Here is a 70,897-nt window from a genome sequence, read left to right as displayed (position 1 = left end):
CCGCCCGGCCCGGGCGCGCTGCCTTTCCAGACTTTCCCCTCATACTCCACGGCAAGCGTCCTCTTCCCCACCGCCACCTCCTTCCCGCTGACGGCCGCCGCCGCCTCCGGGGGCTCCTTCGCGCCCTTCCTCGGGCCCTCCTACTTGACCCCTTTCTACGCCCCTCATCTGTGAACCCGGAGCCCCTCGGGCCCCACTTCGTCAGGACTCACGAGTCACTGGAGTGGACTTGTGGTCCCCACCCCGCGGAGCTGCACCGATGCGCAGGGACCGCCCCCTCCCGGTGCGCGGGTGTCTGCACGCCCCTTCCATTCCAAACTGCCAGGAGGCGCCGCCAGAGGGCCGGGAGAGGCCGCCCGCCGACTCCCAGCCGCGCGCCTTCCCGCCGCGCGGAACCCCTGAATCCACGCGGTCCATGAGAGGGGGCCAAGGATCTGCCATCTTTAAGTGTCCAGAGACTGAGGCTGTTCTCAAGCCTTCCCGTTTATGGACCTTGTTCTTCACTTTTGGTCAGGCTTAATTCCGTTCAAGGGCTCTTTTTGAGGGCCTGGGTATTCCGCGCGGGGCTCACAGAGCGGCGGGGATGGAGGCACCCGGAGCCAAGCCCCGCCCTCCAGTTGCTCAAACCTAGGGTGTAATTTTCAAAGATTTTGGCTCACTCAGAGGGTAAGGCGCTTTCCCTTCTCAAAGCAGACTGTTTCCCATTTCATACTTAATTATTGGCCCAAACCCAGCGATTCCTCCCAAATACTGAACAAAGTTGGAGAGAGCTGAGTCTGTGAACCACACTGCCGCCGTGAAATGGACAATTTTTTAAATGCATAAAACTCTACATTTTTAGATCTTCATTTAAGATTCGGACTTGAGCGCAATTCTTGTTCCAAGCAGTCTCTCCACAGGCTATTCCTGAGAAAATGGGTACCTTATTTTTCTGAGAAGACCAGAAATTCGTGCTGGGAAATGCAACACCTATATAGCTAGACTTGCCTGCTAAAGTAGTTCAGCACCACTGCAAGTTTTGAGAGCAGCTTTGACAAACCACGGCAGTGGCCCCAAAGGCATAAAAATGATTAACAAAGGGACCAATGGCTCAGCTAAAATCTTGAGGTCTGTGCATGAGACTGCCCATCTTGATTTGCAGTATTTGATCCTGTAAAACTTCGGTCCTGGCTAATGTCTCTGTCCCGGTAAGTCCTAGGCTTTCAACAGTGATCAAAGCTGGGGGAGAGTTAGCTTCTCCAGCACACACGGCGTCATGAATTGGACTTTTATTTCTTTTTTTTTATATAAGCACAAACTCAACATTATTAGAGCTTCATCTAAGATTCTGACTTGAAAGATACTCTGTTCCACACAGACTCTCCGTGATGGTATGGTGAACAAGCAAAAGGTTGTAAGGGGCTGTGAAAGAAATAATTATTGGGTGTAACAAGCTACCATGGAAGTAAAAAGTATTTTCATAATTGATTCAACTGCAAGAACTTAATATATGGACGTGAATTCTGCTAATTTTATTATCTCCCTAAAGAATTAGTTCTATAAAATTCTCTTGCCAGCTTTGTTTGGAATACTCTTCCTTTAGTTTTTTATGTAAAATGATTTGCAGCCCATATCTCAGAAACCCAGACTGCCCAACTAGGTCATGTATGTTTCACTCTCACCTTTATTTGATGACTTGAGGCCCGGAAATATCTATATGGATACCATATTCCTTGCTATTTCTTGGCATCCCATGTCATTAATAGTTAAATTTAATGATCAATGGCTTCTTATAAAGTAAAAGCACACTGTTTGGTATTATGAACTTGAAATAGCTACTTGTATTATTAGGATGAGAAAATACCCTCCCTTTCTTACAAATTAAATGAAGACTTCATATTCATGTGACTCTCATAAGATCTGAGAATATGTATTATTTAATTATAATTTATTAATTAGACTCTTTTCCCTCTATTCTAGAGAAGAAAAGTGTCCCCAAACAAGGCATTATAATTTTCTAAAAGACAACGGATGCCAGATGTAGTAGAAAATATTATTCACTTTGCATGTTGATAAACACTCCCTCAGTGACTATTCCTTGGTTTCTCAAAAGCAACATTCCACGTATCATGAACAGGCAATTCAAGTGCACAGAGGCAAGATATGTAACAAAGAAGCCGAATTTCTGTAAGACATGGGAAACATTCCATTCCTCTCAGATACCAGAATCCAGAAGACTCCAGTTGAAGAGAGGAACTAGGGAGGGAAGTGGGAGGCTTATCTGTCTGTGGACTAGCATGAAGTTCTGTAATTCCTGACCTTTGTCGTTTCTACACGTTTTAACGAGTAATGCTCAAAGTATGTGACTTTGGACTTCTGCTGCTTTAAAAGGCCCAGTGGCTTTCCAACCAAATCCTGACACTCAGTCTATTGACGTGTTTGTCTAATAAATTTTGTTTGTAATAATTTCTGGCTTATTTCTTGTCCTCCATTAGCGAACCTTTTAAATAATTATATAATAGTCAGAGGTTGTATGCATGTATTCCCCCCACCCCCCTACCCCCACCGCTAGCCTTGAGGGTATTTCTACTCCAATGCTACTTTCTTAAGTCATCCTTTTCAGACCCTTGCTAGATACACACACAGTGGTTCCATTTGCAGGCAGTATACACAAACACATTTAGGGCCATTTTTCATAGCAAAAGCAAAGCATCTTTACAGAATTTTAACTAGTGGCTACAAATTAAATCAACACCAGATTTCTAGGACATTAACTTCTAGCTTTACTTTACAAGTTCTTAATACCCCATAAAGGCTTTTGCAGATAAATTTTCAGACTTGGGGCATCCACTGGTCATAAATTTTTGATGTTAAAAATGACCATTTTAGATTCCCACTTGAAACCATATAGCCAGGGAACCTCATTTAAAGGAGTGACTAGAAGTATTTCTTACATTGAGAGACCCCTATCCATTTTATGGGCACATATCAACTTAGTGTACTTGTTTTTTAAGAAATAACTCTTAGGAACCTATTTAACTAGCTTTTAAAGTTTTGAGTAGACTAACATAGAAGTGCTTCAATAAATAATAAGTACATTTAAAAATGTAATTCCATCTTAGGTCAATTAAAGGCAAGCATCTAAGAGTCTACGAGGAAGTGGGAAGACACAAATTCAGAAAAAGAAAAACAGGGAAAGAGAAACAGAAAGTGCCCCCTCTTCCCTCCAGCGTGAGGAAAACTCAGAAGGAACGAGGCTGTGGAGAGAAAGGGGGAGACACTCAGTGGGAGATACCCAAAAGGGTCGCTTTTGCTGCACCCAACACCTGGTTCCCCTGGGCTGTGGTTTTCAAGGACTACAGGTAAGGTCCCTGGCCCCGGAGTGGCTGGGCTCAAAGCCACCTCCACCCCTCAGTCGATATGTGAACTTGGCAAGTTCCCCAGTGTCTCGGGCTCAGTTTCCTTACCATAGTGTCCGGCTCAGAGGACTGAAGAGAGGACTAAACGTGAGCTTGTGTGGGAGGCACTTAGCTTAGTGCCTGACACAATGAGGTAGTTATTATCCCAGCTGAAGCTGCAAAGGACACTAAAGATGCCGAACGTAGCCCAACCACCTCCTCTACAAAACTTTTATGGCAGTGTAATAAATGCAGAACTGAATATATCAGATGTGTACAGCTTGGTGTGTATCCACAAACAGTACCCAGATCAAGAACAGAACATTGCAAGCACCCTGAGCCCCGCCCCTGTGCCACCTTCCCATGCCTCCCTCCCCAAGGGTGACCACTATCCTACTTCTAACAGCATAGTAGCTAATGCCTGTTTTTTCCTTCTAATTATAAAAATTGAATCCTACAGTCTGTTCTTTTTTGTGTCCGGCTTTCTTTGCTCAACATTATTTGTGAGTTTCGTCCATGTTGTGTATAGTTGTAGACTATTTATTTCTATTACTGTTGGCACATTACTGTAAACACCTGCCACAATTTATCTATCCACTCTACTGTTGATGGGTGATCAAATACATTTTGCCATTTTGATTAAACAGTCTTATACGTATCTTCTGGCAAATACATCTTCATGTTTCCTTTGGGAATACATCTCGGAGTGGGGTTACTGGGTATGCATAAGTCTAGCTTTAGTAGATACTGCCCATCAGTTCTCCAGTTGTTGAAATTTATGTTCCCACCTGCAATGGGTAGAGTTCCTGGTGTTCCACATCCTTCTAGGATTGACCACCTTTTTTATTCCAATGATTCTATAAAGCACGTAGTAGTATCACATTTGCATTCCAATGTTCATTTCCTGATGGGTAGTGATGTTTACTCTCTCTTCATATGCCTATTATTGGCCACTTGGTATCTGTTTTGGTGAAATGTAATCAGCCCTTCTGCCCACTGGTTAACTCTCTCATTTACTGGTGAATAAACTGAGTCTAAGAGAGGAGGAGACTTGCCCAAGGTCACGCATCTGGTAAGAAAAGAGCAGAGCCTGAAACCTGAGCCTAATAACCCCAGAGTGATTTAAATTGTATGTGGGGCTGCCAATCATGTAAAATGTTTGGTAAAAAAAAAAAATTGTTTTAAATGATCTGAGAGCTATTTGGCATTATGTCATTACAGGTCAAGAGTCAGTCTTGGAAAGAAAGGGCATCTGTTGTTGCTTCCTCACTCTCGTCCTTTCTTCCTGCCACACCCTGTCCTGAGCACCCATTTTGTGCCACCAACTGTTCTGGATGATGGGAATTTATTAAGGCAAATGATGTCCCAGGCACAGGGATAATTCCAGTTTGTGTATTCCTTTCCTTTCCTATGACTACAGTGGTTTGTGGAGTGAAAAGAGTACGGCCCTTTATTTCCTCTCTCCACCACATACTAACTCTGCAATCTGGGGTTGGTTTCCTAAATTTTTTAAGCTTCTGAGAGGCACACAGTATGTGCTCAGTAAATGTTAAGGTTCTTCCTGCCAATTTATAAACTAGTGTATTTAGGTAACTGCAGGGCTTGGAGCTGGGCCCCAAAGCGGAAACTGCATTTTAAATAAACCACTCTCCCAGGAAGCAGCTGATCACATGCAGGGGGCCTCCTCTGCAGGACTTCCCCTGGCCAAGAACACTAGGGGTAGGAGTCAGTCTGCACAAAAAAGCTGAGTGGGCTATCTTGTAAAATTACTTATTTTAAAAAATCAATTCCCTTCTTGGGACCTATTTTCTTTTATCTGTAGTAATACATTTACAAAAGGGGCTAATGTTCTCCTTGCTTCTAAATAACCTGCAGATCATAGAAAGTAGAAGGGGCTGGATCTGGGGGAAATTTAGACACCACTTTCAGAAGTCCATACTCATGACTAAAATTGTCACAAATATGCAGGAAGGTTTTAAAATAACTGTTAAAAGGAAAGTTTCATCACTTTTTGAAAGTTCTATTCTTTCACTAACGTATTTTTTTCTAAGAGGATCTAGTTTTGCACAGGGGGCTTTTTTTGGTACATCATCATGGCTGACTAAGTCCCTTTAAGTTCTCAGGAATTCAGGATACTTAAGTCCTCCACATCTCTACAGGGAGAATAAAGCTAACCAACTCTACTTTGATCCTAAAAAGCTCCTACTATCTCCAAGAAGGATTTTTTTTTTTCAAATTGAAATATAGTCAATTTACATATCGTGTTAGTCTCTGGTGTATGGTATGGGGATTCAGTTACACACACATATATATTATTTTTCATTAAAGATTACTACAGGATATTGAATATAGTTCCCTGTGCTATACAGTAGGACTTTGTTATCCAAGCAAGATTTTGATGGAATGTTTTTTAAACACGTTTGAAAAAAAAGGTTGGGGGAGGGAAATAGCTCAGTAGAGCTGCATATTTAGCATGCACAAGGTCCTGGGTTCAATCCCCAGCACCGACATTAAAAATAAATAGATAGATAGATTAAAAAATTCAAGCTGATCTCTAATTTAAAGTTAGTTTCCTTCCATATAAGCCAATTCAGTAATTGGTAAATAGCAGCTAATAACAACTATTCTAGAAATAACAAAAAGATAACATGTCTTGTGTGATAAATTTATAAGCTGACTTATTAAAAATACCTTACACTTCCACTCATCTATTGATGTGCACTTAGGATGCTTCCATATCTTGGCAATTGTAAATAACATGGCTATAGGATTCCCTTTTCTCCACATCCTTGCCAACATTTATTATTGGTTCCCTTTTGGATGATGGCCATTCTGACAGGTGTGAGATGATATCTCATTGTGATTTTGATTTGCATTTCCCTGATAATTAGTGATGCTGAGCAACTTTCCATGTTCCTGTTGGCCACCTGCACTTCCTCTTTTGGAAAAATGTCCGTTCAGTTCTGCCCATATTTTAAATGGGTTGGTTGGTTGGTTGTTTTTAATTGAACTACAGTTGATTTAAAATGTTGTATTAGTTTCTGGTGTACAGCATGGATGGACTTGGAGGGCATTATGCTAAGTGAAATAAGTCAGACAGAGAAACACAAATACTGTAAGGTATCACTTACATGTGGAATCAAAAAAGTACAACAAACTAGTGAATATAACAGAAAAGAAACAGACTCACAGATGTAGAGAAGGAACTAGTGGTTACCAGTGGGGACAGGGGAGAGGGAGGGGCAATATAGGGATGGAGGATTAAGAGGTACAAACTAATAGGTATAAAATAAGCTACAAGGATGTGTTGTACAACATGGGGAATGTAGCCAGTATTTTATAATAACTATAAATGGAGTATAACCTTTAAAAATTGTGAATTACTATACTGTATGCTTGTAACATATAATATTGTACATCAACTATACTTTAATTTTAAAAATATGATATTGTAAAATAAATACATAAATAAATTAAAAATTAAAATTAAAAAAATGGCACTTTTAACCACACCCAGGCCATCCACAGCACAGAATACATGAGCTCATCACACAGTCTTTCCAAAGTGCTTCTCAACTTCGTGTGGCGTTTGGGTGAATTGGATCTGGGTGAGGCTTGGCCTCTATATGCAATTTTGATGTTATCGTTCCATTTCTGACACGGTATTATCATAGCATTTTGAAAAAGGAATTTGCATTCCATTCATTTCAATCATACAATAAATTTTACCTACATTAAGAAAAAACAAAAACTTACACTGAGGTCTGCGGCGGTGTGGTCTTCATCTTCGTAGTTCCTCCCCGCCATCGTGGGGTCTGCCCTTTGGCACCCAGCAAACTACAGAAGCAAGGACTGGCTCCTCAAAAACAAAAAACAAAACCTTATATTGAATCACACTTCTAAATCTCCCAAAATACTAAGTTTTTTTTTAATTGTGGAAAAAATATACATAAAACTGACCAGTTTAACCATTATAAGGGTTTGATTTAGAGGCATTAAGTAGATTTACAACCTGTGCCCACTGAGTAGTTACTATTTGTGCTGCTGCCCTCCTCACTCCCCCAACCCCTGGCAGTCACTAATCTGCACTCTCTATGGAGTTGCCTCTTCTGTATATTTCATATAAATGGGAGCATATAATATGTGGCTTTTCATGTCTTCACTGAGCATAATGTTTTTAAGGTTCATCCATATCTGAGCCTGTGTATGTCATTGCTTTTAATGGCTGAATAACAAGCTAATTGTATGGATAGACAATATTTTGTTTATCTGTTCATCAGCTGATGGACATTTGGGTTGTTTCTACCTTTTAGCTATCTTGAATACTACTGCTATGGACATTCATGTACTAGTTTTTGTTTAAACGCCTGTCTTCAGTTTTTTAGGATGTGTAACTAGGAATGGAATTGCTGGGTCATATGGTAATTCCATATTTAATTTGTTGAGGAGCTGCCAAACTATTTTCATCTGTATCATTTTACATTTCCTGCAGCAGTGTAGGAGGGTTCCAATTTTTCTGCATCCTCACCAATGTTCTTCTTCTTCTCCTTCTTCCTCTTCCTCTTCTTCTTCCTCTTCTTCCTCTTCCTCCTCTCCCTCCTCTTCCTCTTCTCCTTCTTCTTCTTAAAGTTAAAACCATCCTAGTAGGTATCTCACTGTGGTGTTGATTTGTATTTGCCTAATAACTGATGATGTTGAGCATCTTCTTATGTGCATGCTGGCCATTTGTATATCTTCTTTGGAGAAATATCCATTCAAATCCTTTGCTCTTTTTAAATTGAGTTATTTGTCTTTTTTTGTTGTTGAATTTCAAGAATTTTTTCTATATTATAAACACTTATATCCTTTCCCCCGTATTTCTTTTGTACATTACCATAAATAAATGGTCCAAATATACCCTCCTCCCTTCCTTTGCACAAACACATATTGGGAGCCAGCTGTGTGCCAGGCAGTACCCTAAACTCTGGGAATGGAACAGAAAAACTCGAGTTGGACATGGGTGAGAGACACAGGTGAGGGAAAGTCACAGGTGGGTGTGCAGTTGGTGTAACAGAGTGTATAAAATGCCATGGCCTTCTCTTCAGCTATTTCTGTACAAAGAAACACTCTTCTTAGCTCTGATGTCATTTGGAATTAATTCAGGCTCAAAACAAATACATTTCACCTTTGCCATGCTTGTGTTATATAGATCTGCTTTGTGTTTTAGGAAGGTCTTTCCAGGGATTTTTAACTCCCAAAGTGTGGTAAAACATGACTAACAAAGAAGGTGATGGTATCACCAAGATAAGTTCAAAGGACCAGAGTTATTTGTTTTCCTGAGATGAATCATAACTTTTCCCCCTTATAAAGTTGTTAGCTCTCACAATGGTCTTCTAAAATAAGTTGACATAGCGTGACTTTCAGTGGTTTAGAGAAATCTCTGCCTTCCGGGTAGCAAGAGTCCATTTGTTTATGGAGTGTAAACCCATGTAACTCCTTCTGCCAGCTGATTCCTAATTTTTCTTTCAACTCTAGAAGGCAATACTACATCTGAATAACAACTTCACGGTAGGACAGATACAGGATATTTTGTTTTATCGCTCTCTCTTTGGAAGTTTAAATATGTAGCAACCACACCTGCAGAAGCGTCTGGGCCCTTGATGCAGGTGCTGATCTCCAAGGATGTATCAGAGCTCACATAATTCTTCTCTGCTTGCTCTCTGTCAGGCAGTGTCCCTGGGGGTGCAATGGTGACCAAGACACACTGGGCCCCTTCCTTCCACTCCTTGCACAGATTTAGTGCAGCAGTCTTTCAGCTCTTTTGATCTCACACCTTTCATAATAAAAATTAGTGAGCCTGCATGCCCAATATACATATCTGTTTAAGTTGAGTATGCATCCTGCAGTGCTAACAGATTATTTACGTTGCAAAATAAAAGGATTTAAAAGAATAAGACAATGTGTGTCTAAAAGGCTAAGATAATAAAATTAAATAGAATTTCTAACATTTTCTTCCTGCATATCCTTATTTCATCTTACACCTCCTTCTCACTTTTTGGAGATTGGTGTCCTGGCAGACACGATGATTGCTGACACATTGCTTTTTTGCTTGGGTGGCCAGATCCTTCTGTAAAAAGGTGAGGCCTCACCACATCACTTGGCACCTACCTCATTTTGTATTGTGTCATTGTCTACTTGTTTCATCTGGGAGGTCCCCTACCCTGCCCTGTCCCTGGCAATTCTTCTGTATTTTTTGTGAATCTTACATTTCCTACACCAGAATGTGTTGGTATTCAATCAACTGCTGTAGGCAGATGGGGCAGGGGGTCCCCAGTGAAAAGAACCAGACATAGCTTTTTGACTTAAGAGAAGCCATTTGGTCACCTAAGCCTGGCCACAATGTTTGTCCTTGAACAGGTCTGAGTAATTATTGATCTTAAAAGAACAAAGGAATATAGGAACAGAGGAAAAGCAGTCAAGAAACAATAGTTCAGCAATACAACAGAGTTCTAGTTCCTCCTCAAGGGCTATACATAACAATCTGATACATACCTTTGAGTTCTATAGAAACAAAGGCCCCCACCCAGGTGGAGGATGGTTAACTCCGTGCCAAGACCCCAGACTGGTCATAAGCTAAATAATGAGGACTTTGGCCTTTTCTGATCCGTGTGACTTCAATCAACTAAAGTTTGGACACTACCCACCTTTGCCCCAATTCTATGCTGAATTCTCCTCTGCTCAGTCCCCTTCATGAATCTGCGTGTACCCTTAGCTTAAAACTTCCCCAATTTTGCCGTTTAGGGATATGCTGCTTTGTGAAAGATTCCCAGTGTTCTCCTTACTTGCTTCAAGTAATCATTCCTTTCTTCTCCTGATCTTTGGCTTGCTTAGGGCTTTTAGCTCAACAACACCCATCAAGAGGTGAATCCAGTTTTGAGGTAGCATTGCTGCTAAATGACTGAAATATGTTTTCCCTTTTTGGTTAGTCTAATTTTGTTTTACTCTTTCATGTTTAGCAGTAGTTCTATTTTTCAAACTCTTCAGAAGTTTGGATAGCAAACGTCATTACATTTGAAACGATTATAAAGGACAACTCAATTTTTTTAAATTTTAATTTTTGTTTTGTGGTGGGACGTAATTAGGTTTATTTTTTTTTTTTAATGGAGGTACTGGAGATTGAACCCAGGACCTTGTGCATGCTAGGCAGGCACTCTACCACTGAGCTATACTCTCCCCCGCCTGAAATGATTTGAAAGGAAATCTCACCATAATAAAGAAGTTGTTTGTGATTTTGCATAACCATAGAAATCATTTTTTCTTTTCAGTCATCACAGACAGATAAAATCGATAAAAATAAACTACTTAGAAAAATGATCATACATTTGGATGTCATAGTGAGATAGGAAGGAAGGGGGCAGGGCACAACCATTAAAGGAATGACACAGCAATGAGCACCAAGATCCTGGACAAGTCAACTCCCAATAGACCTTGAGGCCCAAGGTGGTGGGAGGTTTGACTTCCAGTAGACCTTCAGCTTCATTATTTGCTCATTGTAATATATTAGCATGGTAAATGACACTCCAACAGGCTCCATGACAATTCCAAGGCGGACCATAAAAGGTCAAAAAGTGCGTGGTGGCTCAATTCCTGGGAATCCCTGCCCCTTCCCCAAAGTAGTTGGAATAATCCATAATCCTCCCATTTGTTAGCATGTGAAATAACTGAGCCCATTAAAAAACTATCTATGGAGTGTGCATCTACTTTTACTTTATGCCCCACCTTCCCATGCTCCACGAGTCATGGCCTCTCTTGTCCTTCTGAGATGGCCTACAGAGTTTGGTCTATGGCGTGTGCATTTCCGGATAAACTTTTACTCTACTACTCAGCTATGGCTCGCTCATGAATGCTTTCCTACGAGAAGCCAAGGACCCTCACTTGACGGGGCACGTCCCAGGGACTCGTCTGGGACCTGGGACATGGCCATCCTCTCATGCCCCATTTCCCTGTATCAACAGCAATGGAAAGTTGCTCTAAGTTTTCTCCCTACTCTCAGTTTCTGCAACATCTCATCGCAGAGACCAGAACCAGTTCATGGGCACGGACTGAGTGGCCTGCTTTACTCTCCTCCGAGCCCTGGATTTAGACGTCTTAACCATGAAATTGGAAATACAGGCCAGTCCTTTGACCCAGCAGTCCCACTTCTAGGACTTTACCCTACATTTATACCCTCATGAGCTGTCAGAGATGAGGTTATCTATTGTGACTTTGTTTGCAATAGCAAAAGACTGGAAATAATCCAAGCGTCCAGCAATATGGGGCTATTAATGCAGCTATAAACAAGGAATGAGGGCGATCTCTCTGTGTTGACACAGAGAGAGCTCCAGGGCACATTAAGAGGCAAGGTACAAAGAGCACATGTAACCTGCTGTCTCAGGCGTCACAAAGTAGAGACTCAAATAATGACATGTATTCATATTTACTTCTATTTGCGTGAAGAATAATTGGAAGGATAAACAAGAAGCTAATATAAAGGGCTGCCCTTGGTGGGGACAAGGGCTAGATGAGGCTGGGGCAGGAGGGAGACTTCTCAGTGTGTACTTTTTAATTTACTTTGATTTGTAAGGAAAGTAAATGTATTAACTACTTACAAAACAAAAAGAAGTTGCTTGGGGGAGAAAATGTCAGAGAGGAAAGTAATTCTACAGAGAGTTATCTAAAAAAAAAAAGGAAAGAAAGAAAAGAAGAAAAGAAAAGATACTTTATGTAATCTGAAGGTTTCCAAAGTTCCTTCTAATATCAACCTTTGGATATTAAGGGGAGAATGGAAATCATCTTTCAACAACCTGCCCAGTAGTTCCCTGGATTTATCTCAAGCTTCATTTAGAAAATTAACACATGTGGGAAGGTGTTACCAAAGCTTGTCCATTGACCAGAAGAAGGCCAGTTCAGAGCGAAGTTCCTAACATACAATCCGGCCCAATGGGGCTTCCCAGCTCCAAGGAGAGGCATAGGGCCAGTGTGGGAACAGTTCCTGAGCTATCTGTGTGACACTTCAAGTAATATTAATTTTAAAAATTGCCTTTTCTACATAAAATGTACTTCTGTAGACCCCAGTGATTAAAATATTCTTGTGTTTTTAATCAACACTTCTGTTTTTCTAAGGGTAATATACATTATTTATTTAGATTTCAATAGGAATCTGTAGAAGAGGGAAGATTCAAGGCAGATGATGATCATGAGACTTGGAAAAGAACCTTTACTCACCATTGCCAATAAGAACAATAACACTACCAGATACTGAGCTGCTGGTTAGCTCAGGAGTGGCTGGATGTTTCAGAGTACCACACCTATCACTGATCCTCCAGCTAACCCGTATTACAGATGGGTAAGTGAGCCATAGGATCTTACAGTACCCAGGTAAGGATCAGTAGAGTTCGGACTGAGTTCTGGATTGTCTGATTCCAAAGCCTGCATCTTTGCCACTACCTGGCCTGGATGCTAGATGCTCTAGCACCCGGCTAACACATGTATTAGAGCACCAATCACAGTCAGACTCACACCTCAATCCTTTGATTTCTCTCAGAGCTCTGCACAGAGCTTTGTGAATTAGGAGGCACTGCAGAAACAGTTCAAAACTGATTTGAAAATGAGGACACCATGGTAGTGGATATCTTCTGGTGCTTTAATTTATATTTAAATTTAATATAGATATCAGAAAACAAGCGTAATTTGTTCAATCCATTGAATAAGTCAAACCTGAAGTGTCAGGGCAGAATATAATTTCTCATCCTTAATTTAAAGACTTAATTCATCTTTACCATTAAAATCTTTTTAGAGGAGAATTCAAGTCAAAAGAAAAGAGGACCATAAACCAGTTTTGAGGATGTGAGAGTCACAAACACAGAACATACTGGTGACTCAAATACCAGACTGGCGTTGCTCTCTGTGACGCGACTTTCCAAAATGGTTAATAACTCTTGGCAGAATTCAGAGCAAAACAAACACTAAGTGTCTTCAACAAAGATGAAATGATTTTATAATATATCATACTATATTTAATAACATTTAACTTTGAGATTAAAAAATCTTAAAATGACATTTATTTAGGTCAACAATGTTAGGAGAAAAGTTTGAATTACTTTCAATTAATAAATCAAGTTCTTTTAGGGAGGGTTTTTTTTTTTTCCTATAGTCCAACTAAAAAGAGTCAAAATTAAAATTCTCAGAAGAAAAGTAATAAAAGTTATCAAGTTTCACACTCAGTTGGCCTCTATGGAATCAATAAAAAAGAAATCATTGCAAATACACTGAACTTCTTAGTATCTGAACAGATAAGAATGTAAATATTTAACTTAGTACTTGAGGTTTCTCTTATTTTATTTTTTAATTGATCAGCTGTGTAAATACTTTCCAAATAAATGCTGCTGCTAATTCACTAAATTTTTGTCAAAAATTTTATTAAAATTTATTAAAATCACCAGAAACTGATACAACACTGTAATTTTTATTAAAATTTTTTTACTTTAACTTTTTAAGTTCTTAGTTGAAATTCTTACTTCTGATTAAGTGTCTCAAACATGGAACACGATGCGATGGAGCACCTGGCTTCTCAGCTATTTCATAAAGCTGGCTGGAGCCCTCTACCTTGGAATATTGGATTTCTCTGCCCTTAAAGTGCTGGATTAGGTCTTTAAGGCTCTTTAGCTCTAAAATCTATTACTCACTTATATCTCTTAATTCATATGTTTAAATAACGTATGTTTCAATATTGAGAAATAGCTGATTTTTCAACTCCGTGAATTGAGTCTCTTTTTAAACATCTGCTAGTGAGCTGATCTGAAATGATCTTCACCCAGTCGGCCTGGTTCACCTCCATCCCTCTTCTGCTATTTTCTGTTCTCTTTCCCTACTCAGGCTGGCAGGCATGCAGTGTCCTCCATCTGCAGGCACCTACCCCAAAGATGCTCTCTCAGAGCATCCCCTTCTGGACCCAGCTTGGTTCCAGATCTCATGCCCCAAGCTAAGAATTGGCCCAACCCCTTTTCTCTAGTACATGACTTTATAAACTTATCAGGCCCAGGTGACACTCCTTCAGCACTCAGACAAGTAGCAAGGTTTTAATGGACAATAATGGTTTGAAGTAGCCTTCCTTCAACCCAAGTTTCTGGGGCTTTGAATAGCTGTTACTGTTCTAGGAATGGGGAGGGCTTTGGGCCATCCAGGCTTTCAGAATCCCAGGATCGTGCTCCAATAATGGCCACTTACTCTGCCTCTAATTCCTGCCTACGGGGATAAAGAAGAGTTGGAGCAAGTGCAGAATAATAATTCCTACTAAAAGCAATATGGAGAGATGGGTTCTGGGAGGCTGTAAAAATCCTGCAAGACATGCTCTCCCTTCAAGCACTTATAGTCTGGTTGGGAAGATAAGACATAGGTTAGACAGAGCTAGAGATATGCAGCAGTTACCCAATGACCACAGGCAGTGCTATGACAAGTGGACAGGCAATGCTGAGGGAGGGGAGGACCCTTTTGACCTGCGGAGTCAGGGAGGGTACCACATGGGGAAGGACTGGAGTTCTTAGGTGGAGTTCAGCTACGGAGGAGAGAAAACAAGGACCCTGAGGAGGCATAGCCTCAAATCAGAACTGATATTTTAACTGCACAATTTCTGAATCTCGACTTCTGGTCCCCAGTTCAGATTTAAGTTTAGAACATTTATCAGCTATCTCCTTCTCTAAATCTCCTCACTGTTTTGCCTGACTTGCTCCCGCTAGATTCCTGCCACTTAGGAAGTAAGGAGGTTGATTCTCCCCCAGATATAAACGCCTGCCCTGGCTCAGTGCAGTAGCAGAAGGAGGCATCAGTTATGTATGTCTGCTGAGTCTTCTGTTGAAAGACATCTTTCAGGGTGAATATAACCTGGGGGAAAATTTTCCTCCTGCTGGATAAAAGAATCACTGAACATTTTCTGAGACTCCTCATGAGACTTTTCTCCTTGGCTGTCGGCTTGGATTTCCCTTTTTAATCATTTCAAATCTATGTATATGAAGGCTATACTAATAATGAGTAATAACAAACTGGCCCATAAAGGAAGTAATGGAAAGCAAGAGGCTGGCATAATCCAGGAACTATTTTTCTGGTCACTGAGAGTTGCCTATATAAGAAAATGAGTAATTCTTTCCTTTTTTGTGACGCTGTGGCTTTTTCAGCTGGTCAAAGTTGCAAGAGTTCAGTTCACGCTTGTTGAAGGGACATTTTCTGAACTTCTTCCTCCCACATGCTCTTGCCTGATGTGAAACCCCTTGTAGGTCAGGCACGTAGGCACTCAAGGGACATTTGTTGGATGAACTAGTGAAATTAATTTAGGTGCTGGATAACTGTGACGGGGTCAGTCTTTTTATCTTCCAGTTTCATAGTTCCCATATAGTTAATTACTTGAATCTATGACTAGTTTTAGAGGCTTAAACGTCTTTATAATGTATGCTCTGTCCTCACGTGTTTCCACACTGTACAAATAAAATGCATACAAACAGAGCAGCTCTGTTTCTTGGTTGAAAACAAGCTGCTTTTGATACTAATTATTACATAAAAAATAGATGAACAAGCAAAATTCTACTGGATAGCATAGGGAACTATATTCAATATTTTGTAGTAACCCATAATGAAAAAGAATATGAAAAGGACTAAATGTATATATATATATATATGACTAAAACATTATACTGTACACCAGAAACTGATACAACACTGTAAACTAACTATACTTCAATTAAAAAAAAATTATCAAATTAAAAAAAAAGGAAAACAAGCTGCTTTCAAGTCTAGGTCTCCAAGGCCACATTAAACTGAAAAACAACTGCTTAGTTATTTTTCAACTAGCTAGAAAAGCCATAAAATATTTCATGCTCTGTACCTGTTGCATTTTTCTGATAAGAGAGAAGAGATAAAACTCAGACATTCTCAGCAGGTTTTGGCATGTGAACACTTTTTCATTAAAAAGCAGCTTATCTGTAAGGCGTTGCAACACTTTCTGATGTTACACTCAGATCTGGAGTGTCATGTTCCTTTCATGAACTCAGAAGTACCTGCTCCTACTTGCCGAGGCAGAACTAGGGGTTTCTGGGCTCTGTAAGTATTCTAAGAGTTGGGTTTGGCTTGCCACACCCGCCCAGGTTTGTAAAGCTGGACCATGGAGAAACAATTCCTCTCTGATCCTGTGGGAAGAACAATCTAACTTCCAAGAAATTAACCACACTGTGTTATTCAGGGTTACAGAGGGACATGAAAAAAATAAAAGGCAAAGTCCAGCACTCAGTGAGCTTTGTAGAGGGCATGGCCATAACACTCAGAGTTCGTGACCTTGGTCTAAGGCAGTGGGAGCCAAGGAGGACTGAATCCCTTTTGGTGTCTTGCTCTGGACATCTGCAGACATGCACTGTGCTGTTTACAGCTTGCTCTGTGCCCACACCATTTTCCAGCCTTTACTGTATAGCTTTGACTTTCTACTCAGCTAAGGGTTGTCTTAGTTGGTTACGTGTGTTGACTGAGTTCCATCTGTCCTCCTACCCCATCCTCCCCACCCTGCCCCACCCTGCCCAGGAGGCTGACCTGCAGGGACTGCCCTCGTAGGGCTCCCTAGGTCTCTGGCTTTCTAAAGGGTTCAGTCCATGGAGAAACCTGGCTGGAGCTGAGAGGTCAGGATGCTCATCACCCCAGCTCCCTTCCTTGGAGGTCACTGATGACTACCGCCCAGGCAGGTGGCCTCACCTTTCTTTTTGTCTTTGGGCTCCGGAAACAGCTCCCTTTAGGCTTATAGTTGACGAAGGCCCTCCCTGGTGCACTAGCCCCAGGTTACTTTCTACCCCTCGTGGTTTACATGTTCACACTCAATAATAAGTGTGAACAAATACACCTCAATTTTGATTTTAGAGTGTGCCATCACTTTACGGGTGGGACCCTGACGGATCGGGGTGCTCTAACGGAACATGGTGCTGACTTGCAGTCTTCTGTCCCCTCAGCTGTCTGCGACTGCCCTCAGAGAAGGGGGCGGCTCACAGGGCTCCCTCACCTGTGGGATAACCCCAGGTACGTCGCTCCCTCCCTGCCAGCTCTGTCTCCCCCAAATGGTGTAGACTAAACGTTGTCCTAGGCCCTCTTGAGTCTAGCATGAGATTCTCCTGGCCTATACTTTCTGAGTTCTGCGTTTTCTAACGAGTTGTGGAGGGTGGCGCGGACAGACTTACAGATTGTGTTGGCGCCATTTCAGTGTCCACCAGCAGCCACGAGAAGGTGGGCACTGATTCCTGCGGCAGTGATGCTTCTGGGGGTGGGTTCAGAGGCGCAACAACGCCGCCGCACACCAGGGCCGCGGCATGGGCGCCGCCCCTTGTCTGGGCCGGCGCCGCTCGGAAGGCTCTGCGAGGCGAGGGCCTGCGAGCGAGGCCGGGGGACGTAGGGCTGGAGGTCCAGCCTGCCGTCCAGCCCCGCGAGGCGGGGGCCCAATCGACGTTTCAACCCTTCGGACCTTGCTTTCCTGCTAGCAAAGGACAAGCAGTGAGCGACAGAGGAAAGGGCGCTGGCCGGGCGAGCGCCCGAGCGCAGGGACCTGACGGCAGTCCAGAGCAGCCGGGTCCCGGACGCGAGAGCGGGGCTCGAACCAGTGGTCCCGAGCAGAGCCGGCGACTCGCGGCGGCAGGGCGGAGGGCGGGCTCACGGCGACTGGGGCCTAGCCTTCCACTGCCAGCCAATGGGCGGCGAGGGCGTCCCTGGGCGGGGCACAGGCAGCGTCTTAAGCTCAGTGACGCGCTGCCGTCGTCTCTGCTGCTCAGTTGACTTCGCGTGTCCGCGGCTGGCTTCGGAGGCGCCCCTAGGTATCCGCGTCCGTGCCGTGGTGCTGGGGCTCGGGAGACTCCTGGGCGCCGCGGACTGCGGCGGGCGAGGCGGGCGGGCGCGGGCGGCTCCGGTCCGGGGATCGAGGGGGAGAGGGCTGAGGGAACGCTGGGCCCCGACCGGCTTGCAGGCTCCGCCTCCGAAGTCGGTTTACGCGGCGGGCGGTGGGCACCGCGGGGCCGCAGAGCCGCGCGTCCGCGCAGAGTCCCGGCGGGCAGGGGCGCGGCGCATCCTGGTCGGGAACGGGGGAGGCAGGAGAGAGAGGCTGTGGATGTGGCACCTCCGCCTGCCAGAGCGGGCGGAGCCGGGCCGGTCCTTTGGCGCGCGGCCCAGGGGAGCCGGCGCTCTGCCCTCCCGGCCTGCAGCCCCCGAGCCCGCGCCGCGGCCCCAGGAGCCGCGGGGTCTCTGCGCCTCGGAACCGAGCCTCTCGAGCGCCTCCGCATTTCCGGGAAGGAGGTGTTTAGGGCTCCGGCGCGTGGGGTGGGGGCTCCGGGCCCCGCAGGCACCCCGGGTTCCTGATGTCGGCCAGGAGGGCGCATCCTGGATACTGGCTGGACTGCTCAGTAAACGGTGGCTTTTGTTATGGGGCCAGGGACCCGATGGAGACTATTGAGAAGGGGTCCGAGTCCTCCCAGTCAGCTCCCAGGACCTGCCGCCAACCTGCCCATCTCTCCCCTCCCCCAACCTATCTCCTTGAACCTTCCAGCGTTTGTCCAAATAAAAAATTAGGGACGTAGAGCCTTACGTTACAGTAACGTGCAGGTTAGTTACGTGGTGTCAGGGGATGGGGTCAACAGGGCTTCAGCGCGAAGACTTCATCCCTTGAGCTTCTTTGGCAGCAGTGCTGAGCGTTAATAAATTCTGGTTCAGTTCGGTGGTACACTTGTCCTCAGTGACCTACAGTCTCTTCCCTTTGTCACTGTATCTCTCACCTTCTTAGTGTTCAGTTTTACTTCTTTGACAAGTTAAGGTGATAAATTAAGGGGGAAAAGGAGTGACTTTGGAACGAAGTGGCTTTAAGAAATTACTAAACTCCATTTTCTCAATTCTGAATCTCTTTTTCAGGTTTGTAAGAGTTTCTGAAGATAAACTATTTCTCTCGACCTGAGCCTGGAGCTGTTCTTTAGGTATGTAATCCAAATTCTTCGTCTTACCCATTTGGAAGAAACAATAGACTTCTTTCATTGGAATATCCTGGTTCTGTTTTCAGAGAATCTGGTTCCTGAGTATAAAAAAGATCTAAGTAGGAAAGTAGAATCTTTTAAAAAAAACAGGACTTAAATAATAAAGCTTATTGTTTTGGATTTACAGATTTTCATGGTGTTCAAGATTAGTTTTGGATTTGTTCCCCAAAAAGAATAATGGTAAAAATTCTTGGAAAGGCACGTTTTTCCTCAAAGAGGCTGTCTTATTTGTATTTCCACCCATACTCTGCCTTTATTACAGTGATTTGAGTGCATATTTTATGCCCTTTACTGAATTCTTGGGGATGGGTGAAATCTCATACATTTAAAAGTAGTGATGAATGGATTTTGGAGGTGTGTGGAGGGTGTGAGCTAATAGAGCCAGTCCCTTTTCAGTAGTAACGCTTACGGTGTTTGCCAGTGACGCACTTGAGTTGAATTTTAGCCAGATTACGTAAAAAAAAAACCCAAAAAGCTTTTGTTGGCAGAACTTTTCAAAAAGGACTGTATTTGTGAATGGTTACCTCAAGAGAAGTAAATATTTGACAGATGTAGTAAAACCAAATTTATTCCTCAAGTGGAATATTTTAAGTGGCTTTTTGATGAATTTACAGTTTTTTTCTTTTAAAGTGATTTAGAAAAACAGTATTTCATAGGGTATGCTAAATTAACTCTTCGCCATACAGCCTTGTATGGAATTCTGTTTTAAGTGTGTTCTAGTGGAGATAGGATGGATCAGGAGGAAATAATAGTAGTTTGAAGAAGGACTTTGTTAATTATGTGGATTCCTGAAAACATTCAGTGTTAAAGTTTTTACTGTCAGTAATTGTCCTTTTCTCCAAGACCTGAGCGTGTGCCTGTGTTAAATGCACAGCCTGGAGTGAACTAATCTAATGAAGTGAACTCTTGATGGAAAGATTATTCTTGGTGACGTCATGCTAGCCTCCTCTTAGATGCAGCTCCATGGGGGTGGTGGGTGATTTAATCATATCTGGGGCCGGCCTTGCTGTCTGTTGCTCCCTTGACTCTCTCAGAAGTCCTAAGTCTGTTTAGGAGTGACCTCGTTCTCTTGGCAGACAAGGAATGCCCAAACTTGGGCTAGGTTCTGGAGATGCAAAGTGAACTTTAAGACATGGTTACTGTCCTTTTAAGGAGTCTAGAAGGATTCTAGTAGGCATGAAAAGAAGTGTCCTGAAATATTAGGACTTGTGACAAAAATCTGCAGGTTTCCTGGGAATCTTCAGAAGGTCTTATGTGGTAAAATTCTATAGGGAAGGGTGAAATAAAACTAACATGTATAATATTTGTAGAAAATGAAAAGTTAATGATTACTATGCAGTTCCAAGTAATTTTCTTGTGTTTCTGATTTTTTATCTATAGAAAAAAATTTTTTAGAGAAAAAAAAGAAACTCTAGCACTGTTGATTTTTATGTTGCAGAAATTGGCTAATTCCCTTATGAATTTAAGGGAAGAGAGAACGATTTGAGTGGCCATTTTGTGCTAAGTTTGGTGCTAACATAACATTATCTCATTTAGTCCTCAGCCATGGCCTTGGATGGCTTCAACCTCATTTTACAAAAGGGGACATTGAAGCTGAAAGAAATTGACAAAACTGTCCAAACAAAGATACTCTTTAAGAGCCCGAGCTAAAATTGAAATCCTGGTCTCCAAACTCTGAGGACTTACTCTCCGGGTTTCCCAAGCCTTTTTGGAAGAGGAAATTGATGATGTTGGCTATTTTTAAGCCTATCTCATTTCTGTTCTAATATTTCTTATATAGTGCCAAGCACAGTAACTTGAACACAGAAGGTTCTTTAATAGAAATGTGCTTACAGGATTCTAGTACATTTGATGCATCAAACCACAGGACTTTCCCCAGTTGAATTTAAATATTCAGAGTTCATCTTTAAAAACCTTCAAGATGGGTATTAGTAATGTTTTGGATGTTCCTGTTTTGTCAGTAAGTTGTAATTATTTTTTAATAAAACTGCCTGAACTCTGCATGTAAATGGATATTTTGTCTCATTTCTGTTGCAAAGGAGCTGAGCAAATGTCTTGTATGAAAGGAGAGTGTTGAATTTAGGTAGTTTCAAAGATTACTTTCATTCACAGTATTGAATCAACTTGTTGATTAACTTAAAAGATGCTACTTAGAGAGTTTATAGTATTTTTTTTAATACCTCATTTTTTCAGAGCCTCTCTGCCAGCTTCTAGAGAAGTCACAGAGCTGTAGACTCTGATAGAAAAATCATCATAGAGAATCGTTTTCATTTTAGAATTTGCCCCATCCCTTAGAGATGACTTTTAAGACCTAATTGCTGTGCGTCCAGAAGTAGTGACTTCTGCTTTTCTTTTAACCACAATCCGTGTTCTCAGAGCTTCTCAAAATCCTCTTTTTGTCTTAGTTTGGTTTTCTTTGTTGTCTAAGCTTTCTCTTTGTCTAATGTGACAACTTAGGCAGACAGTTTCATTTTTAATAACTTTTTCTGATTATAATTGTAATTCTCGATCATTAGAAAACATGGAAAGTATAGAACAGTAGAAAGATAACCGCAGTGAGCTTTCTTGTGTATAGTATTTTTTTGTAAAGTTGACCTTTCTGTATATATAGGATTTTATTTTCTTCACCTAAACATATCCTAAAACATCTCCCCGTGTCATTAAAATCTATAATTATTTTAAATGACAGTATATTGTGTATGTGACTATGTTGAACCATTCTCATATTACTGAACACCTTATATTTATGACTATTTCTTCACATTCCTGAGTATTTCTTTAGGACAGAATCTTGAGAGTGAAATTCATGGTCTAAGAGCACAAACATATCTAAGGCTTTCATTGTGGTTACAGTTCTTTTCTGAAAGTGTTCAAAGAATATCTGAGTAGCACTGTTTTACTGCTAATTTGACCGAGGCAAAAATTAATTTGTTTTGATTTTGTAGTTGGTCAAATGGTATTAATTCTTCAAGAAATAAGGTTAAAATTGATGTTTTTGACTTAGCAGTAGTGTTTTGGGGAAGTTGTGTCTAGTATAACGGAATTTTTGCACTTTTGCTAGTGGCTATCTCCAGTCTTAATGATTCTTACGTAAGTTTTTTTGTTATTACTACATACTTCTTTGAAATAAAATCTAGTGGAAATTAGGGACTTTCTCCCTAGAAAAATTGCACTTATGCATATAATTCTGCTTTTTCTTTCAGGAGTTAGTGGACCCTCTGAAGACTGTCCCTGGGTCTGTTCTATCTGAACTGTGGGAAGAAAAAAGATAGTTGGTAAGTCTTGGCAAACCAGAGTGCTGGATTTGTTTAGCAGTTGGCACATTCCGTTGGATTTACTGGGTAGTGCCAAGTTGAAGGGGAAGCAAGCCAAGCTCCAAGTATTAGGTTCGGCTATTTGGCAGCTCAGATTGAGGGCCAGGAGATCATGCGTGGCATGACTTGTCATCGACAGAGTTCTGTTGAAACATGAGTTAGCTAGTTAACTAATTCTAAAAAATTAAGTATAGACATATTAAGTGTTTGGCAACTTTCCACTAATCTTGAATTCATCTTCAAAACAAAAACACCCCCTCGCCCCCGATGTGATTCCTATGTATTTTCCCCAATTTCCTTATTTATTCTTGGATTTTTCCATAGCTCAGTCTGCACTTCATGGCTTATGGTGACTATTAATGGTACAGTTGGATACAAAGCACGGTGGTGGGGCTGGTTTTAGGACTGCTGGTAGTGGGTGAGAAAAGCCATGACCCTGAAATATATAAATAGATTTGCTCAGTGATGTTTAGGTTTTATTACTAAGCTTCTTACCTTATTGTAGTTTGATGTTCTCTAAATTCTAATTGCCTTTTTCCCTCCTTTGTGGCACTTTTTTGGGGATTAATGTTATAGAAACAATCATGCTAACAGAGTAGGCTGTTTCTTTTGGGAGGTGCAGCTTTTCATCTCATATATATTGTTTTATTTTGGTTTTGGTCTGTTCCACTTATTGTAAAAGGTCTTCAAAGCGTATTTATTATAAATTACAAAACCTTTTTTTCCCTGTCTTTTTACCTTTCACATTTGTTTATGATAGTTTTGACCTGTGAAAGTTTTAGATATTTGTGGCTAAATAGCAGATTTTACCTTCTGTAGTTTCTGTCTTTGGTGTTACACTTAACCAAGCTCCTCCCATCCCCCAGTAAATCACTCTTCCCTCGCCACACCTAGTCCTTTTGCCTTAGGATGGTCCCTGGTATCTTTGTAGGAACCAAATTCTTCCTTGATTTCCTTACTCTTCAGGTGTAAGGACCAAGTCCATATGCAGAGTAGTTCTCAGTCCCTCTGTCCCCTCCCCCGTGGCTACTATGACTGGGGTAGGCAGCCTGCTTTTCTGATTTGGTCTCTGCCTCTGGGCTCTAGTCTGTAATCCATCTGAGTCTCACACCCCCGCATAAATACCTTTAGAATGGTTGCTCAGTCTCCAAGATTAGGTACCGCCTCTTCAGTCCCTCTGCGGGTCAGCCTTGCCTGACTGCCCCAGAGCGAGAGTGTGTGTGTGTCTTTACTATAAACTGTCAAGTGGCACAGAAGGTGCTCTGCCTTTCTTTGCTGTCCTTGCAGATGCCCTCGGGCTCCTAGCATGTAGCACTTTGCTCACACCCCGCTCTAGCACTTGTCAGGTTCCCTGTGACTGTTTACATACTTGTTCCCCCTGTTGGCCTTCAAGCTTCCCAAAAGGTCTTTAGTTCTCTTATTTTTCTGATTTTTTTGTCAGACTGTGGTAAATGCTCAGCACATAGTAAGTTGACCTACACCTACTCCGGGAAGATCCTTACCCTCACTGCCTTTTCTTTTCACAGGTTAGTGGTATTCTTCCTTGAAGGCCATCATGTTTTCCAAACTAGCACATTTGCAGACCATTGCTGTCCTTCGTCGTGGAGTTCATTCTTCAGTGGCTTCTGCTACATCTGTTGCAACCAAAAAAACGGTCCAAGGCCCTCCATCTTCTGATTCCATTTTTGAACGGGAATCTAAATATGGTGCCCACAACTACCATCCTTTACCGGTAGCCCTGGAGAGAGGGAAAGGTACATTCTAAACGCTCCTCCCCTCATTTGCTTTAAGCTTTTGTAGAAATTGCTTTTATATTTTCTCACTATACATTTTCCCAGATGCATTTAATTTCCATGTTGCCAATGTGATGAATTCAACATTGATTGAGTGTCTAGTGCTTGCTGTGTTAGGTGCTGTGGGAAACACAAAGGTGAACTTTTTCAGTCTTTGTCATGATGGCCTTGCCAGCAAGGGATGCAGGATGTGCAAATAAAGTTCTATTGTATTGCTATTATTTTTTTCTTTCACTTTTACTTTGTGTAATTTTAGACTTAAAAGTTCCAACAGTACAAACATTTTTCTTTTACTGCGATTTCTCAAGTGCTAACGTTTTACCACATTTGCTTAATCTTTTCTCTGCAAACACACACACATTTTTTTCTCGAACCGTTTGAGAGGAAGTTGCAGACATGATGCCTCTTTGCCCCTATATACCTCTATACCCCTACTTGGTGTGTCTTCCCTGAAACACAAGAACTTTCTTTTACATAACAAATTGTAATGATCAAAGTCAGGAAATTGGCACAGCACCATTATCTAACCTATAGGCCTGATCCAGTTTTGTTTGTGTCCTGTGGAGCAAGAGAAAATCTCAGATGATGGGTTGTAGTCAGTTTTCAGGTCTGTTTAGTCTACTTTAACCCAGACCAACTCGTCAGTCTTTGTCTTGGCCTTGAAATTTTTGAAGAGTACAGGCCAATAATTTTTAGACTGAACCTCAGTTTGAGGTTGGCTGGTAAGGTGGTGTCTGCCAGGTTTCTCCACTGCAATGTGGCTGTTTTTCCCTTTTAAATATCTTACAGAGACATGGTTTGAGGCTGCAAATATCCTGTTACTCATCAAACTTTTACTCCCCCTTTTAGCATCTGTTAATGATTCTTGCCTGAATAAATGATGACTGATTGTTGCCAAGTGGTGATTTAATCCACATTTTGAAATAATAGCGATAACTGAATAAAACCAAAGTTTATTACTTAGCTTTGGGCCAGAAGATGATGCATAAGAGTATTCAACATTTTGTATCATTTGCCTGTATTTTATTTGGAACCAGTACTGTAATACAGATATATCCCCTTTTGAACAAATGAAAGTCGAGATTTGTATATTACAAATTTGGAAGCAGTTTGGTTTGCAAAAATATTCTGATAGTAGCAGAGTGTGCACTCTAGAATCTGACTGCCTGGGTGCAGGTCGTGGTTCCAAGTGTGCCAGCTTGGGCTGGTTACTACTTATCTCTGCTGTAGGGGTGGTGGCACTCTCATGGGGGTTTTTGATGGGATAAGCTACAAAAGCACCTAACACAGTGTGTTAAGTACATGGTAAAAGTTAGATGTTAAGCCCCCAATATATTTTAATATCTATGGTCAACTAAAAAAAAAGTTGCAAAATATACATAATATTTACCACTTTAATCACGCAGTTGAGTGGCATTAAGTAACGTTTACAGCATTGTACAACTGTCACCTCTAGCTAGTTCTGGAACTTTTAAAAGTTACCCCAAAAGGAAACCCCATGCTTATGAAACAGTCCCTCCCCATTCTCTTCCTTCTAGAACCTGGCACTACTAATCTGCTTTCTGTTTCTGGGAATTTATTTGCCTATCTGGACATTTCTTATAAGTGGCATCAGATGATACATGACCTGTTGTGTCTGGCTTCTTTCACATAACAGTGTTTTCAGGGTCCATCCGTGCTGTAGCACGTGTTAGTACTTCATTGCTGCTGTCTAGGGTTGAATTACATTCCATTTTATGAACACACCGTATGTCCGTCCATTCATCAGTTGATGGACATTTGGGTGGTTTGCACCTTTAGGCTATTTTGTGTAGTGCTGCTGTGAGCATCGGCGTACAGATTTTTGTTTGAACAGTTGTCTTCCACTTCTTTTGTCTTCCACCTCTTCCTAGGAGTAGGATTGCTGGGTCATATGGTAATTTTCTGTTTAACTTGTTGAGGAACTGCCAAACTGTTTTCAACAGCTGCTGCACGATTTTGCATTCTCACTAGTGGTATGTGAGAGTTCCAGTTTCTCCACATCCTTGCCAATACTTGTTTTCCTTTTTAAAAAAATGATAACTATCCTAGTGGGTGTAAAATGCTATTCTTGTGGTTTTGATGTGCTTTTCTCTAATGACTGATGATACTGAGCATCTTTTCATGTGCCTGTTGGTCATTTGTATATTTTTGGAGACATGTCCATTCAGATTCTTTGCCATTTTTTAATTGGGTTGTGTGTCTTTTTGTTGTTGAGTTTTAAGAATTCTGGATGTTAGATCCTTATTGGATAGATATATGATTTGGAAATATTTTTTTCCCATTCTGTTGGTTTTTACAATCAATCAGTTGTGACTTTTATGTTATGCATAACTTACTTTAAATTCCAACTTTAAATTCCAAACTGGTTTTTCCAGGAATAAACGTTTCACTCTAGAATTTATAAAGTCTTTTCATGTTTTGCTATTTTTGCTAAACGTGTAATTTGAAGCTGGACAGGTAAAGTAGGATTCCTTATAAACCAGAGTTTATCATGCTTGTGCTAAAATAGGCCTTAACCACAATTCTGCATTGAATAGGGGTTCATATGTAGGTATTCAGAGGGCTTGCTAGCCATCTTATTAATCTTTGAACTTTGTGTAATTTAGTGATTTTTCTAAAATTATTTTCCTTATATATTTCAGGTATTTATGTATGGGATGTAGAAGGCAGAAAATATTTTGACTTCCTGAGTGCTTACAGTGCTGTCAACCAAGGGCACTGCCATCCAAAGATTGTGAACGCTCTGAAAAGTCAGGCAGACAAACTGACCTTAACGTCTAGGGCTTTCTACAACGATGTGCTTGGCGAATATGAAGAGCATGTCACTAAACTCTTCAACTACCACAAAGTCCTTCCTATGAATACAGGTAAGATGCTTCCTTTTTCTTTTTTTGGTTATGTAGCCAAGAAAATACTATTTTCTGATATGTAAACATTTTTTAAAAGTGAAAAATATTCTCTTCTGTAGGAGTGGAGGCTGGAGAGACTGCTTGCAAACTTGCTCGTAGATGGGGATATGCTGTTAAGGGTATCCCGAAATACAAAGCGAAGATTGTTTTTGCAGGTAGGTGAAAGCCAGCATTAACTGCTGTGATTTAAACACAGAATATCATTTACCATTTTAATTTACTGATGAAATATTTCTAATATGTTTGCCTCATATATGTTATTTGCTGAATGTTTCATAGAGTTGAGGGATTTCCTTTCTTGGGTTTATTCCCAAGCATTTCTTCATATATGGGATTTTTTTTTTTTTCCTAAATAACTCCGTGCTCCTCCCGCCTTAAAATGAGTCACTGTTTGATTTGTTTCTCATCTGCTTATCTGGTTTTTTTCATAGCAGTTTTCTGGTTAATTAGGTGGTCTTACTGGTAGAGCATTTTTGTGACGTTGTTGGGGTTGAGTTATTTTAGGGTAGGGCCATGTCCTAGGTACGATATGAAGCTTGAATCTTAATATTTAATGTATTATTGTATCATGTTGTTAGAAGCTGTTGGAAGAGGAGGGCCAGAGTTGCCCTGGATATATTTCCGGGAGTGGTGGAGAGGGGTGACTTGAAAACTGAGTGGAGAGACCAACAGTTAATTCAGATGATACAGTCTAACTTTTGGGATCTTATAATAATGTTCAATGGCTAGGTTCTGACTTTTTAGAAACTTTGATTTTCGCTTTTAAAAACATAGAGTATGGATAAATTTGTCACTGCATGTGGTCAAGATGCATTCACCTGATTGTTGACATCATTAAATATTTTGCCTTGTGAACACATGCAAGTAAATTGTAAACACCATAATATAATAGAATCCAGAGTTCAACTGACAGCCAGCCATAGTTGGTATTTAAGGGAGTGACAGATTCCTGTTTCTGAAGAAGAAAAAGTCTGTGCACAGCTCTGTGACCTGCCACTTTGGAATCTTGTGCCTTAGTTGTAGGACAACATCACTGTCTCTTGCAAACAAAATGGCCTTTCTGGTGATTTTCGTCCTTACGGACTGGGTCCAGTCTCTCTCATGTTAGCACAGGGTGCAGAGGTGTTTCAGCTGGGTATTGAAAGAAGTTGGTGAGTCAGTGGGTGGAGACTGTCCCCAGCTGCAAGTCCCTTAATCTGCAGGGTAAGCGGCAGAAAGGAGACTCCTGAGGCCACATGGAGGAGAGCGGAGAGAGAGGCTCATGGTCTGGTTGGTGCATTTTCTGTTAAACAAGCCTGGGCAGAATCAATATGCTTTTGCTTGTTGACAAGTCAAACGGGGATTACTCACAGCTGAAGAGAAGCTTTGCAAGAGTCATGTTTAGAGCTGCTGTGAAGCCAACTTTGAATCACTTGGTACTAGGTTAGTTGAGTTGCTGCTGGCAGAGGTGGTGGGAAGATACTAAAAAAAAAAAGGGCGAACCTCCAGCCCTCTCTTATTCTACTTTCTTTCCTTCCTTGAATTTAACCACATTGAAATTATCTTGCCAGTCATCAATCTATCCCCAGCGCCTAGAACAGTGTCTAATATATGGTAGGTCCTCAAATGATGAGTGAAATAAATTAATGGGTAAAAATTGTTCCTGAGCAAAGGCAGATGCCTGCCCTTTAGCACATAACAGGTTATAATAGCAAGGAAGGCAAATTGAAAGTATTTGGACTGCCTGAGGATGTTTTATCCAAATGAAATTTAAAACTCATTCTGTACTGTAGTTAGACTATAGTGTTGGATTTCTAAAAGGAAACTGCTAATTCTCTACAAAGGGTTGTCTTTTTCTCATATCACTGTCGTAAACGTGTCTAGAAAAACATGCATTGAATGCCTCAGTCGTTAGGGTTTGGGATTACTGAAAGAAAAGTCAGATGTTGGCCCTCAGGGGCTGTATATCAAGTCGGGAGGCTTGGTGGAGAAGTGCCTAAAATAGTCATTGCGAGGCCGGACGGTAGTGATCATATGAACCAGGGTGTTCAATGTCAGATTTTATTTAAACGAATGGGCTCCCTGGAGGCTCTCTAAAGCAAACCTTTGCTTTTTTAAAAATCAAGCTTCCTAAGGTATTTTTAGGGGACAGTGGTTATTAAATTTGCTGGTTTGTTTGAAATAATCAGTGTTTATTTCTTCTTTCTAGCTGGAAACTTTTGGGGTAGAACATTGTCTGCTATCTCCAGTTCCACAGACCCAACCAGTTACGATGGTTTTGGACCATTCATGCCCGGTTTTGAAATCATTCCATATAATGACCTGCCTGCCCTTGAGGTACCTCAGTGAGCACCATGGCCCTTTTGCCCGTAGTAAATAGGACTTAAATTTGTTGACTGTATGAATTAAAAACCAGAGATGTGGCTGTACTGAGAATCGGCTGTATTTAAGTTAGGCCAGGACTTCAGACTTGTTCTCTGTAATGGTCAGTTTCCAACATGGGGAAACCAGGTTCTGTGGTCTGTTCCTGACAACCAGCTTCTAGATTTGTCTCCTGCATAAGTATTAATTTGGGTATTACCTGTTAATTACTTTAGTCGACAAAATTAGTCAGTTTTCAGCTAGCTTTCTAAAATTACGCAGTGAAAACAAACAAACCAAACAAAAAACTAGGCAGTGGAAGACTTGTAAAATCAAAAGAGAACGCTTTTGATGTATCTATTGAATGGCTCTTTAAAAGGCCATTTTCATTAGTTTTTATTTATAGTGCATGTAAGTATGTATTAGAAAATGTAAGATGCGGTAGCTTAAAGCTGAAGTGTTTGGAACTTTTGGTAATCAAATGTCAGTCAGAAAAGGTATACTTTGAAGTTAGAATATAAGTTAGTGCAAAAACCTAAACTGTACACTGATCCTCTGTGGGGAAATACATGCATTATGTGATTTCAGTTTTCTAGGTAGGTTGGAAGGGAAGTTACTGAAAACATATCCATGCTGTTTTCGTAGCGTGCTCTTCAGGATCCCAATGTTGCTGCGTTCATGGTAGAACCGATCCAGGGTGAAGCAGGCGTGGTCGTCCCGGACCCAGGCTACCTCATAGGCGTGCGAGAGCTCTGCACCCAGCACCAGGTCGCCCACCTGCCCGCCTGCCGGCATCTGTTAAGGGTTCCACTGATGGGATAAAACACGGAGATTACATCCTCCCTCCACTAGAGGGAGACGCCATCTAAAAGCTTCAGAACCTTCCAGGGCGCTCTCTCTATCAGCAGCTTACCGACTGGGCCCTGACCCTGGTGCCTCCCCTCCACTCCAGCAGCCTCTGCTCTGATCCTTCTCAAACTCTTTGTCGTGACCCTTTGCTCCAGAATTTAAGCTCTCTTCTCCTTTCCCCACCAACCTAAAAAGTATTTAATAAGAAATAAATATTAATAAATATTAATGGAATGAGCAAGGGGATTAATTTATTCCCAGAGAGCAATTATATTAAAAAAAAAAACAAACCCCACAAAGCCGTCACTTTGCATAAATGCTTTTCCACTGTGTAGGACAGTGCAGAATGGGCCTCTGGGGAGACAGTGGCCTGACACAGGCAGTAATTAGTGTGTCCACAGGATTCTCATAGGACGCTGTTGAAGTTGGGTGGGTGATTCAGATGTTTTCACAAATCTGGGGGAATGTCAGAATGACAGATTTGTGCAGGGAAGAGTGAAATAAAGATCACTGCTTCCCTATGGAAATGAAAATAATAATTAATGCTGTTTTGTTATTTTCCAAAGGTTCTGTTTATTGCTGATGAAATACAGACAGGATTGGGCAGGACTGGGAGATGGCTGGCTGTTGATCACGAAAATGTCAGACCTGATTTAGTCCTTCTAGGAAAGGCACTTTCTGGTGGTTTATACCCTGTAAGTTGAATGTTCAACCTCTCTTTCTATTCCCTGCTCATGAATCCTTAAGATATTTTTATATTAGCTGATTGTGACGATAATGTCTTTCTGATGGTTTGGTTTTACTTACTGTGCTATGTATATAGGTCCCCTGGAATATGTGTAATAAAAATGTTTCAGAGTTCCGTGGGGTGACCCACTTAGTTAATTTTAGCTGAAGAATTGAGTGTGCCTTGGGATTTGCTCCATGGCATTTGTTTTGCATGCAAACATTTTATCCCAAGAGTACTCCTGTGGACCCCTATGCTCTTCCCCCATTGTTCGGGAACATAGCATTGTGTTTCTCATTGTTTAAACTAATTGTTCAAAACCACGACGGACTAATGTAGAGGTTGGAAAACATTAATGTTTAATTGTAGTTCTTTCTTTGGGTTTGCTATTGAGAGCCAGTAATTGGTGCGGATCAGCGGGCCCTGAAGTGCAGTGCAGGACATTGTTTTCTAAGCAGTTAGGCAGAGCATTGCACTTTGAGTGTGGAAAGAATTCTTAATTATGTCGTTGCAGATACAGCTTTCTTTTAGTTACAGAATGCTATTCTGTGCCATCAAAGTGTGCCTGGTGTGGCTGTAATGTGTCAGGGCATTAACTCAGTTTGTCACTGGTAGTTAAGGTGGCACATGTGTAGCTTTTGTTGGTTGGAACTTTGTCACAGTTAATTTCAGCTTCATAAATATTTGTGTTCCTGGTAAGAATAAGAATAGTTCATGTGATTGTGCTGTGCACCAGAGATTGACACATTGTAACTGACTGGACTTCAGTTGAAAATAAATAAATAAATAAAAATTTTTTTAAAAAGGAATAAAAAAGAGTAGTTTATCTGAGAAAAAACTCGGGCAGCACTGAATTCTGTGTCTTTCAGGTGTCCGCAGTGTTGTGTGATGATGAAATAATGCTGACCATTAAGCCAGGGGAGCACGGTTCAACGTATGGTGGCAATCCCCTAGGCTGCCGAGTGGCCATTGCAGCCCTGGAGGTGAGAACTGCTGGCAGCTGTAGGGTATCCAGTCCTTTTGGTGGCATTGAAGAGCCTTGAGTTTGAACCCACTGGTGAAATGAGAAATGTAGTAAGATCACCAAGTATTACAGGACTCAAAGTACAGAGGGAAGATTCTAGGGGCAAGACATTCTCAAAAAGTAATTTAACCTTGGCCTAGGAGACAGGAATCCTCCGTGGGCTTCCCAAGTTTGCGACAACCTGGGGCTTCGGGCCCAAAGGCCCTGGCTGGTCCTCACAGAGCTCTCACTCTGGCCAGGCCTGGCCTGTCGGGCTTGGCACACGTGGCTTTTTCTGTCGTTGTTGTTAAAGTGGGGACTTGAATGCTTTTAGACTTATTCCTTAAGTGCCTCTGAAAGGCATTAAATTAGTGTGTAATCTCTGAGGATGAACTTTTTAGGGAAAAAGAACAGAGGAAACTCTATTGCAGTTCAAAAATTAAAGTATATTAAGTCCATTCATTTATTCAGCTAATAAGAAAATACATCATTTGCATTAAACAAATTTTAATCCTCTTTTTGCCACGGAATCAGATTGACCATGGACTTGTGACTAAAGCCAGGCTCTTTGTCTGAGCTTGTATATGTTTGATTAGAAATCAAACTGGTACAGTCTTTGAAAAATAGAAATGAAATTTAAGTTACTCTGGTCTTTATCTGATCATGTTCTTCCTTTGCTCATAGTTCACATTCCTCTCCAAAGGACAACATAAAAAAAGGCAATCTTAACGTTTGTGTAATTTCTCTTTGAACGTAGGTTTTGGAAGAAGAAAACCTTGCTGGAAATGCAGAAAAAATGGGTTCCATCTTGAGAAATGAACTCATGAAGCTGCCTTCTGACATTGTAACTACTGTAAGAGGAAAAGGATTATTAAATGCTGTTGTTATTAGAGAAACCAAAGGTACGAGACGACGTTTTACCAGATACTATTTTTATAGGAAGAGCTAAAAACACATTTGATACTTTATCTGGTCGTTGGAGGTCTCTGTTTGTAACTCTGGGCTGGCCTCCTATTGACCAAGTCTTCCAGGCAGAGTATTACCTGATTTATATTAATGGGTTTAAAACTATAGTTCTTTCATACATTAAGGCACATTTAACTAATCCACCTATTGTTTATCCCTGTAAGTCATTTGTTACTCTGCCTCAGTTTAGTTATGCAGTGCTTGGAGATTTCAGTTTATTTTCTGTTCGTGAGTCTGCGCAGTGCACTTGCCAGTCCACTTGCTCTTTGCCAGTCTTTTCCTTCCTTACCTGAATACTTTGCACATCGGCAGAGGCTGTAGGAGCAGCAGTAATACGAGGGATGATGATGATGATGATGTTGATAATAAAAATAACCCCAGCTGCCACTTCATTGAATGTTTGGTGTTTAACACATCATTTGTAGCCCTTAAGGGTTCCTTGCTGGATTTTCTTGCCATAACTCTTCCTTTTAAAGCAGTGATTTTTAACCTTGACTGTATTTAGAATCACCTGGGGAGCTTTTTAACAAATTAATCCAAGTCTAGCCTTGGTGCGGAGACGCTGATTTGATGGGTCTGGAGTGGGGCCCAGGCACTGGCGACGGCCCTTTCATGATTCTGATGCAGCCGGGGTTGAGAATCATACAATGAAATGAAGAGAGTCTCAGGAAGCAGATCCAGGTTAGGAATGTGTAGGGTTCACTGGGTTTTGGGTACGGCTTATTCTGTGCCAGTTACTTATCTGTATCATTCCCCAGTTCTTTTGTACTGATTCCTCGTGTAATTAATGACATCTGCCTTAGCATGTAATTTTTTCACTTGGTCTTTTTCACTTACAAAAAACTAACAAAAATCGTGTCATTCGAACCATTGCTGAAAAGTAACTTCATTTTGATGAGTAAGAACAAAGCAAGCTTGCAGCTCGGCGCTGCCTTTCTTGAGTAGGCACTGGGAATTCTGTCTTGCCAGGCCGCCCTTGCCCACACATGCTGCAAGAGAACGTTTAAACATCTGGCTTTGATCAGCATATTATGTTTGACGTCTTTTCTTCAGATTATGATGCTTGGAAGGTGTGTCTGCGACTTCGAGATAATGGACTTCTGGCCAAGCCAACCCATGGCGACATCATCAGGCTTGCACCTCCGCTCGTGATCGGGGAGGATGAGATTCAGGAGTCCGTGGAAATCATTAACAAGACCATCCTGTCTTTCTGAGGGTGTGGACAGTTTCCAGTGGTGCCTGGGAGCCAGCCGGAGACGGGCAGGTCGTCGACATCCTGCGCAAAGCTCTGCGCTTCTATGCTTAGCACTTCTATGCTTAGCACAGACATACTCCACTCCCCCGGGTCAAGGGCTTCTTAAAAAGATATATTATTATTCAGTTCATATGTAATAGAATGACATTTATAAACATGCCGTTTGCTGTGTAATGTAACTCAGAGAGTGTCCTGGTATCTGTGCCTGATTAAGGGTTTTGTGTGCACATGTGCTTTCTGAGGTGCGATGCATCTCTCTGTATATAGACGGCCTTCTAATCAAGCCTTTCAGCATAGTTTATATATGTTTTTATAATTTCCCTGCTGGTATAAATGTTTGTATTTGAAAAAGTTATATGAGGGTATTGCATAGAAGACTTATTACCTAACCTTAGAAAGTTGGATCATAATCATTGAATTTTAGGAAGTATTAGTGGTTAAGCTTATATGAAATATTGGATTTAAGGAGACTCCATATTGACCAACACCAGGGTGAATTCTATGAATGTCATTATTCTGAATTAAGAATTAATGTTTAACATTCCTAGATTATGTTTTAAGTGTTTGGTATCATTTGTAAAGAGTGCTTATTTCCAATCTTTCTTTAAATTTAAAATAAAGCTCATATTTAAAAAGTCTACCTTGGGACCAGTACATGATTACTTCAGTGTTAATTACCTCATATTTTTAAGCTCTCCTGAGAATGTTCTTGGTTTTTTTCATGTGTTTCCTAAGAACATTTGGGCGAATCTGGTAATCTCTAGAAAAACAGAAATTATAAAAAGAAAGTCTCTACTTTCTCCCCTATTAAAATAACTGCTTTTTTCCCATGTGTATACTGTTATTTACCATTTTTATTAAAGTATCCTTATTCATGGTTTTATGCAACCTTTTGTTTTGTTTTCTTCATCCAAACAGTATAGTTTGGATGTTTTTCTGTATCTGTAATTATATGTTTATCTCATTCTCTTGTTGATGAAAAATTAATCAGTCAATCTAAGAAAGAAATGGAAAATTTTATTCAAACCAAATTGAGGATTATAACACGGGAACAGCCTCTCAGAAAACTCTGAAAACCATTCTGCCTGTTAGAAGTCAACACAGTTATACAAGTTTTTTGAGACAGGGCTGTACATTAGATGGCGTATTATTGACAGTTTACACATTCTAGCAAGTGGTGGATCATGGGCCCCTTGTAAGAGTAAGAAGTTGTCTTGGTGGTGCTAGAAAATGTTGCTGTTTGTGGTTGAGCAGTTAACTTCTGCCAATTTGGGGAGGTTTGGTCGATGCAAAATGCAGATAAGCAACACACAGTAGAGGGGCGAAGAGACCAAAAGGCAGAGGAAAACTTTCATGTTTACATTTTTCTTGGCTTGCCATAAAATATGAATTTGATTTCACACTCTAATGAGTATAGTATTTCATCTTAAGTGAATATAATTTCACATCAGGGAACATTTGAGTTGTTTCCAGTTTCACTTTCTTTTAGAAGTGGAGCATAATGCTAATAGCATTGTCTTTTTCCCCCCAGTTTTACTGAGAAATGACATACACCACTGTGTAAGTTTAAGGCATACAGCGTGATGGTTTGATTTACATATATTGTGAACAGTTTTTCACTTTAAACAAAGCTCCTTGTGGCTGCTTTCTGTTTGTATCTGTACAGCCGTGTGAGAGTTTCTGGAGTGGGTTGCTGTGACAAAGAAAACGAACTTTTAATCAGTAGTGCCACATTGCTCCCTGCCCACTCACAGGTTCTAGGGAGTCACCTCTCAGCAGCAGGGGAGTTAATGACCAGATCTGTGAGCCAGCGGTTACAGGAGCGTCTGCTCATACCAAAGGCAATGCTTATTGATTGGGCTGACCTGCCCGGCCCCTGCAGACGTTCAGTCTATATAAGACACATGGCAAACGAGTGTGAGGTCCCTCCTAAAATGTTCAGAAGCTGCCAATTCTCACCCCTGATCGGGAATATGGGACAGGGCTTATTCCTGGTGCTGCTCCCAGAATCCTCCCAGGTCACGCTGTGTCGGCACATTAGATTCCCCAGGGTTTCCCAGGCCTTCCCCGAGACCCGAATCCCTGGGGTAGCACCCAAGCATCAGGAACCTGAAAGCTCCCCAGATGGCTCTGGTGTGCAGTCAGCTGAGAACCTGTTCTAGGAGTCTCACCTAAATGCAGATTCTGACTCAGCGTGTGTGTGGGTGACAGGGAGGGAGATTCTGTATCTCCAATAAGCTCCCAGCAGATGCAGAGTCTGATGCTGCCTTGAGGCGTAAGATTATCAGAAGACAGTTTAACTTGCGTTCAGCAATTCTCACCCATCAGAGAAGCTCTAAAGCCTAGGTGAATTTAACAAATCAACAAGCTTCCTGCTAAATCCTTCGAAACTCCTAATGGTTTGAAAAAGTCCCTGTAGGAAAGCAGAGGGGGCTGTGGAGAGCAGGGAGAGCCTAGCATGCAGTAATGGCCAATGGTATTAGTGAGTCTGGAATCCTGGACAAGGAGGTGGGACTCTATTTGGTAAGAGTGGGGTCCCTGAGGGGAGGGAGTTCAGTGGAGAAATGGGAGGAGCCCACATGGGTTAGGAAAGCCCACCAGGTTGCACGTTGTGCACCTGTTCACCCAGCACATGCTTACTGTTCGGGGCTGTGAGTGTGTGGGCAGCGGAGAACAAGGCAGGAAGGCCCTCGCTCTCTGTAGTCTCCCTGGGATGAAGTGGGGGAGCCTGGGTGGTGGGGAGGCAGGAAGGAGGCAGGGCGTTGGAATGGAACTGGCGTGAAATGTCAGAGCTATTGCCACATCTTAGAGCCTCACTTTTCTCATCTGAGGAACTGGGACAATACCCCCCTTTCAGGAGAGGTCTGAGGATGAGGGGAGATGGTAGCAAAGCCTGTAGATGAGTGAATGAGATGCTCACCTAGGTGCAGATGCTCCCGTGTGGCATGTGGTCACCGTCAGGAGGCCCCGGCCCACACAACTGGGTGGGTGGGTGGGGGACCTCTGGATGAGGGTGACAGCCAGAGGAGGAAAGAAGGGGCGAAGGGGAGGAGTGGCCCAAAGTAGAGAACCACAGAGGGTATGGGATGCCCAGATACTGGCCCTGGTTAGAATCGTCCAAAGAAAGATAACCCAGGAGCTATTTTGTGTCCCATGTTAATCTGCTAGGGCTGCTGTAAAGCACCACAGGATGTCTTTAACAACGGAAGTTTATTTCCTCACGATTCGGGAGACTAGAAGTCTGAGATCCCGAGTCTGGAGGGCTGGTTTCTTCTGTGGCCTTTCGTAGGGATCTGTGTGTCTGCGTCTTAATCTCTTAAAAGGGTAACACTCATACTGGATTATTGGCTTAGGACCCACCTAATGACCTCATTTTAGCTTAAATGTCACTTCAAAGACCTGATCTCCAAACGCAGTCACATTCTGAGGTTTTAGGGGTTAGTACCCTATGAATGTGGGAGAGAGACACAGTTCAGCCCATAACAAACCCCAGTAATGATCTGATCTTTAGATTCTGACCGTCTAGGACACTTCATCTAAGTTAATCATTTCACACATAAGAAACCTGACGTTGGGGCAAGATGTCTGATATACCAGGATAATACATGAGGCAGAATTACAGAGGCGAGATTACGCTGTGTTTCAGGCAGTAGGAATTTAAAGTTCCCAGCTTCCTCCCATCACGAAGGGGATGCACAACGTGGGGACCATTTGTAGGTTTAGAGCCGTGCTTCTCAATGCTGGTTGCCTATCGGGGTCACCTGGAGTACTTAAAAGTCAATATCAGTGTCCAGGCCCCACCTCAAATCAATTCCAACAGAATCTCTGGGGAGAAGGCCTAGGCATTTGTGTATTAAATGCCCCCTAGGGCAGCCTAGTGTGCAGCCTTTGCAGGGCGGGTATTGGATGTGGATGCACAAGCGGATATTGACTGTAAAGCAGGATGTCATTCACTCAGCCTACCAGGCCAGGCCCTGGGCTTGCCCTGAGGACCCACTGTGAAAGAGACGGATGTGGTCCTTGAGCTCATAGGGCTCCTTGGTATGTTGCCAAGTCCAACCTCGTACCGCTTGCTGCCCGACAGGCCAGTAAGTTGAGAGACGAATTGTTGGCGCAAGGAACAGTGACTTTATTTTGAAAGCCAGCAGACTGAGAAGACAGTGGACTAGAGTCTCAAAGAGCCATCTTACCTGAATTTGAATTCAGGCTTCTTTTACACTAAAAGGGGAGGAGGTGTGGTTGGTGATGGCAAACTTCTTGGTGCTGGAATCCTTTGTTCTTTCAGCTGTGGATGAAGGTCACGATGTTCCTGTAAACCTCCAACAAGACAAATGCTTATTCTCTGTTCTGCAGCCTCTGCAACTTTTAATCTCTATGTGAATGAAAAGTGCTGTCCTTTAAAGGTCAGAGCCTTGAGAATGGGCTAGCCTGTATATTTCAGGTTATAGGCAACATTCTTGTAGCGAAAGCAATAGAATACAAAGGTTAAAGTAAAAGAAACAGATCCAGTGTGGAGTCAGATTTATTCTTCCCTATTACAAGGGGTTTATTTGAAAAACATGTGCCATATGGCTAGCCCCAGAGGAAAGGCGGTGGTTCCAAGAAATAGGATTTATTAAACAGTCTGCGCCAGGTGCTATTCCAGATATGTCAGGTTTCATCACAAGTACTAATATCTCCATTATTTTACAGACAGGGAAACCAAGGCTTAGAGAGACAAACTTGCCTTGGGTCACTGAAAGAGTAAGTAAGTGGTGGAGTCCTGGAGCCCTGGCCACCGCGGGCTGGACCAGGCTTCTGCAAGGAGGGAGGATGCAGTCCTAACAGCTAGGGAGATGGTGGACAGCGCTCCCACTTGTCCCAGGAGCATGGCTGAGAGGCGCCAGGTACGGGTAAAAGCAATTCAATTTGTTTCTAACTTGGGGGATGGATTCTTAAAAATACTAGCAGGAGCCATTCAAATGAATAATAGATACACAAAAGCAGCTGAGTCCTTTTAGGAAAAACTCTTCCAAATATATTTCAGGACTTACTCTACTATTCTGTGCATGCATAATAGCTCAGAGGAGTTTTATTAGCTCTCCAGCCTTTATCTTGATTACCCTGGAAATGAGATCCCCCCCCCCACCTTATGCATTGATCCAGTCCCTCAAATCATTAGTGAAATATCTGAGCTAATAGGGTTTTATTATTTGCATCACAGTACTTAAGTGCAGAGCAGATGGTAGCTAAAGATAAATGGGAGTGGAGCAGAACCTGGCTCAAAGCACCCTGTTCAGTAGGACTGTTGATGGCTCTGGCTCCTGAATAAATGGGCTCCTATGTAGGTCCTGGGTGCCTTCTGATCTTAGTGGCTTTCCCCTCAGGCCATCTGGGTGCATCTTCCTCTGTGAGATGGAAAGTGAACGATGCTCGTAAGATCCACCAACACCTAATCTCTTTTCCTTTTCCTTTTCTTTTCTTTTTTAATCACAAAACACTTTAATTTAGTGGCTACTGAGGGCCAAGCCATGTATATTAATGACCTGAAAGTAATTACTTCTGGGAATATTTTAAAAATACATATGCAAAGAGCACACAAAACTGCAGGACTTCACACAGTGACCTGGAAGCTCAAACTTGGGTGAGGCTCTGCATTTACTCCAGGAATTCTAGAAGCATGGAGAGTCCACTGCCCACCATTTCATGTCAGAACACAGACCTGGGAGACTTGGAGAGGGGAAGAGACTTGCCACAGGACACACAGCAGTGGTGACAGAGCTGGGACTGAAGCCTCCTGGTTTGTCTAACTGTGGGATGGAGATGGGGGTGGTAGCTATGTTGCTGGAGCTTCAGTTTTGCACTTCCCTCTGAGGAGCTGTGTGACCTTAGGCAAGTCACTGCCAGTCCGTTATGAAATGAGGGGGTTGAATTAAGCCAATGTTTCTTAAACAGTGGTCACGGCTGAGTTGATCTCTGGAGGTGGAGTCTGGGACTGACCCCGGTGGCCTGAAACCCCAACCAGTGAGCACCCGGTTCCAGTAGTCCCTCCGCACGCCTTGTGAACGCATAGTGGAACTGCAGTCTGGGATCCCAGGCGGAAGGTTTCAAACGGTGATGGACAAAGACAACCACTGCATTATGTGCATTCTGCTTATCGGGTTTAAGATCCTCTAGTGACTTAGTTTCCCCCAAAGCTGGCTCCTCGACTGCGGAGAAGTGGCTTCGGGCTGCAGAGGGAAAGCAGGGCTTGTCGCCAAGATTCTGCATACCACATACCGCCTTCCCTCCAGCAAGTCAGCAAAGCCTGGAGTCGGGTTTGGCCAGAGCCGCCCACGGGCGCAGCGCGCCTCCGGACGGCAGGGGGCGCTGTCCGCAAAGCTTTGCTCCGGGGGCCAAACCTGAGAGCGGAGCGCCGCGCGTGCGCATGTGCCAGGGGCTCGGAGGCCGGGGCGAGGTGGGGCGGGACCGGGAGAGCGTGGCCTGTGCCTTCCGCGCCCGGCGTTCCCGGGACTCCGCGCTGCAGAGCAGGACAGGTAACGGGCAGTGCAGGAGGTCCAGGGGCCGCATGGAGCCGAGCCTCGCGACCATGCGCAAAATGCAGTGTAATTTTGCAAATGTTGTTTACATTATTATTATTAAATGTGCTCCCGGTAGGAAAATCGCAAATGTAGACACAGATCTCCCACGGCCGCCCACCGCAGAGACGGGCGCTGCTGCGTGGGGGCCCGGGTTCACTCTCGCCTACACGTGGCTCTAGCGCTCGGCTTTCTGGGGTCTCTGTGAATCGCTTGCACCCTCTGAAAGCCCAGGCGCCGCCCACTGTACCCCTCTGGCGCCCCGTTCTGTTCAACCACGGCGCTGGGATGGTGAATTTGTTCTAGAGCCTTGCGGGCCAGCCTGACAAGTGATGGTCGCCTGTGCGTCCACTCGACAGGCGGCAGGGGGCGCGCTGACCCTGTGGGAAGGGCCGCTCGGGACTTCCTGAAAGCTCCTTGGACCGCTGCAGTGGGAGGCATTTGCAGCCTGAGGTCCTGTAAGGACGGGGCATTGAGACTTGATAAATGTGCAGATGCCTGGGGCTCTGCTCGGTCAGGTGGGTGCGTAGGTCTGGATGGCGTGGGGTGTCCCCCCGTGGGAATACCTCTCCTGGGACCCCCACCCTAGAACTGAGCAAAGAGGTGCCAGGGTAGTGGGGTGTGGGGGCAGTACCCACTCCAGACTCGTTAACCTGCAAGGCTATGTCCAGAGTAAGGGATTTTAGTGGTTGGTGGAGAACGTTGGACAGGACCCTGAGCTGATGTTTCACTTAGGAGGTCTCATTGCTCTGAGGCAGTGAGGACACCCTGGGCTTGGACAGCCTGGGGGGCAGGTCCTAATCCTGAGTTCACTTGTTCAAGGCCTGGGTTATGACTTGTGTGAATTCTTCACTTGCCTGGTGCTTGCCTCTCCCCATGGGTCTTAACCTGATGAGTGAGTAGTGATAATGATTGTATCCTTCCTTCCCAATGGACCGATTCATGCTTTAGTTCACTAATCCCCAGAGCAGCCCTGCAAAGTTGGTAGTTCATAGACCAGTCCTGGCCCTCCCTGGAGAGGACCTGCCAGTTTGCCCTTTAGTGTAGATAGGGCTTTCTTCTGAGGTGGGAGGGGCTGTGCCCCTGTCTGGAGGAATGCTGCCTCGGTAGAGCTTTCTTTGAGCTGTTCTACCTCAAGGAGGGGGGTGCTCTGCCTCTTTAGGGAGCAGATGGGGTGTGGGGGGCATAGGGCAGCAGATCTCGGTCTCCCCTCTTGCCAGGCCTTGGCTGTTTGCGCTTCTCACCTCCAGAGCGTGTTTGGGTCGACACACCCCTGCCAACAGCCAGCCCCAGGCCTGTCTGCGGCACCAGGCCCCGCCCGTGGCCAGCCACTTTTCCAGAGGAAAACGCGGCCTCACAGGAGCCCGCACACTGCCTCATCACCCCTTTGAAGGTGGGAGCCAGGAGGTGAAGTCCAAATTGCACGGAGAGTAAATAGCTGAGGACCCCGTTTGGCCTGGTCAGGATGCTGGCCGGCTACAAAGGGACACTGTGAGGGATGCCCAGGGAGCAGAAGGGACCCATTCAGTCTCCCAGGATGGGATTTGCCTGCTAATGAAGTGGGGAGGACCCTAGCAGTGGGTGGGCTGCAGGAGGGTGGGGTAGGTGAGGGAGCTAGTGACCCTGTCGGGGAAGAGCCTGCTGGCCTGAGCAGCTAGAACTGAAAGTCCAACCTGGCCCTGCAGCCCTGCTGCTCCAGAGCTGTGCAAGGAGCTGCTTAAAGAATGGAGATGCATCAGGCGTGTCCCAGACCTCCCCGATGAGACAAGAAAGCCCTGCACTGTTGGGGGTTGGGGGGTTGCACAGACCCCTGCCTGGTGCTTGTTGGGGACCAGGCCTTTGGCACACTGCCCCTCAGCATCCTGCTGCCGGTGAGATGGGGGCCCAGCTCGTGGGTGGCTGGGTAGGTTCAGGGGCAGGAGGAATCCCACAAGCAGCCTTGTATCTTTACTCAGTGGACTGTGCAAATATTTTCATGTTCTCCGTGTGCTATGTCCAGAGAGAGGTTGGGAAGCACCAGGTTCTGTCATTTCGTCTCATAGCAGGATGTGCTGTATCATCCCCATTCTACAGGTGAGAAAACTGAGGCTCCACGGGGTTAACAACTTGCCCAAGGTCACATGGTGCTGGGGCTGGGCACTTCCCCATGATCCTGCCTTCTGTGGATGGATGGAGCCTGGGTACATGATGTTGATTTCAGTGTGCATCCTGGTCGGGAGCCAAGGTCCAGATAACCTCTTGGTACCACTCCATGTGGCCTCACTGCATGTGGGACACACTTCAGGGCCAGTCAGTGCTCTGGGTCAGGGAGGTGAGGCAGAATTCCTGAAAGTGCTGATGGACAGCGTGAAGACAGGCCCAGGGAGGGCCCTGGGCTTCCTGGGAAAGGCACCCACTTCTCTGTGGGGATGCCCACCCACGCACTCACGCCCACTTCTGTGGTCCCACGTGGCACTGGTGGCAGCTGAGAGTCATTTCTAGACACTTGTGCAGATGCTGCTCTTCCTAGGACAGCACCACCTGCTTTGCTTAAAAATGGTCTGAATGACTCTTGGTGGGCCTCTGGTGGGTCATTCGAGGTCACCTTGCTTTGTGACCATCCTCTGTGCCAAGGGAACTCATTTAGGGCTTATTAGGAGTGTGGTTAATGGATCCCAAGGGCCAGACTGAGTGGGATGGCCAGCTGCCTGCAGCTGGAGATAAGGCCTGGGGCTAAGCAGGGCCTGGAGGTGGAATGTGAGTGGATCAAACAGGGCTGAGTGGTCCTGAGCAACAGGGGTCCTGGGCAACTCCCTGCAGTACGCTCGGGTCTGTGGCATGGTGTCTCAGTGGCCAGGTGCGGGTTAGCGATGGATGGACAATGGATGGGGTTCGGGTTGCCGGGGCAGCCCGGGGCAGCACTTGTCTTTGGTGCTTGGCCCCTCCCTGTTGCTGACCGCGGTTAGCCAGGGAGGCTTGGGAACGGCCCTGCAACAGGCTTCTCACCCTCCTGGGCAGACCCCTGTGCAGAAGCCAGGGCTCAGTGAATTCCCGTGTGAATTATTCCTTGACTGGGGTAAAGGGAGACCTGTGATTCCCACTGTTCTCTCTCAAGGCTCTGAAGAAAGTGCTCAGACAGGTAAAGAATTGGGAAAGATTTGCTTAGCTAGCAGATTGTTCCCAAAGCAATTCACACTTTGGATTGAAAAGTGGGTTGCTTTTCTTAGGCTGTCCCTTGAGGCCCGATAGCCTTTTCGTTTCAGCTGGAGGCAGGAGAGGGAACGTGACTGGGGGCTGGGAGGTCGCATGGAGCCCAGGAAGGCCCCTAGGGTGTCCGGGACTCTGGGGAAGCTTACATCTGCGTCTGCCCCCCACTCTCTGCCCTGGTTTTGAATGAAGGATCAGTGGGCAGATAAAATTGAAGATAAGAGAATCTGGAAATAAATGTGACCTCCTTAACCCTAAGATCTTACTCTTGAAACTAGATGCTCTGAATTTAAGATCTAGAGAACTCTCCAGAGCACCAGGCACTTGAGAGCTGCTCAAGACACACAACAGCTTAGTAGCAGGAGCTGAACTTGAACCCAGGTCTTTGGACTTTTAACCCTGTGCTCTTTCTGGAGTTGGAATCAGAGCAAAGGGTCCTGGTTTGGGTCTATTCCCTTTTACACCCAGACCCTCATGCGCTCCATGACATATCCCGCTTAACATGACGAAATATGAAAGAAATTGAATTCATTTTCTATTGCCGTGTAACAAATGACCACAAATTCAGCAGGTTAAAACACGTGTACTCATTTTCTCACAATTTCTGGGGGGCAGGAGTCTGGTGGGCTTGGCTGGGTCCTCTGCTCAGGGTGTCCCAGGCTGCAGGTCACGTATCATCCAGGCTGTGTTCCTTTCAAGGGCTGGGGACTTCTCCAGGCTTACGGGATTGTTGGCAGAATTTATTCCTTCTGGTTATGGACTGAAGCCTCGCTGTGCTGCTGACTGTGGGCCCCTCGTAGGCTCTCTTACAGCCGGCAGCTACTTCCTCGGGGCCAGTGAAGGGGCTCCCTCTCCTTTGCTAAAACGGAGTCTCAGATAACTTGATGTAATCCAGTGAATCAGCTGAGTGACTTGCCCATGTCTTTGGCATATTCTCTTGGCTGGAAGCAAATTACAGGTTCCATCTGTACTCGGGGGGAGTTTAGATAAGGGTGTGACTCATGGGGGGCCTGTCCACCATGGCAATGGAAGTCTGGACAAAGTAAAGGCATGAGGGCAGGTGAGAGTGATGAGGTGCTTTGACTCGGGGTGTCCTCACCCCCACCTCCCACCCCCACCTGAGCTTAGACTGTACTTAAGACCAACCACGCATTACTGGGGAAACACAGGTGCTGATATGGCCAGTGGGTTTGCTGAGATAAGAAACTGGACTTGCTGCTACGGGAGACTGAAGATGATGGAAAAGATGATTTCTTCTCTGTCGGCCCCTCTTCTTGGAAGAACAGCCAAGGCTCTATGTTCTGAGTTGGCCTCCTTGGCCCAGGAGGTAGATGAACAGTTTCCTTGTATTTCCAGGGCTACCCTAAAGGCAACAACCCCTCCCCATGACAGCTGTTTCTGGGGTCTATGGAAGGGAGGAACTGCGGCATTGGGGAAGGGTACCTTCTGTGCTTTGAGGGAAGGGCTGGAGTTTGGTTTCTGAGACTGGCAGAGACTGGTGCCCTGATGTCCCCCTGTTGAGAGACTGGCTGCATGGATGTTGAGGGGGCCACAGGGTTGGATACCAGGGGCTGTGACACCAGGAACAGCAGTTAGAGGCCCTGTGGCCAAGTTCATGGTCGATGTAGCAAAGGTGCAGTGGGAGTGAGCGGTCCACAGCTGACCAAGGGCAGGGCCTCTCTGCTGTGGCCCTGGGTTCATGCATAGCTGAGTCTTTGAGGAACAGAGGGAGGGCCCAGAGTTACTAATTCTGGGTGTCTGGTCAACCCTGGTGATGGGGTCTTGAAAGAAAACCCTAAGCACCCTAAGTTTGAGTGCTGAGTGGCAATGTTTTACTGTCAAGGGGGGAGTCCTGTCTAGCCCAGAGGCCGGGTGCTGGGGGGCAAGGTTTAGGAGAAGAAAAAGAAGGTAGGTCTTCCAAAGCCCAAAGACCTTGAACTGCGTCCGTCCTCATCAGGATCCTGGGGTCTCAGAGAGACTGCTGGCAGCAATACAACGGGCTGGCTGGAGATGACTCGCTGTGTGTGCAAGGAGTCGGGTGGCATCGTGGTGTCCAGCTAACTCAGCTGTGCCTGGGACAGGCCTGAGCTGGGGCTGTGGCACTCAGCCAGGTCTGCCCTCGGGTGGGCGGGCTAGGTGGCCACGGTGGGGTTTGTCAGGGGCCTTAACTAGATTTAATTTTATGTAGGAAAACTGTCAAATGAGCTGTTTCTCAAATCTGAGTGTCATGAAGCAAAGCCATGCTTGTTACACAAATAAAATAATATTCTAGCAGGCAGCTGCTCTGTAAGGTCTGCAGAGTGGGTTCCTGTGCCTTGGTGGACCTGTGTGGTCAGAGGGGTACAGGGTTTTAACTGCGTCAGTTTTATAGATGAGGAAGCTGAGATTCTGAAAAGAGAGTCTATAAAGTGCCCTGCACCAGCTTTAGAGGATTTCAGCGGCAGAGCTGGGGCAGTGTCCCCTGCTCCCCTGCAAACCCAGTGGTCCTGTCTCTGGACCCCTCTCGAGACACGTGGGAGGAGCCTTTACAGCACCCACACCCAGTTTGGGTGGGTCCACCTGCATCTTTGTAACAGACTTCCAGGTGCCTCTGATGTGCAGCTGTATTAAGAGCCGTTGGAACAAAGTTTTGATGATCAGACCCAGAAGGTTTGGTCAGTGATGAGCTGCAGAGGAACATCGTCTACCCCCTGAGTAATGAATGATCTCATCCACACAGCTCTTGACATATTTGTTTTCCTGGGGCTGAATCAGACCATGTGGTTGTGATTACATGTTCACTGCTGACCTGCTGCCAGTGTTGGGAGTTTAGAATCCGTAATTCAGTATCTTTATTGAGTAACTACTGAGAGCACCCCCAGAGACCAGGATGCCCCCCTTAGCTTTGCGTCATCTCTGGTTCTGCTTACAGGGGCCCAGCAGGGGTCCGTAGAAAGTGGATTAGGCTTCTGCGGCTCTGGGGGACACGGAGAGAGCAACAGGCGTGGGGGTTGCTGAGAGGATGGGACACATGCCACCACCTGCAGTTCTGATCTCAGGTGGGGCTTGTCTTCATCACCCTTGGGTGTCTGTCCTGCTCTGACACTGCTGGCTATGTGACCCGCAGTGTCTCTAGGTCTCTCCAGTCTGCATTCATCACAGCTCTACTCCTATGAATGCAGGGCATCGATTAAACAGGATCCTCAACAGGAAAAGCTTTGATTTCCCCCATTGGCTCTGATGTGTGGTTGGCATTATTGCCATCAACTTTCAGATAGTGCTCTCGAAAGCAGTTCCTGCCCTCCACCACGAGGGTGTCTCTTGTTTCTGGTGATGTATTGTGCTTACAACATTGATGTTCACAAGGAACTGCATATTTATCCAGGCGCAGAAATCTGCTCCCCTGAGTATGTACACGTGTGAAGGGAAAACAGATTCAGAGTCTGGGAGGTTTCTAGAGGAAGGGGAGAGGCTGGGTTCCTTTATTTTCCTCAGCACAGCTGCCCCGACCCGAGCTGGGCGTCTTGAATCAATTTATAGACAACTGCCAAGAAAAGCTTGAGTTGGGTTAATTTTGGAAATTGATCAGCAATTTCACTTTCAACCAGAGTTTGTAGGGTGCTTATAGGACCAGGGGCCAGAGGGCAAGAGCTAAGAGAAGACAGGTGGCATCTCAGGGTCGTGAGGTGGGGGAAAGACCAACACAGTAAAACTCATGCAAGTCAGGACGGAAGGGGGCTGGGGCATCAGAGAAGCAAAGCCGAGGAGCTGGAGTGTCAGGGAGGGGCCTGGAGGAGCTCAGGCATCAGGGGAGGAGCTGGGATGCCAGGGAAGAAGCATGGAAGAGCAGGGGCATCAAGGCAGGTGCCTGGGGGAGGTGTCATTTAAGTGGGTCTTTGTAGCCTGGGCAGGAGTGTGACTGGCAAAGGAAAAGTTCAGGTCCAGAGGCTTGGTAGTGGGATATGGGTGCTTCCTCCTGGCCACAGAGCAGGCAGAACTGATTGAAGCTCGCACCAGCTGACAACTGTCCAGGCCACCTGTCTTTAGGGCACAACAGCATCACAGAGAATAAACCTAACTGGCAAAATGTAAACTTAGGTTTGGTAGTTGGAGAGAGGTGAGCAGCCTCTCAGCTGCCTCCGAGGTGGTGCCTGAGCTGGAAAGTCACATACAAGGACATCTCTATTTTGTACACAGTGTAGGAAGTATTGGTTCCTTCCCTGAACTCAACAAGTAAATGTGAACACATGTATCAAGAGTATCAATTAGAAAATACTAAATCATCAGCCTTCTTGGGTGCTTGCTGCTCCTCTGGCCCTTAGAGTTGGGCACGTGCCCTGAGCTATAGGAAACCAAGTTTGGTTCCCAGTCGAGGGGTGCACATCCACGTGTCGCTCTGCCTCCGAGAAGTGAGGTGGTCCAGTACTGCTCTCCCAGGTCATGATTTGGAGTGGAATGGAATGGATGAGAAGCTGGATTAGACCTGCGACGTTCTTGGCTGGTATCTGGCTCCTCGGGCAAGCCTGTCACCCTCTGCAAGACTTTCTTGTCAGCCTTCATCCTTTGAAACAGTCTTTGTGTTGGGCTAGAACTTGGATAGGCCAGGGAGGTGATTACACACAGCACCTGGTGGGTTTGATACTTAAAGTGGGCAAGCCCCTCTCCCCTCTCCCTTTAGCAAACCTCGCCTGCACTGAGACACCTGTCCGCCAGCTCCCTACCTCGTTACCTCCGCTGACAATTGGCAAACTGTCAGGGAGACCAGAGATTGATGACTGAACCTGGTAGTCTTGTGCCTCAGATATGCCCTCGGTGTCTGAAAGGCTGAGAAGTGGCCCTGCTCAGCTATGGAAGGTTTCCGCGATGCCAGGCAGGCAGCATGAGTGCGGCTCAGCTCTGCCCTGAGCTGTCCCCTGCTGCGTCACCTGTTAAGTTAGTGGATCTGCTCTGAGTGGACAAGGAAGGGTGGGAAAACCTGACTCCACTATATTTGTTCTTTTTTTTAATTATAAAAGTAATATATGTTCATTGAAAAACACAATATAGGAAAAAAAAATAACCAGGAGGGCAGAAGAATCATCCATAATCCCCTCTCTCAGAGAGAATTCCTGACGATGTGTTAGCACCTCACATAACTATTCCTTCCAAGGCTGCAGCACTGTGCATAACACAGCATCTGGAAGGGCAGAAAATAATCTGCCGTCTGTGTTTACCTGAAGGGTCCCATCTGCGGTCTCCCTTGGCTATGCAGATGTAGAGCAGGCTGGCACACAGCTGGGGGTAGGGCATGAATTTTGAGCCTCCTGGAGAGAAGCCAGGGAATTCTGAGACGATGCTGGGCACAAAGTCCCTAGTCCCAAATGCCCAGGGTTGCAAGTTAGGGAGAACTGTTGCCAAAGTGGGGGTAGGGGAGCAATGTGGCCTCAGTCTGGTTCTAGGCTTGGGGTAGGCTCATATTGTCTCTAAATAAAATCTATCTTGAGGAAAGGGGGCACCTAGACTGAAGAACTGGGCTCCACCGTGGGGCACAGTGTCCCTGTGGTCCACCTCTGGTCACTCTTGTCCACCAGGGCAGGACTGCAGTGTCCCAGAGGTCCCGAGGTCTCCCAGGGTAGTGGACGTCTGTGGGGTGGATGTTTCCTAGAATTCCCTTCCCTACATAGTTCCAGGTTAGTGTGTGTCACAGGAGATGCTTTGCATTAGATTTTGAAGGCGGAAGTACAGTGGCAGCCATATTCCTTTACACTTGGGAGACTGGAGCGTGGCACAAGGGAGCCTGGCAGCTCAAAAACCTCACTGCTCACCTGTAGGCTCACCTGGCTGGCAGAGGCTGCCGCTGCTCCAGCCCCTGCAGCTCTCCTCCTTCGGCCTCTGCAACTCCTGGGCTAGGGGTGTGTTTAGCCCCGTGATGAAGGGCCCCATTACCCAAGCTCGTTCGAGTCCATCCTTGGGGGCTCTGCTCGTCCCTGACCTCCCCCACTTCACAACCACCTTCCCTTCTCTATGGCCGACCTCAGGCTGTGGCAACAGATACAGAAGGGACAGCTTCCCAGAGATGGTTTAATCAGAAGCTGGGCAACACCAAATCCTGATAATAAATCATATGTATGTATTTATTTACATATACACATTTGTACAATAATCATGTAATTTTATGATAATCAATCATACATATGTATTTATCATATAATTCTTGCTCCTGTTTTAAAGATGTGGAACCACCAGGTCACTGTCACGTGGTGCCAGATGCCTGCTCAGCACTGGCCATGAGGAGCCCACAGTCCACCGAGGATGCTCTTCCCCTCTGGCCCGGAGTCTCCAGCCTCTTCAGGGAAGAAGCAGGAGAGGGAGTGTGCTCCCCTCCACTGTCTTCTTACCCACTCCCTCTTCTCCATTTCCTTAAGCTGAAAGTTCCCAGAGCCAGAGCTGGGCCTGGGGTCAGTTGCCATGAACACTCAGCGGATTCAGGAAAGAGAGTGGGCACCGGGGTGGAAGAATGAGGAGAAAAGAGCTCAGAAAGGAAAGGGCATTGGGACAGGAGGTCTTGAGGACTAAAGGCACCCACTCCCTGGGTGGTCTTCACCCCCAAAGAGGGCACAGCATGGGGGCGCTACTTGGTGCCAGGGGCCAGGCCCTCTCAGACAAGCACACAGCCTGGCAGGGAGCCCCTCTCCCTGTCCCTGTAGAGCCCAGGCAACAACCCAGAAAGAGGGGCAGGGCCACAGCCTCCCAGAGAGAGGGGTGGGGCCTCCCAGAGAGAGGGGTGGGGCCACAGCCTCCCAGAGAAAGGGGTGGGGCCACAGCCTCCCAGAGAGAGAGGAGGAGCCACAGCCTCCCAGAGAGAGAGCGGTGGGGCCACAGCCTTCCCTGAAAGGGGTGTGATATCTTTATTATAGCACTTTTGGGAGAGGGCAGGAAGTGAGCCAAGGGGACTGGGACGAATTCACTTTACCTCTACAGAAACTCGAGTGGAGGGGCTCCCAGGGGACTGGAAGAGACAGGGCCTTAGAGGCCAGGTAGGGGACAAAGGGGGCACCTGTGGGTGCTCATTTGCTAAAGATGGTCTGGGCGTGGCACTCAGCTCCTTGCTCCCATCTCTGCCAGATCCCAGACACCAATTTCGGCTCCATGGAATCCACTAGCACCGGCTCCACCATGCCTGTCCTCATGTCCAGGTGTTTGGTGATTGAGCACAGGGCCCAGCATTGTTGAAGAGCTAAAGGAGGGCAAGTGATGTGCAGTTTGAGACCCACTAGAGATTGCTGGGTGTGGGTAGATGAAGCCAAAGTCCAGGGTTGCCTGTTTGTGAGATCAGGTCAAAGGATGCAGCTGGGAGGTCTGGGCGGGTAGAAGATTTAAGGATGATGGGGCGGGGTTGGGGGGCGTGTCGTACAGACTCTGCTGTGGACCGAAGCCTGAGAGGCCACCTCTGGACCCTCCGAAGTCCCTGCATTGGGAGTGCCCGGTCAGCTGTAATCAGATCCTAAGGTAGCCAGTCAGTGGGGCCCTGAGACATGTTCCGGGTCTCACAGCTAGTGAGTGACAGAGCAGGAGCAAAGGCCAGCTGTCTCGGCTCTACACAGAGCTCTCCCCCTCAGAACTGCCTGCCTTCAACTGGTCCAGGAAATGGGCTGCCCTCTCGGGGAATACACAGGTCTTCAGGCTGCTAAGTTCCACTCTGCCCCTTGGCGCCCGACTTTTCAGGCCCAAGTGTTCCATTTACCTCCACCTACCCAGGGCTCTCCCTCTTCACCAATGCCTTTAGCATCTCAGGTGCTGGCCTTCTCCCTTCCAGGGTCCCTTTTCCTCCAGGCCAGCTGTAGCACATGGTACAGGCCCCCATTTCCCACAGGCCTTTCTTTGAAGGGTTTCATGCTGGGCGCTCCAGGAACAGGAAGATCAAGTCCAACTCTAAAACAAAAGTTCCAGGACTGTCCTGGGTCCTTGGAGCCACTGCTCTGGTCTGAAGTTCCTGTACTCACCACCCCCAGCCCCACCCTCTTTGGACGTAGTTGCCGAAATCCCCAAAGGCAGGCTCTTCACCCTCTCAGTCCCGATGGGAGCTTGATAAACTCAGCCTGCTTAGCGCCTGTCTTCCCTTAGTCACCTTGACTTGTCTTCCCTTTGTCACCCTGACCTGTCTTTTCTTCTTTACTGTGACCTTGCCCTGGGAAGGGACCCAGCAGTGCCATCAGAGGGAACTGGAAGCTCCCAGTGCCCAAGCACTGCTGCTGTGTTGACCAAGGGGGTAATTTGCACCTCCAAGACCCTAGACTAGGGAGATGCTCCATTCATGGGACTTCTTGTCCCACACAGGACCTTTCCTCATAGGTACATGCAATTGTGCTTTGCTTAGATAGTGTCCTCAATGCAGCCAACCCTGATGTTCTTAAGGTGTAATCTGTGTGACGCTGGGCCCAAAATAATTTAGAATGTGCTTCTAGTGGGATATCTCATGGTGTCACACAGGAAGTGTCCAGGCACCAGCCGGAGAAATTACTTTTAGGTAGTACTCCCAGCAGGAAGTGGCCCTTCCCTCCCCAAAGGGTTTCATGGCTGAAGGACAGCAGAGGGTTTAGAGTCAGACAAACCCAGAGCACATCCTGCCTCCATCCTTTCAAGCTGTGCTGCCTTTGGCAAGTTGCAAACCTTCTTTGAGCCTCATTTCTAAAAGCGAGCAATTATCTTACCTATGCAATAGAGTTGTTGTAAATAAGACAAGTGCATAGAATGCTCACCACAGCACCTAGCCCACAGAGATCATTTCCGGCCCATTCCCAAAGCCTCCCACCAGAATCCCAGAGCCAGAGGGGTCGAAAGAGTTGTGTTCACGAAACTGCATCCATCAGGGAGCCTGGCTGCAGGGAGCTGAAGCTAATTCTGCTCATTAACGCAGAACAGAAATGTATAGAAGGGATTGAGCAGCTCACAGGATCTCTGTGTGGGTCAGACTACTAGGTCTGGAGGCTGCGCTGCCAGGAACAATGTTCAAAATCACTCGGCAGAGCTGCCGAGGGGAGACACCTGAGAGCTACAATGGGAACCGACACCTCCATGTGTGCTGGGGACCCCAGGGTGAATGAGCTGGCCATTGCTGCTTGAACCCAAACCAGAAGCCTCTAGAACATGTGGGTGTCTCTGGTGCCCTCAACCTCCCCAGCATGCTGTCCACAGTCTCAGACTCTTTCTGTCACTGGCACCCATGTGTACCTACCTGGCAGAATCCTTCTCAAATGCCTGGTCCCCTGGCTGCAAGGGAGGCCGAGAAGGCAGGTCTCTGGCATTTCAGCCTCTGTAATGAGATGGGGTCCCTGCCTTCCTCCAAGCTACATGAAGCGGGGAAGGAGCATACAGAGATGCTGGGTGGCCAAAAAATGCTGGATGACATATCAACATATATTTGGTCTCATATGGCTGCTGTAACAAACTACTGCAAACTGGGTGGCTTAGGACAACAGAATCTTATTCTCTTACAGTTCTGGTGGGCAGAAGACCAAAGGCAAGGCGTCAGCCATGCTCTCTCTCCTGGTTTCTGGTGGCTGCCAGCAATGCTTGGCGTTCTTGGCTTACAACTGCATCATTGTAATCTCTGCCTGTCTTCACCTGGCTGCCTTCCCTCTGTGGTCTTTGCCTTCGCATGGTATTGTCCTTGTTGTGTGTGCCTGTCTCTGCATCTCTTCTTCTTATAAGGACTCCAGTCATGTCAGATTAAGGGCCCACCTTACTGCAATATGTCCTCACCTTGCCAACTAAAACTCGGCACTTTCCATCTGCCTCTATGAAGATTAAATCACGAGCCGCTGCAGCCGCTGACCTCCAACACAGCCTGAAAGGAGTTCAGGACGGAGGTCAGGAATGAGGCGCTCTGTGCTCTGGGAAAACTGGCAGAACAGTTCTTCAGATTGAGATTTTCAGAAGATTTTATGAGCCCAAATTCTTGGGTCTCATATCTAGAAAGGCACTAAAAGCATTAATGGTGACATTTGTTCCTCGAGACTAGCAGCAGCCTCTGTCCAGGTGTGTGCTTGACTGCACGTCCCCGCTTCACTAAAATATATCTAATACTGAGCTCGCCCCTGCCTTTTTGGAGCAGTTCCTCAGAGCTTTCTGAGATGCTGTCTCCTGGGCTATAGTCCTCGTTTTGCCCCAGATAAAGTAACCTACAACTCTCACATTGTGTGAGTATATTTCAGTCGACAACCTTAACTTACAACTTAATTACACGTAAAGACCTTATCCCTTCATTGCAAAGGCCCCATTTCCAAATAAGGTCACATTTATAGATACCAGGGGTTAGGACTTCAACACATCATTTTGGGAGAGTCATAATTTAACCCATAGTACCCTATTTTGTGTTCCCAATATCTTCCCTGTGCTTCCGGGGACCACCTCAGAAATAAACCACCTGCACTCAAGTCCTCTCTGGGGTGTCTTTGGGGTCAAGATGGAGAGTAAGGATCCGAAAAGAAAAGAGAGAGGGGAGGGACAAAAGAAACTTATTCTCTTACAGTTCTGGTGGACAGAAGGCCCAAGGAAGGAGAGAGTTAAGAATAAATCATCCATTGGCCCCCAGATCAAGAAATGAGGTAAGGTTCAAGAAGACTTCTGGGAGTTGGAGGAGCAAGCAGAAAGGAGCTTCCTTTGTCAGAACTTGGCAGATGCTCTGTCTGGGGCTGGGCCATATCTGGGAAGGTGGGAGGAGAGAGGAGCTGAAGGTGGAGCCAAACTTGGGCTTGAGGACCTGGACTAGGGAGCTGGGACCTTCAGGCTGTGTCCTCTAGTCCAGCCAGCTCTGGCTCTGGCTGGGGAAACTGAGACCCAGAGATGGACAGCAACTCGCCTTAGCTCCCAGCAGAGACTAGAAGTTCCATCACTGGTCCTGTTTTGGCTCTCTTCCCTGGCAGGCTGTGACCAGTTGGTGGCCAGAAGGAGGTAGTCAGATCTGTCTGGGCTCTGCTGACCCAGTCCGTCTCTGCTCCCACCAGGGTAGAGGAGGGCAGACTGCATGGCCAAGCACCGAAGCCCAGCCTGGTCCAGGACCATCCGCTGACTGTTTTCTGTTGTATGGGCAGTTTGGGCAGTGTCTCTTTGGCTCTGCCTCCCCCTACTCCATGCATTTTCATTATGCTTATTAATAAATTATGGCTACACCCACCTGTCGACAGAGTCGATTTGTTATATTCATAGCTCCTGAAATCTCCCTCCCCAAAGCCGCCATCCCCAACCCTGCCAGGCCCCCTGCTTGGCCAGCAGCGTGCCTTTTCCCAGCACTGTTATTTCAGCCTGGCTCCTACGGGCCACAGCATCCATGGGCAGCGGCCAGCATCCAAACAGGTCTGGTTTTGTCAGAAAACACCTTAAAATCACTCTTTGAGAAGAAAATATGTTTCGCTGGAGGGCAGCAGGAAGAGACTGATGCTGTTTAGTGTAATTATCTATTTTCAGCTCCTTTTTATTTTTTAAAAATTTTTAAATTTTTTTTATTGAGTTATATTCAGTTTACAATGTTGTGTCAATTTCTGGTGTATAGCACAATTTTTCAGTCATACATGAACATACATATATTCATTTTCATTTTCTTTTTCCCTATGCTATACAGTATAAACTTGTTTATCTATTCTATATCTACCTGTCAGTATCTACAAATCTCAAACTCCCAGTCTGTCCCTCCCCACCCCTCTTCTCCCTGGCAACCACAAATTTGTATTCTATGTCTATGAGTCTGTTTCTGTTTTACATTTAAGTTCATTTGTCTTCTTTTTTTTAGATCTCATATGGTATTTTTCTTTCTCTTTCTGGCTTACTTCACTTAGAATGACATTCTCTAGGAACACCCATGTTGCTGCAAATGGCGTTATGTTGCCATTTTTTATGGCTGAATAGTATTCCATTGTATAAATATACCACAAACTTCTTTATCCAGTCATCTGTTGATGGACATTTAGGTTGTTTCCATGTCTTGGCTATTGTAAATAGTGCTGCTATGAACACTGGGGTGACAGTGTCTTTTTGAATTAGGGTTCCTTCTGGCTATATGCCCAGGACTCCTTTTCATTTTTTTTAACTCTTCACAAAAAGTAGAATGGAATTATCTGAAGCTCATCTTTTTGTTTTTGTTTGTTTATTGGGGGGGGGTAATTAGGTTTACTTACTTACTTATTTATTTATTTATTGGAAGAGGTACTGGGGATTGAACCCAGGACCTCAAGCATGCTAAGCATGTGCACTATCACTTGAGCTATACCCTCCCCCCGACCAGAAGCTTGTCTTCTAACTCAAGGAACGTTTAGAATCATTTTGCTCTGACCAACGGAGACACTTGTGTAAAATTTCCAGAGCACAGAGTCCCAGCTGGAATCACTCCCACCTGAGTAGGGTGTGAGAGCCAGCCTATCAGTTTCCTCTTGCTGCTATAACCAATCACCACAAACTTGGTGGCTTAACACAATACAAATTTGTTATCTTGCAGTGCTGGATGTCAACTGAAAGAAAATGTACAACCTAAAAGCTGAGAATTATGTTTTATTATGTGGACTTTCTGAGAACTTCAAGCCTGAGAGACAGCCTCTCAGATGGCTCTAAGGGACTGCTCTGAAGAGGTAATGGAGGAGCCAGGATATATAGGATTTTGGCAACAAAGACCAGGTAGTCTGAACATCAAAAGATTTGTGTTAATTAAAGAAAACCAGGTATCTCCTGTTCAGGAATTTAGCACATTTCTCTGTGTGGGAAGATGCAAGAGTCTGGGCTCTTTAAAATCATTTCTTTGATCTGCACTTTAGCTCTCTAGGGCCAGTGTCCTGTTTTTTTTCCCATCCTGAGTCCCCTCAGGGGGCACCACTGGGGGCGGCTGCAGTGGCCAAGGGCTTGGCAGCAGGCAGCCTGTTTGTCTCCATCCTGAGTTCTCTCAGGGGTCACTGTCTGGAAGGTTATCAGTTATCGTGGCTTGATGGCTGCAACATCCTTTGCTTACTGATATGGCAGGCAACAATTTTTCATTCACATGGAGGCCAAAAGTCCAAAGGAGGGCTAAAGTCAAGTTGTGGGCAGAGCTGCTTCCTGCGGGAGGATCTAGCGGGGAATCCCATTCCTCCCCTGTCCAGTTTCTCCAGGCTGCCTGCATTCCTTGGATTGTGGCTCCTTCCTCCATTTTCAAAGCCTGTCACTCCGACCTCTGCTCCTATCACTCCTACTCTGACTCCGACCCTCCTGCGCCCCTTTTATATGGACCCTTGTGATTTCACTGGACTCATCAGATAATCCAGGATCATCTCCCATCTCCAGATTATTAACTAATTGCATCTGTAAAGTCCCTTTTACCAAGTAAAGTTGTTGCAGAAAAAACGTGTTACAGTTCAGTGTCGTCGCTCAGTGTTACAGCTCAGTTGTGACAGCAACCTGGATCCAGGCGATAGACCAAACAGCACTTGGACAGTTGGAGAACTCAGGTTTATTACGCCAGCAGGCCCAGAGGAGTTAACACTCCAAGCTCTGGACCACAGCTGTACGTTTACACAGGCTTTTATAGGCTGCCAGTTTACACTTTGCAACATCATATACAAATAAGGTATAACAAAAGTTGACTAATTAGGAACACGCTTTGTAGAAGTGGACCACTCAGGAGAGAGAGAAATAATCAATCAGGAGTGAGGGAAATGGACCAATCAGGAGTGAGAGAAATAACCAATCAGGAGTGAAGAAAATAACCAATCAGAAGTGAGCTCAGGGAACCAATAGAATTTTAGGTGTAAGTAAGCCATTTCAGAGGCAAAAAGTGAGATAGAGCCTCTGGGCCAGGGAACTGGATGGTGCTGGCTGGAGAGTAGTGGCCCTGCTTGGGGGTCCTGCTGGTCTTTTTATGGGGCTTCCCGCCTCAAAGTGAAATATTCACTATTCTGGGGAGTAGGATTGAACATCCTTGGGGCCGTTATTCAGCCTGTTATAGCCAGAAAAGTGTTTCTGCAGCCTGGCCTCTCCAATCCTGCTGCTGCCCTGTGTTAGAAGGAAAGGGGCCTGGGGGCCCTGTTTCATGGAGACGCCCAGAGGTGAAGTCACTTGCACCCGGGATTGAGCCGTGAGTGTCACCGCTGTGGGTGAAACCAGGGTTTCCCTGTTCCAGTGCCAACAGTGTTCCTGCCAGCTCCCACGAGCCCCCTGTCAACAGGCTCCTTGTGTGGAGACTGAGTGTGTGGATGTTTGACTGCAAACAAAACCCACAGTGGAGACCTGGCTCCACCGTTCACCTGAGATCACACAGTCATTGAGTTTCTTAACATCCTTGGATCTCTGTCTTATGGGGAAAATAATAGTTCTTATCTCATAGGACATTTGTGAGGATAAAATATAGTTCTATAAAGCACATAATAAGTGTTGGCTCTGCAGTAGCTGTATCATTACTAATAACAATAGGGCAGAACCTCCAATCTCAGAGCCGCCAAGGATGTGCACTGCAGTGCTAGGATGCCCCTGGCTCGGGCTGTGCTCCCTCTACTCTTTGCTGTTCTCTCTCAGCCAAACCCTTTTCCTCGTTCTAGGCCCAGCTTAGATATCGCCACTTTCAGGAAGCCCTCTTTGATTGTGCCAGGTGGCGTTGGCCGCTGCTCCCCTATGTTGGCACCACAGTTGCCTCTTAGGAGGAGTGGATGCGGACAGGGAGATGGAAGAAGCCCAGAATTACCCTCGGCAGATCCGGGTTAGAATTCCAGGCCCATCACTTACCAGTATGTATGTTCTCAGGCTGTTCTGAACCTGATTCCTTATCTGCAACATGGGGTTGAGGATGACAAGTCACTTCCCAAGGTGCCGTGAGGCCTCAGTGAGATCATTCATGAAGCCCTTCCCTTGAGTCTTGCACAAGTGAAGTTCTCAGTAAGTGGTAGCTACACACAGGTAAAACGTGGAAATCTCAGTTATTTGAGACAGAGGAACCCAGGTACCAATTCCCTCCGCTTTTGGCTGGAATCACATCAGTTTGAGGGCTTAGCTCATTGGACCCTTATTATGCCATCTCTGATTAACAAAAATGGAACATCCAGTCAATAGCCGTGGAGCACGTGGGCTGACTGAAACAATGAGGTGACCCGTGGGAACTGAAGATCTTCCCAGGGTCCTTGGTGCTGTTGGGGGCCGTGACTCAGAGGCCCTGCCACTGATGGTTTTTGTGTTTACTGGGGCTACGTTTAAACACTGGTAGTGGTGTGCTTCCTAGACCCCAGGAATCTGGTTATGATGCTGTGTGCACCACCCCCAGTCTGTGGAGGTGAAGGTCCCTTGCAGGGCTGAGTCGGGGCGGCAGGGTGGGGGGGTGCAATCCTGCACAGGGGGTGAATGGGCCTCAGTTCCCCTGGCCCTTGAGCCCGTCATCACAGGGCCTGGTGCTGACCCGCCTCTTTGCCCCCATTGTCTGGGCAGCCGCCCCATAAGTCGAGTGTTGGCCTGAGGTTGTCCTGGGGCCATAAACGCCTTGTAAAAATTGCTGGGAACAAGATACTTTATGTTGGTGGTGACTCCAGCCCAGGCCATTAAGTCTGTCTTGACTCGGGGTTGGGGCTTGCGGGGGCTCGGCTCACAGGTTTTGTGTAAGCCCCTAATTAGGGCCCCTGTGCCACCGCCCCTCGCCCAACACTGCTGGGCTCTGCCCTGAGTCCTGGCAGGACTTTCTGGCTCCCAGGGCTGGGGAACCAGGGGATCTAATTTATATTGTTTAAAACCTTCTCCCCCCTTTCCTTGTCCTTGGTTTAATGCTCTCCTATTGCCATAATTTGTCCTAAAATTCTTAGTCATGCGGAAGAAGGGTCTGTGCTTGCATTTTGCCCTGCAGGTGACGTAGCTGCTCCTGGCAAAGAGGATGGTTTGTGGCCGCAGGGGAGTGAGCGGTACTCGGGGACCAAGTCTGAGCAGTGATGCTGAGTGTGCACAGGGAGGCGTGGACAGCGTGGGGCCCTGGGGACTGTCGTGAGAGCTTTGGCTCCCCTCTGAGAGAAATAGGAAGGCACAGAAGGTTTGAGCAGAAGAGTGACATTATCCGACCTAAAGCATAGAAAGACCAACTTGGCTGTTGTTTTGAGAAGAGACTGCAGGGGTACAGCCAGGGAGGCCACTCAGGAGGCTGCAAGGAAATGTGATAAAGATGCTGGTGGCTCAGACTGGGCTGGGAGCAGTGGTGGTAGAGGGGAGCGGTGAGAGCCGGGATATATTCTAAGGACAGAGCTGACGGGATTTGTGATGGAGCAGACGTCATCCAGGGGCTCTGGCTGGAGGGCTGGAAGGATGGCGTCATTATCACGGGGCTGGGAGAGGCAGGGCGGGGGTGGGGCACGTCTAGGGGAAGATCAGGAGTTTGATGTGTGAGATGTCCAGGCTGAAAGTCTCCAAAGAGAGCCGCCAACTCCTTCCCTTCTGCAGCTCCTGCCCCTTGGCCATGATTTCCTTCTCCCTCTCCCGTCCTTGAATTAGGGCCGATTTTGTAACTTGCTTTGATCAGGAGAGTTTGGGGAAATGATGCTGTGCCAGTTTCTGGCCTCCCCTTGAAGAAGCCGGCAGCTTCTGCTTTTGCTCTCTGGGAACCCAGCTGCTGTGCTGTAAGGAGCTGGGAGAGATTCCTGGAGGAGAAGCCCACGGGCCGACAAGCAGCACCAACCTCCAGACCTGTGCGAAAGACCTTCTTCCACGTTCCAGCCCCAGCTGAGTTCCCAGAGGGATGTAGCTGTGGGAGTGACTCCAGCAGACATCTCATGGAGCAGAAGAACTGCCCTGATGAGCCCTGCCCAAGTTCCTGACCAAAAGAATCATGAGAAACAAGAAATTGTTCTTTTGGGCCACTGAATTTGGGGCTGTTTGTTATGCAGCCATCTATAACTGACATAGATACCTCCTAGACAGCCAAGAGGAAATGTGTTGAGTAGGCAGCTGGATACATGAGCCTGAAGTTCAGGAAAGAGATCCAGGCTGGAAGTGTCAACTTGGGAATTTTCAACGTGCAGATGACATTAATGTCTTGAAACTGGATGAGATGAAGAAGATTGAGGGTGGAGCGGGAAGAGAAGAGGACCAAGGACTAAGCCCCCAGGCACCTGGATCTTTAAGAGATCAGGGAGATGGGGAGGGACCAGCAAAGGGGAGCAATGGGGAGACCACTGGACACGCACGTGCTGGCATCTCCACGCCAAGTGACCAGCTCCGGGCATCCAGCCCTCCCTCCCACTCTCTTTACTGGAGACCATCTTTCTAACATGACTCCCCTTGCTCCTGTCTCTTGTGAACACAAACGCGTTCAGCTGAGAGTGTCGATGGTCCTGGGCCACATCCAGTCCTGTCTTTCTCTGAGTTGAGGTCCTTGTCAGCATCCTCACTCGTCCCAGCCCATCTCAGGCCAGGGCGTGTTTCTGTCATGGTATTTTATAAGATACTCTAATGTTACATTTCTACTTAGAGTTTAAGAATTTTATTTCCCACACAACTTTTTGTAAAGTGTCCTACTATTTTGATCTTTTGAAACATGCTAAATATTCTTTCCTATTTATTTTATCAGTTGTATTGCCTCTTTTTATTAGCTTGAATTAAATAATTGGTTTTATGACTAAAAAAAGGAGAAGAGCGGGGGTGAGGTGGGCAGAGATGAGGCTGGTGGGCTGGGCAGGCAGGCAGGCTGGACACTCAGGCCTCGTCAGCCCCAAGGTCCTCGTAGCATTACAACAGGCAGGACACGAATGCCCCCAATGTTGCCCCCTTTGTGAAAACATCATTATTATGTTTGGTATCTGGGTAATTAAAAGCGGGGACCATTAGTATGTTTTGTAATGAGTTTTTATCCTAAATGGTTAGAATGAAATGACTGGTGTTTGGGGGGAAGGTATAGCTCAGTGGTGGAGTGTGTGCTTAGCATGCACAAGGTCCTGGGTTCAATCCCCTGTACCTCCATTAAAAATAAATAAATAAACCTAATTACCTCCCCTGCCTCCCCCCCAAAACCATTAAAAAGGCTGGTGTTTAAAGGATAAGTTTCATTTGCCCGGAGGATTCTAAGATGAGCTCAGCTGGCTACATGTTTTGATGAAACAGGTTTATTTCATAACCACACGTGTGCATGAGACATACTGTGTTGTCAGAGGGCCTTGCTCAGTGGGTGCACCTGCGACCCTGGGTTTGTTTGTACACCTGTGTGATCACTCGTCCTGCCTGCCTTCCTTCCATCCAACTGTCTTTCCTCCATCCGTTTATTATCCTTTCATCCGTCCGCCCCATCATCCTTCCACAGCCTCATGGGCACTTCCTCAGCACCTGTGCTGTGGGAGGGGCTCCAGCCCTGTCCTAAGGCCCTCACTGCTCAGACTGTCATCCTCACAAAGTTAATAATTGCAGAGAAGGTAAACCAATACCAGCCCCCGACAGTGCCCCCTTCCAGAAGGTTCTGGCATTTCGCTGCTGCTGCAGCTGCCGGGGGTCGAGGTCCACCCCTCCCCATCCAGGCACCCATGGGATTCCCTGAAGTAGAGGATGGTCATCGCTATCCTCTAACTCCACTATTATCAGGGCTGAAATTTAATTAACGAGCAATCACACTCAGCAGCATTCAGACAGCCCCTGAGACTGGCTGTCGCCAGGGCGTTAGCTGGGCCATCTTTCTTGGACTCCATGGCCCCAGAGGCCCCCGGGGCCCACTCTCCGTGTGTGCTGGGGTCCTTGGGGGCTTTGCTGAGAGGTGGCACAGCAGGGTGTAGAACACCCAGCCCCAGTCCAGGGATGGCCCTCGTAACCCTGGGAAGTTAGCTCACCTTCCGGCCTCTGGCTCCTCAAGGTGTCTCTGGTGAGGGGTGCAGGGCCAGGTGGGCTGGCCTGACGGCAGAGGCCTCGGAGGCAGGCAGAGAATGCAGGTGCTCCAGAGGCCTCGGAGGCAGGCAGAGAATGCAGGTGCTCTTGGCTGAAGCAACAGCCCAGGAGTCTGAGCTGTAATTGTGGAGGAAAGCCTGAGGATGCGGGCCTGGGGCTGGGGGAGGGGAGAAGCATGGTTGGGGGTGGCTGGGAAGGTCCTGCGAGTCAGATCCAGACTTCCTCTGTCCCTCTGCAGACCCTGTTCCTGTGGAGAATGGCCCCCAGCACTGTCCTCCTGCACGTGTGTGGTACTGACATGTCCCAGAAGCCAGCTGGGGTCTCGGCTCTCGTCGCCGGTGGCCTGGGCCAAGCTGCACTTGGTTTTACTTACTTTATTACTTCCCCCTCATCCTCCCTTCTCACTCCTATTTCCCTCCTCCCAATAGTACCCACTTCAGTGCGTTTAATTTACATCCTCACAATCTGGATGCCTTCAATACATCATACATTTATTTAAGTATAAATGACTCCTTGAAATAGATAGAGTGCCATTTTGCTTGTGTTTTAAAATCTGCATAAATAGTATTGGCCCATAAATCTCACTGTCTTTCTTACTTTTTTTTTTTCTGCCAGACATTAAGTTTTTGAGATCAGTCCTTGTTGCTATATGTAAGTCTGGTTCAATACATTGGATGGCTGGCTGGAATTTTCATTCTGTGAGTATATTTATGCTATAGGCTGAATGTTTGTGCTCCCCACCGCCCCCAAAACTCGTACTGAAATTCCAGTGCCCAAGGTGATGGTATTTGGATGTGGGCCTTTGGGAGGTGACTAGGTCATGAGGGTGCAGCCCTCATGGATGAGATTAGTGCCCTAGTCAAAGGGACCCCAGAGAGCTCCCTCGTGCCTTCTGCCATGTGACATCACACCCAGAAGGCAGCGGGAAGCAGGCTCTCCCCAAACACTGAATCTGCTGGCACCTTGGTCTTGGACCTCCCAGCCTCCAGGGCTGAGAGAGAAATGTCTGCTTTTTATGAGCTGCCCAGTCTGTGTTCTGTTACAGCAGCCTCAGCAGCCTGAGACAACACACACACACACACACACACACACACACACACCCCTTTCCCATTCCTGATCTCTCTCCGTAGGGAGAAGAACACTGTGCCGAGCGCCCTTCTCCGTGTCTCCTGCTGGCCCCGTGGACGTGTCTCTGGGACACAGCTGCAGGAGCCACATGCCTGTCCCGGGTTGGTGCAGTTAGCAGTCTGCAATCCTCCCCACCCCCAGGTGGAGCCCGTTCCTGCAAGCTCACAGCTGCCCTTGCTCCCACTTGATCTATTTTCCGTGACTCAGGTGGCCGGAGATGGTGTCTTGTTCGTGCATCTCTGGTGAGCAGAGAGGTAGAGGTCCCCTCATTTCCTCATCAGATGCTGTCTCCCCTTGTTAACCGTCTGATTATACTTAAGCTCATTTTCCCGAGGGGTTGACTCTTTCTCACTGGCTAATTTATAGGAGTTACTCGTATAATTTGCATAATAATTTAAAAAATCAGTTTCAGACTTTGAAGCAAAAGTTCTCCCAGTCTGTCACTCATCTGTTCAGTTTGTAGTATTTTTTATTGAACATAAATCTTTAATTTTGATGAAGTTGAATCTGTCATTTTTCTTCTCATAGTTTGTTCTTTTGGCATCTTGTTTAAGAAACTCTTCCCAACTTTGAGACCATGAAGCTTTTTCTCTTTTTAAAAAATTAGCTTTGTAATTTAACTTTCATATTTTAGTCCTTAAACTATTTGGAATATGTATGTATGTCCATATTATATTATATTATATTATATTATCATAAGACACTACATTATATATATAATATTTTTCATTTTTATATTCTTGTCTTTATACACAATGTGAAGACTTTCCAAATACTATTGATTGTTGCAGCTAAAGAGCTTGAGCATTTATTTCCTTTCTTCATAACCTGCACTGAGAATCTAAAATGTCTCTAGTTTTAAAGGAAGTAAATATCCAGGGCAAACACTTCTTATACTTCCTTCCTTTCTTACTTCCCTGATGCTAATGTGTTGACATTGGATGGTAGTTGTTCATCCTGGGTCATTTACACCTGCATTGTGAGAAGCTGAATGCTCCAGTAGCATTCTTCTCTTTGAAGCAGCCTGACTATTTGCTTGTTTTAATTCAGTGTAAGGATTTCAAGAATCTGCTTTTCCTTTAGAAATTGCTTCTTTCAGCCGCTCTTCCATGCAGGAGATTTTGGATTACACAAGTGCTTAAGATGCATTAAACATTAAAAAAAAATATAGCAAATGTATGTTGAAATTTTAAGACACACTGTAATACCCAGACTAATGATTGTCAAATAGGCAACATGATATTTAGGTGGTAAATGCTGCCTGTGAGTCAAGGTGTGGAAGGGATGTTGGGCCAATTTGCTTCATGTGGAGTCTAGTCTGTCCGTGGTAGGAGCCCAGACCTTCCTCACATGGCAAGTTACTATCTCCAGCATCGTTTCCTAAATAATTCATCTTTTCCTCTCTGAGTTTTCATGCCACTGACATCATTTTGGTATGATCTTGGAATTTCTATTCCGTTCCTTTGATTGTCTCACCTGTTCTGTTGCCAATACCACTTCTTTGATCTTTTTGTCTTTCATGAATCTTTATTTTTCAAATGAATTTTCAAGTCAATCCATAAAGTTCCTGAAAATGTGTTGCCGTGACTTTGATTGGATTGTCTTTGATTTACAGACGAGCTTGACTCTCAAACTGACCTTGGCAATGCGGAGTTGTGCCGTCCAATGGGCCACAGTGTCCTACTTTCTCACATGTTCTTTTGTGCCTTTATTAGGTTCCAAATTTTCCCCATAGTGATCTTGTGCATTCTCTAATAGGCTAATTCTTAGATGCTCTCTCTTTTTTTTCTTTTTGCTATGATAAATGCTAATATATTTTTGGCTACATTTTTCCAGCTAGTTTTTTCTGGAACAGAGAAACACTGTTGCTTTTTGTGTGTTGATTATGTATCTGGCAGCCACACTGAACTCTCCTATTCCTTCTAATTGTCTGTCTGTTGATTCTCTTGGGTTTTTATTTTCTTCTGTGGCTATTGATCTAGTCAACTTTTCTGTTTCCTCCTGAGCCGGTTTTAGCACTTCATGTTTGTTTTTTTCAGAAATGTATCCATTTAATCCATTTAAAAACATTGGCTTGTGGTTGTGAATAATATCCCTTAAATATTTAATATCAAACTATTTGTTATATCTGAGCTACTCCATTTTCATTTTATATTTTATATATTTATATCTTGATTGTGCTCTTTTCTGTCTTGTTCTCAATCTTACTGAATTCTGCTCATATTTATTTACTTAGGTCTTTCTTATTACTTTTGTGTTCTTTTTTCTACTCCTTTGAGCTGTCCTCTTTTTAAAATTTTTTCTTGTTTTTTAATTACTATATTAAAGGGTTTGAATTTTCCTCTAAGAATGACATTAGCCATGATCCATGGATTTTCCCATGTGCTGTGGAAGAATCATTCCGTTATCACTTTTTTGGGGGTGGGTAACTCGAGCCACTTGGTATTCTGAATGATTATTATTTCCCGGATCTTTGTTAATCTTAATTTTTAAAGTGATTAAAAAAAACTTTGAGACTTTAAAAAATGATATCTTTAACTTGGAAATGACCTACCAGAATGACCCAGAGGTAAGCAAGGCTGGGAGAGGAGGCGTGAAGGGGGTGTGGACGGCATCTCAGGAGCCCAGGATCCTGACAGCAGAGTCACCTCCCCCATTACCCAGTCTGTGGAAGGTTTTCTGTCACTTGCAACCGAAAAACTTCACAGTCTGGGCTTGGGGAGAGGCTGCAGATACTGAGTGCTGGAGCCTGGAGCATCAGGTACAGCCCAGGGCAGCCCACCTGGGTCAGGGTCAGGGTCAGGCAGGGTGGAGCATGCATGGAGGGGGAAGGGAAGTGGGGCTAATGCAGGACAGGCCACAGGATTCTTCCGCATGGGAGCAGGAGTCTGGAGGATGACAGACCCCATGGTGAAACTCATCCAAGGAAGGCTTTTGTGTTACTAATAATAACAACAGTGGTAGCAGCAAAAAAACCTCTTAATGAGGCCAGTTCTGTGCCAACCACTGTCCGAAGGACTTTACAGATATTACCCCGTTTAGTCTACACACAGCCCACATTGTCGGCGCTGCTGTTATCCTCAGGTGCAGAGGCTGAAGCCCAGAGCAGTTAAGAAAGTTGCCCAGGGCGATCAGCCAGCCAGAGAATAGATCTGGCATTCATGCTGGGGAGGCAGAGCGGTTGGCCCTGGGTCCCTGCTCGTAACCGCTGCACCTCTTGCTCTCCAGAAGGGGCCGGGCGGACCTGACGCCTTTGGCAAAGCAGCAGGCTCCCCTGCTGCCTCTGTGATGAGTCCAGGTTCCTGGGCGTCTATTCCTTGCTCTTTAGCAGAGGCTAACACTTTGATTCTCAGCTGGATGGAGGAAACGGACTGCTTTCTACTTATTTGGCTTTGAAAGAAGAAGGAATGATGCTCCTGGTTCTTAATATGCTGCGTGCTGTCTGGGAATCCAGCTTGTATCAGAAAGCCTAAGCCGAACTAGCTTCAGCAAAACATAGTATTTTATTGGTGCCTATAACGCAACTGTGTCACAAATAATTTGATCCGGGGCTCCAATCATGTAACCAAGATGTAGTTTCTCTCTATTCCTTTCTTGGCTCTGCTTCATTGATGTTACTGTATTTTCAGACAGATTCTTTCCTCATAGGCATAGAATGGGTGCCCAAACTCCTGGGGCTACATCGTTTTTTATCTGTGTCTAGAGGAAAAGATTGAGTCTTTGCTAATTGCTTTTTTATGGAAGAAGCGGTCTTACTGATTTTGATTGGCTTGGGTACTCATTTCTGAACCAATTATTGAGGCCAAGGAAAATAGACTTTACTGATTGGCTTACGAAAATAAGCCCCACCCCTGGATCAGGAGAGGACCAGAGAGGTGTCCTCTGTGAAGGGGGTCTGTCTCTGCCTGGCTAGTTAACATTCATGCCAAAAACACATGGTCAGCAGTGCTTTAGTTACACGTGTGCTTCCAGGTTAGGTGAGTTAGTGCATTTGTGTGTTTGGTTTGCTTATAGCCCTGGTTTTCGCTTCTTTATCCTTTCAGCTGCAAAACCACTTTGAACTAGGATTTAAGTGGCAGTCCAAAACAAAGTAGATGGGATGAGACAGATGAGATATGTCAGTGTTTTGTGCTCTTATATTTCCCCTCCCCTGTTCTGAGGGCCTCTGGCTGCTGTGTTCTCTTCCTTTGGAGCCACTTGTTGCCTGAAGACCATGCCTGTCCCTGGCCTTTTGTTCAGCTCATTGAAGGGACTGTGGGGGCCTCTCTGGGAGGGAGGCTGAGGATGAGGAGTGGTGAATGCGAGAAGAAGGGCTGGGATGGAGAGTCCTCTCCAGAGGGGCACTGTACTGCGTGCTCTCCATCTGCCCTCTCCATCCTTCCCTCCTGCTCTGGGCCCCTGGGAGGGGACCCTAGGGGACAGCCTCGGTGGCTTCCTGTTGGTTTGGCCAGTAGGAAGGAGATATGGGAGGGAGGACAGGGGGGATGGGTGGCTGTTCCTGGGATGTCTCCCTCTGGGGTCTCTGGGGGTCTCAGCAGTGTTCAGCAGCCCCCTTCAGTCTCTGTGCCCAGGTGCTGGCAGGTACTCCCTCCCCTCACTCCTTCAGTAGCCCTGGGTATCGTACTAGCTTCTCTATACTTGGTCCATGGCTTTGCAAATGGTCTCTTTTTTAACCTCACCCAAGTCACTCAATTCTATGGGCTAGTGGCCCCTGACTGATACAGGGATGGCTCATGGGGTCCTGACAGCAGAGGGCACCTAAGCCGCATGATGGCAGTGTCCTGAGAGGTGGCAGGGCTTTGCTTGGGGGTGGGGGGGGGGAGGCATGACCAACTAGTATCCCTGGTGCTTAGCCTTGACAAAGATGCCCCACCCCCCGGCCCATTTGGTATGGGGACAGGAGAGCTCTCTGCCCCGAGGGAGCCGTGTTGAACACAGAACTCGGAGACCTGAGGTTTCCCACTTGTTCTGCTGTACATGCCCTCCCTGGGGCCTTTGTAGAACCTTTAGAAGACAGAGATATGGTTGTCAGGAAAAGCATAGGACACCCAGATAAATTTGACTTTCAGATTACAGAATGAATAATATTTTAGGATGAGTATATCTCAGGTATCACGTGGGATATACTTATGCTAATTTCTTTGTCATTTCTTCAGGCATCCTGTATTTTCATTTCCTAAATCTAGCAATCTAGTCTGAGAAAGGACCCTAATATAATGACAGAATGAATTTGCCATCAACCCAGAGGGACATGAGCATAGGGTCAGATTTAATTTACTTTTGAAAAATATGAAGTGCCATTTTTGGCACCTTGGCCAGTGGAGTAAAATCCATGCTAAGCCCAGGTAGAGCAGGGCTGCCTGGTAGAGCAGGATGTGGGGGGGATGCCCTGTCTGCCCACATCTCCTCTCCCTTTTCCTCCCAGGGGTCCTTGAGGATCTCAGGACCATCCCTCCCCCCATCCCCAGAAGGGCTCCAGCAAGTCATGTCTGTGTTTCACGCAAAGAAGTCCAGCTGTCCATTACTTTATGATATTTTGCCTTATTATTACTAGAATTTTTTTCTCCCTGATTTCTGAAGTAACACATGGTCATGATTGTAAACTAGAAAATATAGAGAAAGATAAAGAGATCACAAACCGTGTATTACCCCACCAGTCAGAGATAACTGCTATCAGCGTTTGTTCCTGTCCTTACGTATTTCCTTATATTTATGTACGTATGTGCTACATCTTGAAGATAAAGCTTGGATCCTACTCTAAACACTGTTTTATCATTTGCTTTTCACTTAATAATAGAAGGGTATACTTTCCCATTACCATTAATTATTCTCCCAATCGTTAAGTTTATGGCTATGTTGTATTCCACCTTATTAGTGAGCCATGCTAGGTCAGTGGTTTTAATTTCCTTGGTCAAATAGAAGGTTTTAGTGGAGTCAGTTCATTCATTCACTCATCCAGCACACACTCATCGAACACTTACCACGTGCAAATGGAAGAACTTGAAGGTCCAAGGTGCCAACCTCTCTCCTTCCCCTCTCGCTTTGGATGGATGCTTTCTTTGGCCCTGAAGTGGATGTGGTGCTCGGTAATCCACACCTGCACCCCCAGAGATTGTTCCAGCAGTGCCTTAACCTTTTGGACTCTACCCCCATCATCACCAATAATGAGAGCGATGAGCCTTATTCTTCCGTGTGTGTTTGGAGAGCCATAAAAACTTCACCATAAAAAAATTAATAAATGTGATGTGATGATTCATCCCCCAGCAGAGTTTACACTTCCGACTTTTATCCCACAGCTGCCTCTCCTGAGAAAATAAAATACGCTTCTAATTAGCCGAGCTTTTAAAGAGAAAGCTGAGAGCTGGGCTGTTTAAGATGAGGGGAGGAAAGAGGCTGTTCAGAGTGGGGAACGGGCTGGGCTGTCTGTGTTCCTGGGCTGACGAGGCACATGGGGGCCTGTCCTGGGGACGAGCTGGCGGGGACAGAACATGACCTTCCTGCCCGCTGACCACCTTCTCGTCAATGTTGTGGACCCGATGGGACCATGTTACCTTCATGCTGCACTTCTGGGGAACACGCTGTTTCTTGTAGCTCTGCCCCTCTGCTTGGAAGC

At 45.6% G+C, this 70,897-nt stretch overlaps 2 protein-coding genes and 1 long non-coding RNA gene across 3 annotated transcripts in view; all 3 read left to right on the top strand.

Moving 5' to 3' along the window:
• The window catches only part of NKX1-2 (NK1 homeobox 2), a 2,599-nt gene extending 2,425 nt beyond the window's left edge, over nucleotides 1–174 (top strand). The window contains exon 2 of the mRNA XM_031461958.2: nucleotides 1–174. This exon is cut by the window's left edge and continues 551 nt beyond it. Within this exon, the coding sequence (XP_031317818.2) occupies nucleotides 1–174 (174 nt within the window).
• A 17,965-nt stretch (nucleotides 175–18,139) lies between these two features.
• Nucleotides 18,140–35,246, top strand: OAT (ornithine aminotransferase). Its single transcript, XM_010993269.3, has 12 exons — nucleotides 18,140–18,226; nucleotides 19,311–19,372; nucleotides 22,633–22,704; nucleotides 24,270–24,497; nucleotides 27,200–27,424; nucleotides 27,526–27,621; nucleotides 29,655–29,782; nucleotides 30,452–30,574; nucleotides 31,222–31,350; nucleotides 32,252–32,365; nucleotides 33,143–33,287; nucleotides 34,405–35,246. Exons 4-12 carry the CDS (start codon nucleotides 24,299–24,301, stop codon nucleotides 34,563–34,565), a joined length of 1,320 nt encoding a protein of 439 aa, XP_010991571.1. The 5' UTR covers nucleotides 18,140–18,226; nucleotides 19,311–19,372; nucleotides 22,633–22,704; nucleotides 24,270–24,298; the 3' UTR covers nucleotides 34,566–35,246.
• A 5,796-nt stretch (nucleotides 35,247–41,042) lies between these two features.
• On the top strand, nucleotides 41,043–55,476 carry LOC116155965 (uncharacterized). The gene is made up of 4 exons (XR_004139842.2): nucleotides 41,043–41,121; nucleotides 50,539–50,765; nucleotides 54,839–54,914; nucleotides 55,233–55,476. It is a non-coding gene; the product is annotated as an uncharacterized LOC116155965 (long non-coding RNA).
• The last annotated feature ends 15,421 nt before the right edge of the window (nucleotides 55,477–70,897 follow it).

Source organism: Camelus dromedarius, chromosome 8 (assembly GCF_036321535.1).
Source record: "Camelus dromedarius isolate mCamDro1 chromosome 8, mCamDro1.pat, whole genome shotgun sequence".
NCBI classification, from domain to species: Eukaryota; Metazoa; Chordata; class Mammalia; order Artiodactyla; family Camelidae; genus Camelus; species Camelus dromedarius.
This window is presented reverse-complemented; position numbering and strand designations above follow the sequence as displayed.

Coding starts and splice junctions, on each gene's coding strand:
- OAT (XM_010993269.3), top strand. CDS start 24,299: ATGTTTTCCAAACTAGCACATTTGCAGACCATTGCTGTCCTTCGTCGT. Junction 27,622..29,654: donor AGCGAAGATTGTTTTTGCAG/GTAGGTGAAAGC, acceptor TCTTCTTTCTAG/CTGGAAACTTTTGGGGTAGA. Junction 30,575..31,221: donor AGCTCTGCACCCAGCACCAG/GTCGCCCACCTG, acceptor TATTTTCCAAAG/GTTCTGTTTATTGCTGATGA.